Below are 72,089 nucleotides of genomic sequence, written 5' to 3'. Positions count from 1 at the left end.
TGCTACTGGAAAAGTTTCAGCGGTGAGGTTCGCCTACTCAAATTGTCCTTCTCTACTTTCAAGGTTGAAATAGGTTTCTCATACGACTAGATGCAAAACCGCCTGGAGAAGTCGATAGCGAAATAGACCTAACGTTCAAAGGTCAATACAAAAACTCAAATTTATTTAGTATAAAAAGGCAATGTACACAGTGCTTTACATCATTGTGGTAATTCATCATTAAAATAATGCCCCAATATTATTCCAGAACAGATCGTACGGAACTAGTTGACATTTACTACAGAAAAGGTGGAAGAAATCTTGGACGAGTGAGTGAGATCTTTGAACAACGACACCCGCATAGAAGACCGTCCATAAATACACTGAGGTAATGTAAAACCTAGATTTCGTGGATTGGGTCAGCGTATTTTGCCACATGCCCACGAGGTCGTTGTGCCGTGGAAAGTACGGATTTGGGTCGCAGTAAAACACACGTCTGAAAAATATAACGTAGACATAAGTACCATCCTTACAGAGCTACACTTGACCAAGGATTAGTAAATGGAGACGCTGAAAAACGGCTGGACTTTTGCAACTGACTGCTGAATTGGGTGATTGAGGACCCTCAATTTATCCGCAACGTGCTATTCTCGGATGATTGTTCCTTTTCAAGAGACGGACCCCACAATCACCAAAACAATCACTTTTGGCAAGACGAAAACCCACACTGGGGTTTTGAACACCACCACCGTTTGGATTGGCCCCATAGGAAGCCGTCTAATTGGTCCAGTATTTTTCCCTCAAAATCTGAATGACCCAAGTTATATAGATTTCTTGCAAAACGAACTGGCAGATCAACTTGACGAAATGGCCTTAGCCCAACGAGCCAGACTGTGGTTTCAACAAGACGGTGCCCCACCTTATTACCACAGATACGTAAAATGTTTCCTGGACAATGAATTTCCACAAAGATGGATAGGGGGAAACGGTCCGGAACACTGACCAGATCTGACGCCGTTGGACTTTTTTCTTTCGGGGCTTCATTAAAGGCAGAATATACGCCACTCCCGTTGAAACACTCGAAAAACTACGTCAAATAATTGTTAACGCTTGCCGGGAAGTAACCCCGGAAATGGTTCAACATGATTTCAACAACATAAAAGTTCGTGCCCAAACTTGCATCGCAGTCGATGGTGGAGTATTCGAACCCTACTTTTAAATTTTGTTTGTAGTTAGTTAAATATAAATTGCCGTTTTCTTAAAATTTCTAATATTTTCCCAACATACGAAATTTAGTTTAATCGATTTTACTGTAGTGTTTATTGAATTGAAGAAAAGTTTGCCAACTTGTCACTTTCATAAAGTTATCCTACTTTACTTATGGAAATTGAGAAAACTCATTTTAGCTTGCTCAACTTGTCAGTTTTTCAAGTCGTGTTTTTTCGGTGAAAAATTCCTTTTTTGTTTTCGCGCCAACGATATTTCTACGTTTTCGATGACGCTTCTCAAGTTTCTAGTTGACCTAGCGGTGAATAAATTACTTTTCAAAAAACGTGAAAACGTTTTACGATTTCGATGAAATTTCGCTAACGAGTGCCCTCCACTATGGACAACGTACACTGAACGTTTCAACTCTCTAGACAACATAGCTTTTGAAAACAATCACTTTCCGAGCAAAAAAAAACCTCCTACATATTATATATATCGTTGGCTTTGTTTTATTTTGATGAGAGGATTTTAAAAATATAAAATTTTGGATGATAGCACCACCTGGTGGCTACTTCACTATATGTCCGTACTTTTAATATGTCATATAAATAACGTCATTTGCTATTGAAACGAAGGAAGGTTTTATCTGGACTTTATTAACCCTTTGAAAAGTTTGGACTGAAGTTTAAAACATCTGAAATTTGCCCATTTCCCCCAACTTTAACCCTAATTATCTCACAATTGCGCACGTATGCGCAGTTAAAATTGAAAAGTTCAGCTCGGTATTCCGTGTATGTAGTATGAAAATAATTTTTAAAGTGACGAATAAAGTACGTGGAAATCATGGGGGTCATCCATACTTTTTAGTTACAGTTAAAATAGAATATGTATTATTTTATTCGTTTGAATATAATTCCAAATTATCGAGAACATCAAAGTTTTCTGAGTGAAATACAGATGATGGTGCTACAAATTCACCTCTCTATTTTCTTTAGCAAAGATGTGTATTTGTGGTAAATACAATTTTTTAGCTTCTTGAGTCACAAGATTAATGATTATTTCGAGATGACAGGGCAGTGCCGGATTATGTTCCTTTAAGGCCCTAGGCGCAATTTTATCATAAGGCGCTTTTAAGTAAAAGGGGTTTTTATATATTTTTTTATTTCTACGTAATTTTTGAGACCCCCAGAGTCCCGAGGCGCAGGCCTAATGCGCCTATTGGATAATCCACCACTGTGACAGGGTCAGATGATTCCAAAGATCTATTTAAAACGATTGATAAATTAGCGATGATACTGGTCTAGGTTTCATACGAAATGATCGGAATTAATTTTCCGGACTTCTCCAGCACGCTGACTGTTACAGTTGAGTGCACAAGGAGAAGACATTATTTGAAATCAAAGATAATTTAAACTCGTACCCTAGATTCGAATACTGAGAGCTTTCCCATTGACGGTTTTGTTACGAAGCGTTTACCCTTTTCCGGCACGTGACCTCAGAAAAATCGGGCTCCATCGGTTGCGGCACGGCCAACTTCGATCACGCGCTGCCGCGCTGTATAGCGTGGCAGCGCGTGATCGAAGTTGGCCGTGGTTGTGGTAAGGCGCAAACCACGGAGCGAATTTTTTCTGAGTTCCGGCGGGAAGTGGGTAAACGCTATCGGCAACGCGCGAGAGAGTGATTTCGAATCTATGGTACGAGTTTAAATTATCTTTGTTGAAATTAAACGGGATCAGTTGGCGTGCTGAGCGATTCTAGCAAAAAATAACATCGCCAGTATAGATAATTTCACGCTAGGACGTTGAGCAGAGTTCGTACACGACCGGGAAACCTGAAAGAGTCAGGGAATTGGAAAATTGTTATAAAATATCAGGGAAATTGAAAATGACCCAAATAAATCAGTCAAATTAATTTTTGAAAGATGTATTAAAAATACCTCAAACCTTTCATTTATTGTACAGAAATGGTCAGTGGAAATTTAGAAATTGGTCAGATAAAGCCTGGAAAGGCCAGGGAAATTCATTCTGAATATTGTGTACGAACCCTAGACCAATATCATTGCTAATTTATCAAACGTTTTTAATAGGCCTTTCGAATCATCTTGTGTCATATCATACTATTAATTAATCTTGCGACTCAAGAAACTAAAGAATTTTAATTTACCCTTAAGTAGTACGCCAATTATTGGCTGAAACAAAAACTCATATCTTTGCTACAGAAATTAGAGAGGTGAATTAGTAGGACCAGCAACATCTGCATTCCACTCAAAGAACTTGTATGTTCTCGATAATTTGGAACTATATTCAAACGAATAAAATTGAATTTTTATTTTTTTCGTAATATTTTAAATTAGTAAAATTTCAACTAAGATGTATGGATGTTCCCCGTTATTTCCACGTACTTTATTGGTCACTTTAAAAATAATTTCTTGAAACTTTCAAAATGTACTGACTAATTACCGAAGAATTTTTCAATGCAATTTTAAGCTGCGCATACGATTGCAATTTTGAGCTATTTATGGTTAAAGTTGGCTGAAATGGCCAAATGTCAGTTGTTTTCAACTTGAATCTTAATTTTTGAAAGGATTATTTGTTGAAGTAATTGATCAACGGAGATAGTAAAGCTTCCAAGTAATGAAGACGAATATAACAATACGAAACTGGTTTACTTACATATGTACAAGGTTACATGAGAACGAGAAAATGAAACCTGAACTAACTAACTAACAACAATTACCAGCGATTATATACAATTTAAAAAAACGTATTACCGGGTTGGTTTAATAAAAAACACGCTCCCCATAATCTTGCAGGGTAGATTTAATACGGGTCAAGAGTCCTCATCGTATTAAACTTTAACATGATTAAAGTCCAGATACAGCCTTACTTCGTATATAAATCAAATAGTGATCTATTTATTAAATATTAAAAAAAGGGACATGTAGCGTCACCTGCAATTGAAGAATAAACCAGGTTTCGTTGTCGCCTATAAACGTTTTTTTTTAAATCCTCTCACTTAAACCAAGCCAAATATGTTTATATTATGAAGTACATGTAGATACGCTGTAGGTTTTTAGCGACAAATTTGGTCTATCAGCACAATGTGAAATCGGAGGAAGCACTATGGAATAAGCCTGTTGAATGGTTGTAGCTAGAAGCAACAAACACAGCACCCCACACACGGAGAACGCAACCCGTTAAAAGTCCTGCATTTTCTTGCGTACATTTTTCATTGGTTAGACGCTTTAGCGCCTGCTGCCGTCGGAAGGGGAAAAATTCCGAAATTGTCTGCAAAACGATCAGCGTAAAGGCTCGGCCAATAAAATTTGTACACAACACTGCGTTAGCGTGTATAAAAGCTAGCTGCGTTCTCCTTGTGTTTGTTGCTCCTAGGTTGTAGTAACAAAAGATAAATATTGCAAAGTCGCCTCTTACAATCACTGCCAGGTGAACGTGAATGGTGAATAATAATAATAATAATCAGCTAGGCTAATATATTAAGGAGCTATGGCTTTACGTGTTTTTCCGTGAAAAAATGTCTATACTACAACGATTTTGTTCAAACTCGTTGGTTATGTAGAACTTTTGGGTGGGGTGCATTTGGCCGACTCCTCATTTAGCCGACTCTTCATTTGGCCGACTCTTCATTTGGCCGACTTTTCTTTGGCCGACTGGTCATATGTCCGAATGCCCATTTGGCCGACTACTCTTTTAGCCAAAATTCTGGTCGGTCAAATGAGCAGTCGGTCAAATGGGCTGCTCATTTGATCGACCAGAATTTCGGCTAAAATAGTACAAAAATGGTCAGTGAAAATTCGCTTCTTTTTATCATTACTCTTATTTTAGACCAAATTTATTATAATTTCCAAACATATTCTAGACGCGATAACTTACAAGTGTTAGTAATATACAATTTTTGCAATTTATTTGGCATATTTCCTATTAAATGATTTAAATCTGACGGTTCAGCAATATCATTCATTAATATTATGAATAATAATAATTGGTTAACGCGTTTGGTCCATAAAAACTCCAAATTAAATAAAATGTCATAATATGTAATTGCAGTTTTGTTATATGTCTTGTATTTGGCTATATTAAAACCTTTATTGACCAAGTTAATACTTACAAGGGAGCTACCCGACGTGTTACCCACCTATTTTGTTCAAAATGAAAAACCCTAAAGGAAACCGTTTTGTCAAGGCAACCGGAAATGTTTGTGAGAACTCGGAATAGATAATTTTCAATGTAAAATAACATGGAAAAATCGCAGATTTGAAGGGCCCTATGAAAACATTTTCAAAACAATTTTTTCTTTTTATATAATATTTGGGCCATTTTGGAACGGTTTTGGTAAATTACGAGTGATTTTGAGTAAATTCAAGTAATTTTTTGTAAAATTCGTTCATAAGAGGAAATTAATAAATGTTTAATGTTTATTTAAATAGATGATGTAAGTGTGAGAATAAATATTAAAATTTGTTTAACGAATATATTTGGGTAAAGTAAAATTTTATTAATTTCACCAAAACTTGGTGAATTTCCGGTAATTTAGGTTAAATCAAGCAAAGTGAGACAAAATTGAATGAATTGGCTAAATTCATGTCGTTTTGGAAAAGATCAAGTAAATTTCGATAAAATCGAATAATTTGGGTAAAAACTCGCGTAAAAATTGAATAATTTTCCAAAAAAAACCAAAAAGTGGATAAATTCGATTTAATTGGTTAAGCTAGGATAGTTAGGGTTAATTTGTTTAAAATTCAACAAAATCCATATTTTTTCGGTAATCTAGAACATATTTGGCTTAATTAAGGTTTAATTGGACTAAATCGAATATAATTTGATAAATTGGAATAATATTAATTTCGCTTAATTGGGTAAAAAAATGAAGATTTGATGTTCATTGTTACCCGTGTGGAGCCATATGACGAGAGAGAGAGAAAACAAAAAAGTTTTCATTTATGTATCCCATAATCCTATATTTAATAATTTCCCATAGTATACATAAAGTTTAATCAAAAATCCCGAATTAATAAAAAGCCTTTAATACACTTAATTAACCCCTACTATACTTGGTATGCCATGCGTGGTATGGTTGAAAAGCCCCAGAAAAATCCCGGAAAATAAATATCATTTAAAATTCTAATTATTAAAATTATATTAAAAAATCCATTAAATTGTAAAGTTTATTTAAAACCATAATTTAGCGAATCTATTCTATTCATTGTCCCACCTTAGTGTTACCTTCCCCCAGATAGACAATCCGGCGCCTGGAAAAATAGAATATCCGCCCAGAAGGTCAGATTGCACCATGAGGCGACAGTTCTAAATAAGAAAGAGCGTCCGAATCCCCCCCCCCCCCTTTCCACGCAAACTATGTGGCGGCTGACCTTACCCCAGCCTTATAGTGTGAAAGGTCATATTCGGCTCTGGAAAAATCCCTCCAACTTAGTTGCCAAGGACGAAAAATAGAAAGTTATCCAAAGGGGTAGAAACAGAGACCCCTCCGATAGAAAATAGCGCCGCCTTCCAACCCCCCAAGAAACCATAACTGCAAGTAAAAACCACTACCAAGCCTACACTTCCGAAAACCCGACTTTCCCACCCCCCCCCCCCCCCCCTAGACGGAAGAACAACAAAACCAGAGAACGCAAGGACAACAGCAGACTTTGACAGGAAGAGTTCGAACAGAATCGGAACTAGGAGAGATCCCCAACCCAGTCCGGGCTTAGGCCGCAACATCCCAAGAACGTAGTCCCCGATGTCCCAATAAAAGATGCATAATGTACAAATTTAACGGTCAAACCAAAAGAGGCGAAATGCCCATCGCTTTTAATTTCGAATGAATCCCTAAATCCAAGAACGTTTTTCCCGTGATGGAAAAACTATCAGCAGATCGAGTCAACTAAAGGCACCCCTCCAAATCCACCTGTCGTCGAAGTATCATCCCACTGGCAAAGGACATTCCTGGGTTCCGTCCCCTTCTTATCGAGAAATAAGTCGTCCAAGTCGCTTATGTAGTATCCAGATATTCGAGACACCAAGAAACAGAGCCAGCGAAAAGAAGACAACATCCCCTGACAGCGAAACCGGGCAAAAGTGAAGAACAGCTCCCCCCTCCTTTTTTGGTTTTTTATTTTCTTAGATGAAAGCCCAGTGTGTAAGGAGTACGAAGGTATTTTTTTTAGTTACCGCAAATGAGAATTAGTTAAGTTAACGCGTTTTGAAAACCGTCAATTTCAATGCATTTTCGACAATAGTGAGTTCTATACTTTTTCTCTCGAGATAGAGCAGGACACGTGAAATCAAAATTTATGTTTGGTGTGTACTAAGGAGTAATACTGAAAATGAAATTTGTAGTGGTAGTATAGACTATACTTAACTCTTACAAATAAGGGATTTGGGAGGGAACTGAATATGTTAATGATATGTACCTCAAAGAACGGGATTTTTTAACAATGCATAAAGTTTTAACCGCAATTTATTGTTTAAAAAGATATGATCAATGTAAAATTGTTACCTGCCAGCAATTTTTACAACGAGAAATACGACATATTTCAAGATTGTTTGTTTATTTTATAACGTAGGACTGATGAGGAGGACGATTCTTTAAATTTCTAGATTTTAATACGTTTTGGAGAACGTAGGACTGATGACGAAAAATGAAAAGACTGAAATGCAGAACAGTACTAACTTTTAAGGGTTGGGAATTTTTCTCGTATTTCAACGCATTTTAGGTTTTTTTTAATTATACCTGACTTCTGTGTGATGTTGACTTATACAACGTCGAATGTACTCTAAGTATTGGTGCCTAACGGCGCCGCGCACTCACTTCGCTCGAGCGCTGGGGGCGCGCAGCGCCTCCCCAACCCCATACTAAAAAAAGCTATGGGCCAACTATAACGCAACCTAGAGGACAGCACCAAGCCTGACGCATCAAGTATCGGAAACCCGAAAACAATAAACAAAACCAAAAAAAAGTACCTATTGTTAAAAAAAGCCCTAAGGACTTTGTTAACACGTGTGAAAAATCTACAATTTCAAAGCATTTGCGAGGGTAAGAAAAGTTCTTCTCGACTGAATTTCAACTTGTGCAATCGAAAACAGAATATTGGTGCCTGAAGGCGCCACCCCAAAACCATTCTTGCTGTCACGATGGGCCGTCTTTAACGCGACCTAGAGGACATTACCTAGCCATAACGCATCAAGTATTGTCCAAATACGCGGAAAACTAAAATAGTTAATTGGTGTTCAATGCTTCACATTGGCCGAAATAATTAATTGATATTCAACGCATCAAGTATAGTCCAAATACGCGGAAAAGTAAAATAGTTAATTGATGTTCAATTCTTCACATTGGCCGAAATAATTAATTGATATTCAATTAGTATAGACCAAAATGAAAGTTTGTTTTCATGTGTCCTACTCTATCTCGGGGTAGAACAGCCAGTGAAAACTCAGGATAATACCAGTGAAACTTGAAAAATCACATTCCCGATAACTTTTTATTTACATGTTTGCGGATAATAATTAATACACCATTAAATTCAGCGTAAAAAATTCTACCAATAAATCGAATAAAAAACGAAAAATAATAGGGGGGGGGGCTATTCTTCACATTGGCCCGAAACCGTAACGTTGAAAATTTCCTTGAAAACCCCCCCTTACTATTCCCTGAGACGGAAAAACCTACGTTTAAGAATATACGCTAATCCCCGACAGGTTAAAAGATTGGGTCTAGAGTCCCTAAAACCATGTTAAATCGATACTCCCCAATAATTCCTCTAATACCAAGTTGAAGTGTTTTGTCAATTTCCTGTCCCGAGAACGAAAAACAAAAGCCCGTGTCGAGAGCCCCGAACAATACCCCTTTATTCCGACCAGTATAAAAACCTAGCCCCTAACCCAGAACTGTATCTTAAACGATATTTACCTTCTCCACTCCAGTTGTAATTTAGAGCTACTCTCCCCAATAATTTATAAAATCTCCAAGTAAATTTAAGCGCTTAACGCAAGTTTCTTTTTCTTTATTATTTTTCTTTACCGCCCCAATTTAAGTGTATAACCCTCACCATGGCTGCCAGGTATCCCGGGGATACGTCAGATTTATGTAAGAATTAAGTCTCATTTTTGATTTTCCTGTTATTTTGCATTTTTTTTCTGTTTTATTATTTTTTATCTATCAATAAAAGCATTTCAATCGAGAATTTCATTGAGTATCCTAATCACTGTCCGATATTATCATCTTTTTTTTACTTATTATCACTAACGCACTGCTACGTCGTAATTTTAAACGATACGCGCTGAGCGAAAGGGGTATTATCGTGTTTATTTTTTTAAGAAATATTTAAATGTTATACGCATCTTTAATTATTTAATTACTATAAAAAATTATTTATAACCTAATTTCTTATTTAACAGTTAATAAATTTGTCAAATAATTTTTGTTATTAGTTTTATATTATAAGTTTTATATATAGTTTTATATTGGAGGTGATATAATTTTTTCAAAAACAATTACTTTTTCGCGAGTTCCGAGACTTGAAAGATTTGAAAGTTTTATAACGGAACTTTACTAGATGGATGTCAATCCCGTAAGCGTCGTGCAGTGTTTAAAAGATTTAGTAGAATTAGAATTTCCAACATATATTTCACAATCAACTACTATTTATAAGGACCAAGATAAACTTTTGCAAAAGAACCTTTTAAAAGTTTGTGCTATGTATTAACAGAATATGTTTTACAAGATGAAGGGGAGTTGGTTGGTAAGTATTTAAATTTTATTTTAAGCAGGTGCGGTGGAAACGCTGAAAACCTTTAAGTGTGAATACACATTACTTATCGGCGTTAATTATCGGCAGGGTAAATATGTCTATTAATTATTTACTACTTAGCTTTTAACTATTCTTTTTGGGAGCTACTAAAAAGCATACCAGCATACTTCGCATATCTAGCATACCAGTTAGTCAAGATAAGAGAGAACTTGGTTAATCGCATACCAACAAGCCGTCGCGTGGAACTCGTCTCGATTCGAAATGATTTCAATTTACACATTATAGATTATTTTAATAATTACAAATTAAGATTAATTTACTTGTATTACGGTTTATATTGTTTCCAGTCAATGTTAGCTTTAATAGTTCTTTTTATAAACTAACGTGGCCTTCTTGTTGAAATGTTGCTCTAACGTCACAGTCTCTTACTTTGACAAGCCTACTAGCGCGCGCTACAGTCGCGAGGAATATAGCTTTTTCTAGAGCGCGTGCAAATCGCTCGTGCGAAGAATACACAAATAAAGCTGGGTCTTGTGACGTAAAAGCAACATTTTAACAAGTTGGGCAAGACCACTTTTTATTTTATAAAATCAACTATTCGTATCCTTTTCACAAGGTAAGACGGAAAATCCAAATCGCATACCTGCCGAGAGAAATCGCATACCAACAAGCCGTCGCGTGGAAATTTTCTCGATTCGAAATGAGTCCCAATTTGTTTTTCACGTGGTGTTTTCATTATTTACTCATTATAGATTATTTTCATAATTAAAAATTAAGTTTAATTTACTTGTATTAAGGTTTATTTTGTTTCCAGACAATTTTAGCTGTAATTCGTATCGTTTTCACAATGTCCCACACAACAAAAATTGGTCGGACTGGCAGTTGTCGAAGAGTGCATCGCCGACTTTTCCTTTTTGCTATCCACTGGAGAGTCGCGAATGTCACAGTCCGCCGACTGCTCAGAAAGACGTCGGCCCGACGGCATTGAGTAAAGTTTGGGCCAACCTTCCAGATATGAGTCGGCCGCACGTCTGTGTGTTTTATTTGGGCCTACCAACAAATTGGTCGGTCCGGCAGTTAAGTGTAATTATAAGGTATACCTTTTCAATGGTTGTCCCGACGGCTTACTGTAAATGTTGTGGCGACTTTTTCGAAAAAAAGTCGGCCCGACGATTTAGCGTAATTAATGGGTTGACATTTTTAACGCTGATTAATTTATTCAACTGCAAAAATTAATGACTATAAATGCGTATGACATGGTTAAGATAATTTTACTTTACCATATCCTTTGCAATTAAATCATTAATTTATTTAAGAATAGCTGGGATAACCTGTATTTCCCAGATAGATATGGATATTTGTACAACCAAGGAATAAGGACCGGTATCTTGGTTTTCGATGGTTACGGTCGGCAAACAACTTAATTAATTGAATTAATTTAATAATTAGGTATATCCGCTATATACAAGATACTACACTTTGATCTTAGCCAAAAGACCGAATTTCTTAGTTCTTTAGGCATACACCCGAAAAAAGCTTACATTATTGCAATTATTTTAAAGAAACTTCTTCTATAGACACTAGGTCATATAATAAAAGGCAAATTATTATGTAATCAACGTATAATTGGTTAATATTGTCGTTAGGCAGTTGGTTATATTGGGTACGGTGCCATGCGTGGAGACAGCTATTCCAGCGTTCTACTTTCGTTTAAAATGTGTCAGAATATTTATGCCGATGCTCATTCCCAGTAGCCATATCGCTCTGAGAAATACAGGTTACCGCAGCTATTCATAAATTCATTAAAATTGTTTAATTATGAAACAACTGAAATTTAAATTTAAGAATATGGCAAAATTAACTTCTCTTTACCATGTCATACGCATTTAAAGTCATTAATTTTTACAGTTGAACACATTAATCATCGTTACAAAAGTCAACCCATTAATTACGCTAAATCGTCGGGCCGACTTTTTATGGAATAAGTCGCCCCAACATTTACAGTAAGCCGTCGGGTAAACCATCGATTAGGTATACCTTGCAATTACACTAAACTGCCGGACCGACCAATTTTTGGGTAGTCCCAACTAATTACACAGTCGTCACGCCGACTTATTTCTGGAATGTTGGCTCAAACTTTACTCAATGCCGTCGGGCCGACCTCTTTCTGGGCCTGTCCGACCAATTTTTAATTACATTATATGAAAGGTTTTTACAATAGTCGGCCCAACGGTCGGTATAATGGTCCTATAATGACCCTAATACGATTTCGACCACTTTCCGACTGTTGGACCCTTTTCCGACTACTTTTACACTGGCTTGTGCTGTGTGGGGTAAGGGGCAATTTTCTAAATCGCATACCTGCGAAGAGAAATAGCATACCAACAAGCCGTCACGTGGAATTCGTCTCAAAGTTATCCCAGCCAATATTAACTTTAATTCGCATCGTTTTCACAAGGTACGAGGGAAAATCCAAATCACATACCTGCCGACAGAAATCGTATACCAACAAGCCGTCGCGTGGAATTCGCCTCAAAATGATCCCATCCAATGTTAACTTTAATTCGTAGCGTTTTCACAAGGTTAGGGGCATTTTTCACATTTAAATAAGCATCTAACACCTATTAATTTCCTCTTATGAACGAATTTTATTAATATTTACGTCAATTTATCAAAATTCACTCGTAGTTTACCTAAACGGTTCGAAAATGGCTCAATTATAAATTTTATATAAAAATATATATATAGGATCATCCATAGAAAATATCCATTCTGAGTTGTCAAACACATTTCCGGTTGCCTTGAAAAATCAGTTGGTTATAGAAACTTTTCCCTTTAGGGTTTTTCATGATACATAAGGGTTTGAACAAAATCGATGGGTAACACGTCGGGTAGCCCCCTTGTATGTATTAACTTGGTCAATAAAGGGTTTAATATAGCCAAATACAAGACGTATGTCACATTCATAATATTCATGAATGATATTGATGAACCGTCAGATTTAAATTATTTAATAGGAAATGTGCCAAATAAAGGGCAAAAATTAGATATTACTTAGTTATCTCGTCTAGAATATGTTTGTATATACTAATAAAGTTGGTCTAAAATAAGAGTAATGATAAAAAGAAGCAATTTTAAACCACTCTCTATAATCAAAGTTTACCCTGATGAGAAGATTTCGTCATTGCTTCGGAATATTTCTTTTAAAGCTTGAAATAATTGTAAACACTATGGAATTATTTCAAGATTGTGTGTTCGTTCTTTAATTGATATTATCTATCTGTAAGCTTTTCATTATCTAATTTTTATCACTGCAAAATGATTAAGTAATAAGCTTCTACACGTCTTTCTTATTGTACTTGGCATTATAATATTTTAATCGTACAAAAGATAGGCCTTTTAAGGCTCGTTAAAAACGTAAGCTATTTACCTTTAAGCAGTGATGGGTGCTTTCATCTTATTTTTAGAGATTGTGTCAGTCTGAGGAAAGTTAAGAGGTTTATCTTACATAGATTAATTGATTTTGCTGTATAGACATAAAGAAACTTAACACGATGGATCACATGGCACCCCATGAGAAGAATTTGAAACATTTTTGACTAATAATTACATAATAGTATGAAAATAAGAAAATAAATCAAAAACCAAAAAATGATTTTAATAAAAACAATAATAACAAAAAGATGAAATCTGATAAATTATAAGGATGCTTTTAAATGTAGGATGAAAGTCCAGGCACAAAATGAATGCTCGAAGAGAAATACGAAATAATTTCTTCTGTCGACGAGTGAAATTCATCGATTGAGGTGGATTGTTTTAAATTTTAAATATTTTCCTTTAATATCTTGGAATATTGGTTTCCCGAAATTCATCGTGTCACGTTTCAGGAACTCCTTTTTAGTATTTTTTACTAATTTATAAATATTTATTTTAGATGTCGGTGACTCATTGTCAAAACCTCTTATTTTGACTCACTGTGTTGCAATGACCCTGAATTCACTATAGTGGGATATTTATATATACATTATACACTGTACAACAATATGAAGAGAATAAATAAAAACTTCTCAATTAAGATGTATAAATTTCTTCTTAAATGACACTTAATGGCTTAATATCGCAGTTCAATCGCATTCGAGCATGAAAATTTTAAATTGCTTTACAACAGGTCCTTACCATTAGGCCTATTCGCGTTAACATTAGAAAACTTAAATTAAACACAAATTAAAATTGCGTAGCTTCAATGTCATTCTCGTCTACGTGCAACACTATGGCATTAGGGTCCTCCTCTTTTAACCCAACTTTATCCGTTGTTGAGTTATTAATATTTTCCATTTTGACCGACGTAATATCATCAACTACAAATGCTTCATTGGAAGCACCTCTGGCTAAATGGCGGTCCATTTTCCCCGTACTAGGCGCTTCGTCTCCTTGTTGTCTAGCGAAACTCACAAATACCTAGAATAATTTTAATCATATTTTTAAAATATTTGTTTATTTAAATCATTCGGTGTATTTCAGCAATAAAATAGCTTATTCTAGATATTGAAAAACCATTAAAATTTTCATCGGTTCTAATTAGATAAACCGCCACGCATTAACTACAAAATGGGTTAAGCGAAAAACTTTAATTTTATAGAGGCATCTTACCTGGTCCAGAGTGGTTTGACTAATAGAGAAATCTACAAGGCCTAATTTCTCTCGGTTCTGCTCCAAGTGACCAAATATATCGTGAAGGGGAATGTTCCTTTCCGGTAAGCTAAATTCGATCATGTTGTAATGTCTCGCCTGTGAGAATGAACATACAGTCAAACTAAACCAAAGTACTTTAAGTGCCAGTAATATTTTCAGACCGTACCCTTAAAATGGCACTAGGAAAAAAGGTCGACATGAAGTCTGTTATGAGACTCATGTCATCCACAGATTCCATTACCCTTAAAGTTATAGTATAACCGGTTCCAAACCTAAACAATTTGGAAATTTAAATCAGGTGTATTGCTTATTTTATACACCAATTGATGCGTACTTGTATTTAAGTGACTGAGGTGAGCCGAGGCACCGTATCCTTCCGTTGACCATGATAGCCAAACGAGAGCACAGAACGTCGCATTCCTCCATGCTATGAGACGTGAGCAAAACAGATCGATGATCTTTCACCGTTTGGAGAACATTGTTCCAGACTAGCCTTCTCGTTACAGGATCCATACCAGTCGTGGGTTCGTCGAGCAAAACTATTAACGGGTTGCCCAACATGGAAATGGCTGTGCAAACCTTACGCTTCGTTCCTCTGCTCAAAGTGCCTACGTGACGATTAGTGTAGATTTGCAACTCGAATTTAGCCATAGCTTTTTGAACCACCTATTTAGAAAGTATCGCGATTAACACATTCGAAACATAATAAACTTATTTGGTCTAAGAATTGAACTCTTACCACTTTTAGATCTTTCTTAGGAATGCCCCTGAGTTTCCCATAGAATATGAAATGTTGTTCCGGTGTTAAAAGGTCATCTAGCGCATCAGCTTGCGGACAATAGCCCAAGAGCTCGCTATTGTTGGACAAAACTTTGGATATCCTACAAAATATTAAAAGGGTGTGAAAAAGACACACAATTTAACTGGAATGTGAATTTTTTACATACTTTTGGCCACCAATAAATGCTTGACCGTGAGTTGAAGTTATGTGTCCAGTTAAAATTCTAAAAAGGGTGGTTTTCCCTGCTCCATTGACCCCCAAGAGACCAAAACACTGTAGAAAATCAAAACAATTTAAATGACAATATCTCTCAAGTTCAATTTGCAAGTCAAATCGCAAATAAAAATAAATAACAAATCTAAACGCTTAAATTTATATTTAGATTTTTCCTTCAGATTTACCTCTCCTTTGGGTATTCCAAAAGTGACGTTATTGACAGCAACGTGTTCGCCAGCCACGCCATTAAAAATCTTGCGTATGTTTTTTATTTGTAGGACGTCATCTTTACTAGCTTCACTCTGTACCCTGGCACACTCTTCCGCCACATCACTGTCGCCAGGAAGCGTTTCACCCTTAAATTGAGGCCTACAATATGGAAAATTAAATTTGAATAAAATTTACTTTTCACGCTCAAAAATGTATAATTTATATCTTACGCAGGTAGGAAAGACACCCAACGAACTTCCAATAACAAATTTATGGTAAATAGAACAAAACCTTCAATGGACAAGGCAAAAATATGCGGTAAAATAACATTCCAACTGAACGGGCTTTCGTAAGTATCTTGGCCAAAAATGGCAAATATTTCCGCTTGAATGTGATTCTGCGCCATAGCAACTAGCCCGCCCATTAGGCAATATTGAGGAGCGATCAACGATATGGATTCAATCAAGTTCAGCCAGTATCGAGTACCCTATTACGTTTTGAAAATAAAAAAAACAAATTAATTTACTTTAATAACTACAACTATAGAAATTGATCAAATAAATTAAAACTCACGGTTCCAAAGCTGAAAAGACCCAGTACCAACATGGTTATCATAATACTAACTCCAACGAAAATGTTCATACAATATAGAATCATGAATGCGATACTCGCTTCACTGAAAAGCTTCTCTAACAGGTACATAAGAGGTGTTGTGGCCCATCTAAAAAATATACCAAATGTATAGGGATGATTCATTTAATATATTAAAGTGTAATTCTACTATATAGGGTGTCTTCATTTGATCGGCCCAGGCATTTTTCTCAAAAACTTTACTTTCTAGAAATATAAAAATTTTAGTATGTACTCACTCGGGGGAGATCGTTGTTATTTGTAAATTTCAGAAAAATTGTGAAATATTTCACGCTTTTAGAAGTGTTAGTTTTTGAACGCTACGTGGTAGACGAAAAGTTTCAATTTTGTTTGTTTTTCATGACCAAATATTTCAGTGATGAAATGTCCGAATTCCACCATACCAATTCCATTAATGGTTTTCGAGTATTCACGATTTTTCTGATATTTACAAATAAGAACGATCTCCCTCGAGAGAGTACATACTGAAAATTTCACATTTCTAGAAAGTAAAGTTTTTGAGAAAAATGCCTGGGCCGATCAAATGAAGTCACCGTGTATATTTATCGCGACATTCTGCGACCGTTTCTGAAAACGTTATCCAATATACTTGAGTAATTACCCAAAAAGTAAGAGAAGAACAATCAACCCTGGCAGATTGAGTTTGTCGACATAAAGCGGAAGTCCAAAAATGAGTACGATTATAGTGGATATGCCGACTGCAATTACAACTAGCGTCAGATCCCAAATGAAGGCTGAAAACCAGTAGAGAGCGGGTCCGACACCAGCCACGTACTGAAGCCTCTTCTCTTCGTGGATGCGCTCTTTAACTATATAGACCACGAAACTCGTCGGAATGAAAGCAAAGCCCAAGAAAATTACCAATGCGACGCCTAATTCAGCTGCTTTGTTCAAACTAAAAATTCGCAAAACAAATTTCAATTAATACAAATGCCAGCCCTAAAAGTAAAGAATAGAAACGTACATAGTTGCACGTCCAAGCTGCTCAGTAGTGACTTGTAAAGGATGGTTGAAGACCGAAATGCCATAAGCTGTTGAATCCATTCCCAGTTCTTTCATATTGGCGCGTAGGAGAGCGTTACTCAAAGAATTCGCATACGCCGCTGTCGAGTGAAATCCACTGTTATCGTACCACACTTTCACCACGCCTTTGCCATCATTGCGATTCAGAAAGGTAAAGCCTCCGTATCTAAAATATAATTTCGATTAAAATCTGTACATGCCAATATACAAAGAACGTGTACCGTCTTTCTGTGTTAGCAATATAAGTGTCGAGTAGGTAACGATTTAGGTCGTATCCTGTCAGATTGTTGAGAAAATCGCCAGTGTTTGTCTTCGTAAGAGGGACATTTTTATAAAACTCAAATGAGTTTTTGATACGAGCTGCTTCTTCATCGTCGAAACATAAACCGCCTCCCGAAAGTAAAGCTGTATTTTCCAAAATTTCAGTCACGTTTCGACCACACCAAATTCTTTCCCTTAAAACAAATAAAATGTATTCAAATTCAATGAAACCAGGTTTTGGTCTATTTGGAACACGTAAAGTTGGACTACATACTCTGGAGTGGCCGTTCGTGTGCAAGCATTACTTAAGCCGGGTCGAAAGAGTAGTGAGTCCAAAGTTTTCGATAAATCACTATTTTCTGTTCCGTTGAAGCTTAAAGAAGTTCAATAAAGTATAATTACTAACCGGATCAGTCTTTAACCTAAAATGGTGAAAACGTAATCTACCTGTAGAAACTGATGGCGTTGGGACCATACATTGGTGGAGAGAGTACGATAGACGGTTCCTTGGAGCCTTGCCCAGCTGGCTCAATCAACGAGAAACCCATGGCAATGGCGATGAAGGCGCAGGGTAGCAAAATGCTGGTACTAATAGCTCGCCAATCGTGAAGGAAATGATAATATCTTTTCAAAAGTAAAGCGTGAAACTGATTTAGTTTCAACTTGAATCCTTTAATGGGTTCTTTACAGCCAAAGTCTAGAGCCGAGCCAACGTAGGCGTTATTGACGTAAGAGTAGTCGTTCAGCAATGGATTTTTCCCGTTTATATGAGACAGTTTGGAAATGTGGTCGGAATTGGGCTTAATAACAGAATTTCGTCGCATGGGTAGAGGTTCCGAGTGAGAAACCGGGAGGGCAGTGTTGTCATCCAAACCGCAAAGCGTAAGAAAGACTTCTTCTAAAGTCGTGCTCGATATCCCGTAGCTACTGTAACCTAGGTTGTTAATACTGGCGTCTAACTGCTTGAATAAGTCTCCGAAAGAGTAGACCTTTCCTTCGGAATCCCTCTGGGGCAAACTGACCACTACTTCCGAGCCATTATCCTCCATTAGACGTGCTAATGGAACGTGCGCCTGAATAAAGGTCAAAATGTTTTCGGATTCACTGGAGTCTGATTCCGAGGAGCAAGAGGAAGATGCCCGTCCGGAATCGCTGTCAATCTCAGGTTCGCCAACACGAGCCAAAGTCAACTGATATCCGCAACCAAACTTGCTCTTTAGCAGTAGGGGAGAGCCGTGACATAATAATTTTCCCTGAAATCCCAAAATAGTGAAAATCCCTACTTGTAATTAAATACTAATAGTCTACAAATGAATAATTTACCTTGTGTACGATTGCGACTTTATCACTGAGGATATCAGCTTCGTCCATATGATGAGTAGTTAATAAAATAGTTCTGCCTTTAATGGAAATTAATTTTATATAATCGCTCTACAGATTTACCAAAACCAATTATAAAAGTTTGAAGAGTTCAAACACCCAACTTACCATGTCTATACTTTACAATAAGATCCCAAATACTTCTCCGGGCTACTGGGTCAACACTACTGGTCGGTTCATCCAAAATGATGACCTTGGATCCGCCAATGAAGGCCAAAGCAACGCAAAGACGACGTTGCATTCCACCCGATAAGTACTGACTTTGTTCGTGTTGTTTGTCGAAAAGGCCCATACTGTGAAGCATTCTTAAAGAAAGAAAGAAAAGCGTTAGTAAGTCAAAATAACAACTAAAAGCTTTAATACATACTCGTTAACATCATCCTCGAGCTGTTGACCAGTGAGCACTCCTTTCAGTTGGGCGTAAAACTTTAAGTGTTCTCGAACAGTCATTCTGGCGAAAAGGGTATTATATTGAGGACAGTATCCTAACATTTTCTGGGCTTCACTGAACTGGTGAGGAATGTTTTTTCCGTAAACGTAAACTGAGCCAGACGTTGGTGGATATTGACCAGTTAATACATTTCTGAGAAATATAAAAATGAAAATGAAATATATTTTAAGCCCCTTACTATCTTACACTTACATTGTAGTCGTTTTTCCAGCTCCGTTCTGACCTAAAAGGGTAGTGATATGTCCTTCCATAAACTCCAATGTCAGGTTTGATACAGCTACGCGCTCCATGGGTTTTCCTCGGTTGTAGATGACTGACAAACTCCTGAGAGATATACCAACGACGCGCTCCTCATTATTAGACATCTTTTTCTCTTCGTCGGTACCCTTCAAGTCTTCGCCAAAAAAGTAACCAATGTTTTTCCCAGAATCGGGCATCTCGAAGTAATTAATATTTTTCTTTTTTCCGAGTCCCCAATAGCCGAGGCTCAAGGGAAAATACCACGGTTTCTTGTTGGCCGAATTATCTGCCAAATATGGAAAAAGTTAAAACTACTTTATTTATAGCTATTCTTATTACTGTCGCTTACGAGGCCAAACGTTGGAAATGTACCACCCTAGAATGAAATAGAGAACTATGTCAACAGCGACCATTATGACGCTGTAGACAAAGTTCATTTCGTCTTCATTTACAGACTGCCAGATATTATCCCACTGGATTCCAACACCATGAGTTTCATATCGGTTTATATGTAAACAACCGTAACAGAAAGACGTACACATCAGAAGACTCTATATGCGACAAAGTAACAAAAAAATTATTTTCGAAATGAGGAGTAAAATCGAAGGGATATTAGCTCAACACATACCGTAACTAATTTCTGCCAAAGATTAAGTTGCGACTCCAAGGAAACAATGACGACGAAAGGCAAAAACGTCAATAGGTAAATGACGATACCCGTCAAAGCGGCGATGGTTGCAGTCCTAAAGAATGCGCTAATCAAGTAGCTAAGAAATACAAATCATATTATAAACCTTACTCGTAGTGGAAATTTATAATAATAACTAGGGTGATACGTACCAATACATGATGACTAACAAAGCAAACTCCAACAAATAAAGGAAAATGATGAAACCGTCAGAATAGGGAAAGACACCACCGACTTTCAGGATGAAAACAGCAAAACAACAACCGATACATAGTATGAAGAAGCCTGCTATATACCAGGCCATCCAACCCACCCATTGCTTTAGACCCATTACTTTCAGTACCTAAAACGTAAATGAGTATAAAATCTAGGCCGGAATAAAATTTATTGTATCGTAATTAGCTTTCGATTCAAAGAAAACTAAAATACCTCTTCGAGTTTCAATTCCTTCTCAATGACGTATTCCCTAATCAGAAAAGCGACAAGGAACAGCCAGCAGACTGAGATAATAATTGGTAACATCCCTTTGAGAAAAACACCAAATCGGTCTTGATGGTAGCAAGGATAAGGGAATTGTTGCAAGTACGTGGTTGGGCGCACGGAAATTTTTCCATTTGTTTGTACGTGAAGGATAGCGTTGTCTATCATCTCCTGGTATTGAAGGAAACCACGAAAGTACCTCATGTCGTCCAGGAAATCATCCCTTGGACCAGGGGCCCAAAATCTAGAAAAACAGAGTTGAGCCTTCAATTAAATAATTTTAAACCTAACGGTAGAATTAAAAGAGATTAGGATATAAACTAGTTTGTCTGAAAATGAGATAAACCGAGAAAGGTAAGGTGAAATTTTAAGAAAATAACACTCACTGCATCTTTTTTCTTCTTGTCGTGGGAACGTTATCGATGTCCATCCTGATTTTGTACTTGATATGTTTTGGGATAACAGTTTCGCCGTCAGCCGAACGTTTGCTTCGGTAAAAATGTTCAACATTCGTCGGCTGCTCATCGATGAATATTATACCAGCTATAAACTCCCTCTTAAGACTCAACTTTTGGGCCGCCAATTCCACTTCCTCTTCCGTATCGTAGCCATGGAAACGGTTCAGTTCAAAACACTGTGACATATTCCCAACTAGTTGCATCAGCTCCAAAAGGCCACTGACATTCTTTAACTGTTGGTTGATAGACGAAATATCAAACTGATCCAGGATGTTGGACGCGTCTTCGCCAACGACTTGTTTCAAAATGGGCTGAACAGCCGGAGTGCCTAGTAATTCCTTCATCTTTTTTAAGAGATCTCCGCGTTCTTGCAGATAATGAAGACCAGATATGCCTTCACCCCAAGCCTGGAGGGCGGTTATGAACCCCGAAAAGGTTTCGAATGTTGCATTGACTTGATGGAAAACTGCGCTAGTGACTGCATTCTTCGGAGCGTACAGAATCTTTCCGCGAAGTATTGGTTTAAGGAAACCCCATAAAATTGGACCCCCGCTCATACGAAGAACTTGCTCGTATCCAGTACGACAGAAATGACCTAACGAATTAACATAAAAAGGTAAAGAATCGAAAATAGACATAAATTTACGATTAAACCTACTGGGCAAGTCTTCAATTTCTTGATTATCAAGAGTTGGTTCTTTGGTAGATAACTGCAAAAGTTCGAGTTCTTGGTTCAAAGCTTTCAGAGTTTTACCACATAATAGTTTTCCAAATGAATTTAGAGCTGCCGGTGCTAATGAAATCACGCAAGAAACGTTACTTTCGTTATTTTAATGCTACTATAAGGGTACAATATTAAATAGGGAAATAATAAACGTTAAACACTGTGCAAAAGTATGCTGCGTATGTTTCACCGCTTTGGAAGTTGAAGTTAAACCCTTATTAATTCCCCTCTTTAAGACCACAAAATAACTCATCGTACTTCCTAGAAGTTTAATCCCTTCCGTCGTTATATTTAATTTTTTGATTTCCGTTTGAAGGGCGGGGTCAAGGGCGTTGGTTATTACACCAGTATACTTTCTCAACTTTGGCATAACACTAGGTGTTGACTTGAGGGCGTTGAACGCTTGCAAAGCCTCCGTCCACGTAAGGTTCACCTTTCCCAAGACACCATTGATACCAACCTCAACGAACTAGGATTAAAAACAATTGTAAACTTAATTATTCAAAGCAAATATTATGAAAATGTAGTTACATTTTCGATAATTCTGGAGAAGGCTAGCTGGTTAAGGAGTTGGCTCGAAACTTTGAGCGCTTGCCCGCTGGACAGAGAACACAGAGCGTGCGTAATATTCTCTGCTGTAACGTCAGGTGAGTTGAGTTTTAGAAGCTGGTTTAGTTCGTGTGGGTTGCACATAATGTTTTGCACGGATTCCACCAAATTCTTGCTACTGAGAACCTTAGTCAGATCGATTTGACCTTCCAATATTTCGGAAACAGCGCTTTCGTGCAAATCCAACTCCTCGCGCAGAAAATCGGCAACTTTGATTGTGCCCGTGTCACTGAACAGATCCTGAAGACGATCTGTAATGCCACACAAGTTAGTACAAATTATTACAAGGCTGAAACAATGATTTTGAAAAAAAAAGGGTACTTACACTGTACGTTAAACAGGTTAAGACCCTGAAGTGACTTTAGGCTTCTCATCCCTTGAAGAACCATCTTTAAGTCCTCGGCGATACGACTACCTTCGATAACTGGTTCTACTTTATCTACCAAGCCTTGCAGACTGAATGGGAATAGGAAAAGCCATATAACACTTTTCAATAACTAGAAAACTTTCATCGCGGCGAAATTATAACTCTACCTTAAGAGTAACTTATCCACAGTATTTTCTCTGAGAATTTGTACGACAGACGTTAGCAATTCCGTTGTAAATCCTGCCGAAAACTTATTCAGCAAAGTGCCACCCACCGAAGCTAAGTCTAAGAAGTGGTTCATGATGGATTGAATGTTTTCCACTAACTGCTCCAACCATTGGCCCCTTAACAATTCTTGATGTTGCAATCTGGGAATCTGTTTGCAAAGTCCATTTCAGAAATAATTTATTTTACAATTTTTTTAAGCAGAACCTTACTTCTCTTATAATTCGAGCAGAATCCAAAGCATCAAGAATCGTAACGATACCACCCTTCTTACAAAGACCGTTGACTATTATGGCTTTTTCAGTCAAACTGATGGCTGGTAATCTCATTACAGGCCTTAAACTTTGATTATCACAGATCGCTTTGGATACGGCTTCCTTGGAAAAGTTTTTTCTGGCCAGCTAAGCAAAAGAAGACTTTTTTACCAAAAACTTAAAGTAAAAAAACTCGCGTACTTTAACTTACCCAATTTAGATTCAGAGAGGCATTTAGTAGAGCGTGCACAGTACCGTCAGTTAAATTCATTTGGTTACTTTTCAGAGCCTGTTCCAATCCGCGTATGTTCCAAATGAGATCAGACAATGAGTGAAAAACGGGCAGTTGGCTTCCGACAAACTCAGAAACAGACGTCCAAATGGCGTTTAAGGAGGACAAATTCTTCGACGAACCCGTGTTTAACTCTTCTAACAAAGACGTAATATTCTTCATGAAGCTACCGTATCTATAACATAAATAAGACAAGATATTGAATAACACTCCAAACCGCTTTCATCGAATATCGTACTTGTTAAGGTTTTCGACCAAGCTAGCATTATGAAATACGTCAACGCAGTCACTCATCACGCCGTATCTTTTCGAGGAACGGAGAGCACGAGAAACGCCACTGACAAAGTTCATACTCTCTGACAAAACACCCAGAGGTGTTACACACTGCAGGGATGGGTCGTATCTTTTGGAGATGATATTCTGAATCTGAAAATAAAACTTACTATGTTAGGACTGGTTTTTTCCCATGTGAAGGCTGGTATTCACTAGAACGAAGCCACTGTGACTGTAAACATCGATGCAAAACCAAACTTGTAATAGGTCGAACGAGATATGTTTACGTTGACGCTCCCCATTGTGTCGTTTAGCTCTTAGTGAAAACCAGCCTTTACAACAATAAAACTATGAAATGTATAGAACGTACCAGTCGAGCGATTCTCTTAAAATTAAATCTTTTTGAAGCCCAATGGTACAAACGCGCTAAACTCCATTTAGGAAGGTCACAGAGCATTACTTCAGGTTCTGTTAAATAATCAAGTTCTAAAATACCACAACTAAAATAATATATATTTAGAGCAGACCTGGTATTTTTGACACCAACATATGACCAATAGTACTAGCAGTTACTACAGGAAGGGATATGTTTTCGTGCAAACACCACAAATCATTCCTACAGACAAAAGAACAAGTCGACTGAATTTAGGCATAATACTAAGGGGTGTTATAAAAGATAACCAATTAAAAAATTTGCGACAGCTTCTTACTGAGCCTTTAGAAGAGTCGGAAGCGCTTCCCAAACGGCGAAAGGGATCGGTTTTAGCAACTGACCGTCTAATCTATAGAGTCCACCAGGTGCTTTCACAAATTTACTAACCAAACTTTGAACCATAGGTATTAGGTCTTCCACGTTGCTTTTGTGAAGCCAGAAACGAATTTTATATCGCAGATTTTGATCCGCTGACATGACCTAAACATACTTTTTTAAGGCTGTTCTTTAAGATATATAAAAAAAGATAAAAACTTACCAATCTTGCAACTGCAGTCAAAGAATGTTTGATGTATGAGCCATTATTATCTAACTTATAGTAGCGCCTCATTTCGTCCAACCAAGCATTCGAAGGGTATTTGCAAAGGAGTTGAACGATTTCCTCAACCTCCCAAGATCCCTCGTTGGGTCGACCTTTTTTACAAACCACCTTCAAGCTTTCTTTGTTGGCGTCAAAAAACTTTGCCATAACGTCAACAGCGTGCAAGACCTGTTTGCTACTTAAGGAATTGGGGGATTCTTGTTGGGAGCCCAAGACACGCTTGAAAAACTCTCCTAAATTGGTTCCGTTGCTTATGATGGCGTATATATCTTTGTTGGTATCTAAAGTAAGAAAAATATGTTCAAGACTCATTCCTCTTGTGTTTGTGGCCTTTAAAAATTACTTTAATTGGAATATGTGGCTATAATACTAAATAAAACCAAATAAAGTCAAACTTTCTTTAGAAATTTTGAATTTTAGCCCGTATCTTTATATCAAGCGTAAGCACTTCGGAAATTGAAAATCAAAAAATCTCCGGAAGAGTCAATTTATTAAAAGACCACCAAAAGTGCCGAAGCGGCGCGATGGTATGCAGGGGGAACCTGGCGACGTTATTGTCAGGTGGGTATAGTACCCAAGTGGCCTACTTTTCGCCAACTCTAGCCGAGGAGAGTGCTGAAGCAAACCATCGCAGTTAAAAATTCCAAGGCGGGGGTGCTGTAACAACATTACCGAATTTAAAAAGGTCATTGAAATGTCAATATCGGCCAGGTAGGCAAATTACTTTTAAATAATTATTCTTTCAAAGCCTTGGCCTCGTGGACGTTTTTAAAGCCGTCCAATAAGTTATTGAGAACAGCGTACACTACTACTCTTTTTATCTACTCTATTATTAGCCCAAAGCTATTTTCATGTCAAAAGAAAATAATTATTTTTAAATTTTAGAACTCGGATAAATTTATAATTTAAATTAAATAAATGGATCGTCACATTTTCTAGGAAGAAGATGGCGTTATACCACACTTGTATTCACCCTAAATTTCATTTAGTAAAGTTGTGAGACAGGTGAAGAGAAGTACGTTCAAATTGGCGCCAGACGTTTAAAACCTTGGCTAAATAATGGCTTTAAAAGTCGCTTGAGGACTTAGGCCTAAGGTGGTGCCTTGGGTATTAGCCTAACTGATTATTATTTATTGATTTAAAGCTTAACAATGTCCTTTATTGGATTGGTTTGTTACGTTTCAAACAGATTGCGTAGAAATTTAGTAATCCAATTGAACCGGAAACAATTTTTTAGCTCGTGATTTTGAAAATGTAATCGAGGACTGGGGAGTTTTCAAAACTTATGTTCAAAAAGTCGATTAGAAACTCAAAAAACAAACAAGACACGCACACCTTAAAATATAAGGTTCACAGCAACGGATTCAAACTGACAAGGAGACTTCCGGAAGTGGTTATCCCCGACTTTGAACAACTTATGTACACCTTAATTAAAGTTGCACTACCCATTCATTTTGTTATGGCAACCGAAAATGTTTTGAAGTCAGAAACTCTACGTAAATTAGCATGGGAAAATCGTATATTGAAATTTTTTGATAAAAATCAAAAAATAATTTTTTTTTCAAAATCCCCAAAAATGGCTAAAATGGAACAAATACTAGTAATTTAGATTAGTTTTGGGTAAATTTAATAAATTTTGGGTTAAAATTTCGGCATGAACGACCAAAACTGGATAAATTCAACGAAAATTGGGTAAATTCGACCAAGATTAGTTAAATATTGCAAATTGGGTAAAACTTATTAAAATATAGTAAAATCTAAAAACTACTAAAATTAGGCAAAAACAAATTCGTAAATTCAACGAAAAATAATAAAAACGACTAACATAAAGAAAACAGTAATTGGTTAAAACGTTTAAAAATTGGGGAAAGCTACTAATGTTAGGTCGAAAAGATAATGATTGATTAAAACGTTTTAAATAATTTATTGGTTTTTCACCTTTTTCACACGGTCTAATTTTTGTCCAATTTTGGATCAAATCTTGAATTTACATTTGCAAGTTGAATATTTCTAAATTTATGCAAAATCTACAAATTTGTATTTCGGTCCATTTTTAAGTTATTTTCAAGTAAAATTGCTTTTATAATCACAATGCAAGCTGTTCATACTTTTATAATTAATAATAATACTAAGTTAAAAGTTTTGGAAATGAATTGAAAATGAAATGAACTGAAAATGAAATGGAAAAACAAATGGGTAGTGCAACTTTTCCTTTTGGGAAATTTAATATGTCATTAAGGTCTACATAATCTCCGACTTTGAACAAAATCAGTGACAACCACCTTAGGTAGTCTCCTTGTGAGTAAAGGTGCAATTAGACTTTAAAACAATAGGGCGATTGAACCAAGACAAATAAGAAATTTGGGCAAAGCGCTAGACTAAGAGATTGCAGAAATAAATAAAAAGCGTCAATTTCCCAATGAAACAAGCCCACTAGTAAGAAATATAATTACCAGATAGCAAGTAGTAGTTGGTGGCATCCAAGATGGATCTAGCAAAACCCATTCCAGTTTGCCACTGTTCCGAATACTTTCCAAACTTATCAACAAACTTCAGAATGTTGACGAAAGCGTCGGTTACTCTAAAAATAAAATTTATTTAGGTTACATAAAAATGTTGCCGAAAGATTAAAAATTGAATTTCAGGGTGACCACAATACAGGTCTAAATCATTTAGGAAAAAATAAAGTCGATTCATAGGAAATTATGAGCTTATTTATTTTGAAAATAAAGTAGCATGTAGATTAATTCTGTAGAAATTATAGAAAGTTATAGGTTTTAAACATTTATGAAGCTAAAGTACAAATATATTCGGTTAAATCATTAGCCCAGAAAATAGGAATTGTAGGAAATTATTAAACACCTTGAAGAAAAATTAATAACTTAAGTAAAGTAAGTATGATCACCCTGTGTATATTAATGAACACATACTTGTAGGCGTTGAGTACGTTACTGGCTCGCAAGACGTTCACAATGTAACGTTCGAGTTTATATTTATCAACCAAATGCCAATAACCACCTTCCAAATCAGACGCTACACTGTCGGCCATTTCCACGACCCGAAAATACCCGTCGAAGATATTGGACCACTGCAAGACACTTCGACCATCCTGACCCATCAGTTTATTGACATTAATTTGATGAATCAATTTCGGCCAAAGTACTCGTCCAGATTTAGAGCACAACATTTCTTCCAATTGCTGAATGTTCCAGGATGAATCTTCACCAGCAATCGCCAAAGTCGAAAGAGGTTGACTTCCACAAAAAACATCAACCGGGTTTTCAAATAACGCTTCAAGGACCTTGTTTCCAGGTATCTTCATGTCCAAGACACTGTCTATGCCGAAGTTTTCGGCATCCAACAACTGCCTAATATTGAAGCTAGTTTCTATTTGACTTTTGACCATGAACCTAAATGTAAGGTATCCTTATCGGGATATTAGAGCAAATCGAGTTTTCAGAAAGAACGCAACAAATAAAACTACGAAATCTTTGTAATAATGGCTTACCAGGTCGAGAAAGTACCCTTTTCGTGACAGTGGGTTTTAGGTAGTTAAAGACAAACGAAAAGTACTGGAGCACTTTTCTGCCTTCAGTAGATTTATCAAGACTAGGTTCTCTCCTCACAACGTCCTTCGGTATTGATCTAGGATTTAAAGAAAACTTATTTTTCTAACACATCCTACCTTCCAAATGGTTAAGCTAAAATACCTTCCATCTCGGGTAACATTGTAAGATACGAGCTTCAAAAAATTTGACTGTATTCGACGTATGTGTGAAAAATTCCGATCTCCGACCACCACTTTCAATAAATCTTTGTAGCCAAGTACTTCCAAGATGGAATAGTAGAACTCTTGCCATTCAATGTCCCTGTGATTCGTACCACGACGATTAGATAGAATTAATAATTTTCCTACACTAGAACCGACGCGAGCAGCAAAATCGGAGGTGCTCATCTGACAGAAAATATTTTGTATGTCATCCTTGTTGCTTCTGACAGGCAAATTCCGAAATTGCACTGAAACATAATCGCAGAATCGACGAAAAGTGTTGTGGAAGACGACGTAGGTCATGACTTCCGGTTCAACAGCCAATCTGGACATTTCCACGTATTTGGCCTTTAGTTGAGAGAGCTGTTCTTGCTTGCTGAGAGCGCTCATTAAGTTTACGAAACTATCTCCAAATAGTTCGAATGGGTTGGCCAAAGGCGAGTGACTCTACTCCAAAAAAGCACCATTAATTAAAATAAACTTGGAATGTAATCTGAAAAACACTTACCAGCGTTCTCATAGAAGAAACATCTACTAAAGCTCGTATTTCCGTCCAGATTTTGGTCAGATTGAAGGAGCAAAGCGAACTTTGAATGCGTGCCCAATCACGACTATTGAAAGAAGGGTTGTACAAATAATCCGAAAGAGATGTATTGCAGAGGAGGTGGAGAACTTCGACGCCCTGCTGTCGGCTATTGCGTGTTAATTTTTCCACTTTCTGCGGAAGTAAAGCCGTCCACATGACTGTTGGTAAAATGTCGTGCGAGTGTTGTATCAAAGTCTCCAGAATGGCTCTAGTAGTTGGAGAATCAGGGAGAGTACCCGATAATACTTCTTCGATTGTAACTAAAACGAATAGATTATGATTACAATGAACATTGACAATTTTAAAAGGAACGAAAGCTACTTACCCGTTCGATTTAATTCCTTAATACCTTTGGCTAAACTATTAATTATGGGACTAAATGTGTTTAAAACTGGTACGATTCCTGTTACGTTTAGCAGGTAGGCTCCAATTCCTTTCAAAGAGCTAGGAAATCTATGAACAGGTGTAAATCAAATTAAACCGTAATTGATGACCTTATGATATTTTACAAATAGAACATACACTTTAAGTCTAGTGACGCTGCCTTCACTATCCAAACTTTCTTTTATCCTGTTTAGAAAATCCGCATACTCCTCTTCACTCTTAACCCATTTATCCACGGTCCTATCTCCGGCTATACCGTGAACCAGCTCTTTAAACTGCGTGACTTTCAGAGTGGACTGATAAAACGCTGGGAAATCGAAAGACTGTTCTGGGTCGGTTGACTTGACGACATCAATTATACGTCGAACTTGTTCGTAGCGTTCCGAGAACAAACCTTCTTGGCTTGTAAGGCAAACCATTTCGAACAGATCCGGGTGTAGACCAAATTCGGTTGTCAAACTACTATTTCTTCTGCAACTACTAAGGTAACCCAAAGTACTCTGAACATCATGAGTAATGGCATTTAGGGTCAAATAAAGGGGGACTGTGGTTTCCAATTCTATGGCATTTGTCCAATTAGAAAGGACATTAGGGTTGATCCAATTGACGTCGTCCAAAATCGGGTCTTCGGGCGGATGACTTATTGTCAATCGTTTCAAGAATTGGATTAAGCGACTGACGTCTTTACTCATGGCATTCCAATTTAGAGAGCGAGGAGGACTAGTTTGTCTAAGAATAGGCAGGTTGATTATCGTCAACTGTTTGGCTTCCTGGAGCAAAGTGTTATAGCTGACGTTACACAATGTATTTTGTAGACTATCCCAGTCTTCGTCTTTCAAACGTGGATTGTAAAAATACTCTCGAACCGAATTACGACAAACGGACGGTTTAACATGGGTACCACGATACATTAGTAGAGGTAATATCTACATTAAAGCATGAAGTTATATTATAAAAACAAAAGTTTTTTTAAAGTCATAATTAATTACTTTGGAAGGTGCCATCATGGACCACATGATGGTTTCAATGAGTGTTGGCAAATTAGGCAGCCACAACCGAAGTATTTGCCGGAGATAGGGAGATTTTGGGAAAGCTTTCTCCAAGGGAATAGGATCGCTGGCTATGTATTACAAAATAAACATATTTGATAATAACAAACAAAATTAGAGAAATTTCTTACAATTTGTCATAAGTGGTTCTATTGACTTTGAGAACGACCTGACAGATTCGTGAAAGAATTGAAAACTCGTCCAAGAGCCAGGATACTCTTCAAACATGACGCCAACCATAGTCAACCATTCTGAGAAACTATTGTGAGTGGCAATAAATTAAAAACGCATCGGTTATTAAGGCGGAAAATAACTAGTGTACAAAACACAAAGCTGCATACAAGACAAAGGCTTACCTGCTGATAGTAAAGTTTTTCAAAGATTGATCGACGCTTTCGGCAAACTTTTTGAAGATATTGTGCCATCTGGTGGCGTTCCTCCAAGGAAGACTAAACTTTCCCGTGAATTGGGGTTGAGAAGCGTTTCCGTACTTGGAATCCACCACGTAGGTCACATTGTCGAAGAGGTATTTCAAATTTTGTCCAAATTTTTTAACAGTTACCAAATTGGAGGATGATTCTTCGGTTATCAACTGGCAATAAACCGCTGGGTTCATCTCTATCAACGCTGCAGTATAATTGGTCTCACAAACTAATACTTTCAAACTCTTCATGGCGGTTAACTCATCTTTGTTATTAATGACAAAATACTTGGACCATTTAAGATCGGGCAATTCGCAGAAATCGCTACGTTTATCCTTGAAAACGACGAAATCTTCCATAATGTTTTGTAACAAAGTGGGTTTCTGCAAAGTATTAAGCGCCACCTGAACAAAATCAACGCTATCGTTCAACATCTTGATGAAGGCCATGAAATGGCGTCGATCACCGTCGCGTACCATCTCGGCGTAATTCCAGCGAATTCCTCCACGAACTTTGTTCAATGTGCAAGACAGTGAGGCCATCATGTCGTTGAGGAACCTAACCACTCTCACGTTCTCGCCGATGCCACGCATTATTTTCTCGGTTACCGGAATGACCCACGTGTTCTTATCTTCGGATTTCAAGTCAAAGTACTTGTAAAATCTTTCCCTAAGAGCAGACCAGGTTGATGGAACTAATATCGAAGTGCTTCTTCGTAGAAAAGTGTCATCAAGCGCCCCTTCGTTGACTAGAGTGTCAAATACCCGACCCAAGTTGGTTAGGAACGCCCTTGGTTTAGCAGTCGAGGTAAAGCCGTCATTTTTCAGTTTCTTAATTCCAAAAAATATATATTAATATTCTAGTGCCTATTTAACATTGAATTATCTTGAAAATTACTGGGATTGTCTCTGATGGCTCAAGGCTAAACCAGGTGTTATTGCACAGTTTTTGAATGCCTTCTTCAAAATGTTTTCTATCGGTGACATGAGGTGGAATGATGAGATAGCTATGTATCGGATTTTGGCAGACTGTGTCCCTTATCGTGTTATTCAATTGGAGAAACTGCGCAAACTGTTTTGGGCAGAAATATAAGCAAAATACTCCTGATAGTAACTAAAAAGCTTACGAACCTTTTTACTATCCAAAGCCAAAGTGTAAATCATAGCTTCGGTACCATCTACCAAATACTCCTCAGCCCATTCTATTACTGGAATTACTGGGCTACCAGCGGGAAACACTTCCTTCAAAGTTTTGTGTTTGTTACCTTAATAAACAAAATCCTTTTCTATTGATACCTTTATAACTTGCAATTTATGCGTCTCAAACTTACCTCTAATTTTAATCAAACCCATCTGAAAGTTTTCCAAGAATACAGAACCTTTGTCCAACTCGGCTGTTAAATTAATTTTGGAAAACTTGGACAAATGATCTAACAAATTAACTAACGGTTGAAGCCCAACGGTGAACCTTAATACGTTAACCACTATTAAATACTTCATCAAGAGCTATGATTTCTCATAGAAAATAAAAAATAAATTTAATTTACCTTTGACTTGAAGAATTTTTGATGAGTTTAAGTGAGGAGCTCGCAAATTCTTCCCAAACGGAAGCCTTTAGTATGGTGTTTTCGCCGCCCCAGATAAATTTAGGTGGCGTATCTATTACTTCTTTAATAATTGATGTGACTTTATTGGCTTTGTCAAAAAAGCTCAGCAACCGAACCGGAACCGTAGTAGGATTGCTTCGGTACCAGGTTTTACTCTGTGACAAAGAAGAAATTAAACACCATATTTTAAACATGTTTTGTCACTTTAAGCTACATAGAAAAAAAGTATCTTTGCAGTTTTTGGAAATAAAATCTTTTGCCTATGAAGGAAAAACGAACTTCTTTCGAAAAAATGCATAGATCTGTTCTTTTGGTAAAGTCATATTTACAATACGTTCAACGAAGGAAGTAAACGCACTGCCTCTCCATAACTGTTGAAACACTTCTTGCCAGTTGTCTTTGCTAAGTTGGCACAAAATGATATAGAACGTTTCACCCAAGCCTTTGCGATCGTTGCCAAATCGTATCACTTTATCGAAAGCTCCGTAGCTCGAACATATGGTGTTAAGATGTTTATCTCGAACGATGTCTTCGATCTAATAATTCATCTTGTGAAACCAGAAGCAAATGATTAAAGAATCAAGTAGAAACTTACCACGTCCGAAAAAGAGGGATTCAGTAAAGACTTGATAAAAACTTCGGTTAAGTATGGAAAATTCATCAAGAGTTCCCAGAGATCGCGTAACAAACTTGAGTCCAGTAGATCATACATACTTAGTTCAGACTCTGCGAAAGTTTAACAAAATTTAAGAAAATTTCTTATATAATTAATAAAATTAAACGTACTTTGAAATTTTTCCAAATACTTCAAAATTTCGTCCAACATCTCGTTTCCAGTCCAGAAAGCGAACTTAGAAGACACCACCAAGTTACCGAAGACGTCGGGGGCCTTTTTACTGGTCCATTTTAGAGTGGCGAAAGTCGGTTTACGAACGAAAGTGGTATTATCGAATAGCTGAAGCATCGTATCAGCCAAAGTTAACAAAAACCTGCACAGAGAGTTCACATACAATTATTTTCAAAGCCTGACCAAATGTAAAAAAAAAACGATTTCTGATTTACTTTCGGTCGCCGTAACTTCCGTTAATACTTTCAAATAATTCTCTGGTGTCATTAAGGACTAATTGGAGATCCGTCATGTTGAAGTTAGGAACGCTTTTAAAAACGGTTCCGTTGAATTTGGACAACAAAATAACGTTTTTTTGAAGATCAATTAAATTGTTTTCAACATCTTCCCAGTTTAAGTTGAGTGTTACTTCTTGGCTAACGTTATGAATCTGTCGGAAAAATTAAAAAAATATTAACATAGTGGTAAGATGCGTAATATAATAGCTTAGTATGTAACTAAACGGTATCACTTATTATTAGTATGTCGCAAAGTAATTGCGTTATATGAAGTTTCCGAAAGGGAAACTCGTCACTTCGTACTGTATATGTTGGTTCAATATAAATAAATACACGCCAAATCGCGTTTAGGTTATAAAAAAAAGAAAAATCTTGCCCTAGAAAGGTGTGTTTATCATAGTTAATTTCATGTTTATCTTCGTTAATTCGTCATTATTTAGCATAACGTAAGCTTTATTTGTACTTTGGAAATAGTTTAAATATTCATTAGTTCTTGACTTCTCCGTCAGAAAGGTTGTTTGGCTTTGTGATGTCGCATTTTCAAAAACAAGTAATAATTCGACGAGTTAAGTTGTCAGTGCTTAAACTCGTTATGATTTAATTTGTCATTGGCTGAACTTAGTTTTCATTTAAAAATTTAAATTGCGGTTAAAGTTGTCATACTTATTTATTATTATACTTATGATAATATACACACACGCTAAAAGACAAGTAAAATTAATATACTCACAGCAGAAAGCATCTGACCGATATCAGGATTTGATAAAATTTCTTGGGCCAAGGTTTGCCCCGATCGACATAGGAACCTCTCCAAATTTTGAATATGGGATTTATTTTGAAAATCGATGAAATCAGTGACCGACCCTTTGATACAGGGTATTTTGGTTAAGTAATCTTTAGCCAATCCGATTCGTTCCATAGTTGGGGCGGGATCAGATATAATTCGAAGAGCGATTCGGAAAAGGTCGGGCAAAACAGAGGCCAAATCTTTCACAATTTGCGTCAAAGTGGGCAAGTTGAAGGCCAAGTGTTTAGCATCGATACTGTTTTCGGATACAATTTGGCGAAACTGGGTATTGACTAAATTGATCATCTTGTGCAGAGCGAAAAACAAGGCTTTGAAGTCGTTGATGTATTTGAATTTGGCGTACGTTAACCAATCGGAAAATTGCTTCATACTTTTGATGACCACGTTAGTTCTGCTCCACAAAAACACAGTAACGTTATAGTGCTAGTAGGCTAACGGAAAATTTAGGTAAAAAGTTAAATAACTCACTTTCCTTCGGGTCCCATTTTTTCCCAAACTTCGTTTCGGAAACTTTCAAATGCCGTTTCAAGACGTTTCCAATTATACGCATCTACAAAAATGTCGTCTTTACGGATTTTCAACGAAATATCGACGATTTTCTGCAACTTTTTCATGACCAAAGACCAGTCCAAATCTTTTGTTTTCGTGTAATTGTGATGAACGGCTTCGTCTATCTAAAATCACCAACATCTAATTTTCTACAAAACTTAAGACAAATAATTTCGCGACTAAGCAACGCTTACCAACAAATGCGTTCTTCCGAGAAAATGACAAGTGAAAAGTTGAAGTGATAAAGTGTCCACGCCGCCAGGAACTAAGAAAGTATCTATAAACAGTTCGGGATCGCAAGCTACTTTGGGCCAAGCGCTCAAGTTCAACATTTGGGGCCACTAGAATCAGTATACCACTTATAATTAACACGACATCTAACGTGAAACGGGTTAATAATATTATCAACTCACCCGTTGCTGATCGGAAAGGGTTAGCAGAACGCTTTCAGTCAAGTATGGCCAAAACATGTCAATTCCTTTCTCGTGGCTCATGCTGACCTCTAGCAATTTAAAAATCATGTTAACTAAATTCTTAATCATCATTTAAAATTGAACGTACCTGTGAGAATTTGATCCAAAGTTATATTCAGGAGGTTGTAAATGACAGAGTGGCCAACTTTCATCTTATCCCAATAACGAGTTTGTTCCATAATTTGCATTACCGAATCCACAATATCACCCACTTTGTCACTAAAAGATAATTAAGTAACATACACACGACAGTTTATAAAACTGGGGGTCGAAATAAGTGCTATACACGTACCCGTCAAATCCCTTCGTACTCAAGGTTATGATGATTGAATCGAACAAATTTTGAACCAGCATCAAATACTCTACTTTGAAACCCGTTAGTTCACTTTCCAGGGACCTGACGATGTTAAGAACTCCGGATGTATCATTTGCTTTCAAAACGGGGATGTCCTAAACCGTATAAGAGTTGTCAGTATTTAATTTCGGAAAAAAACCTTTTGGTGGATTCAAAGAGGGCACTTACCAAGTTGGAATTGTCGTCGACAGTGTCGGAATATGAACCGCCAATTTCAAAATTTGTACCGTTCAAAAACAAAACGCACAAGGAATCTTGAAAACTCTGAAATTCGTCCCATTTTTTGGGAGTGTCACCGTAATCGAAAAGGCGAACTATACCAGGCTGCTCACAGAAAGCAGTGAACGGTGTCTTCCTTGCTTTCCTCAAAAATGGTTCCTTAGGTAGAAATTAATAAATATAAGTAACGAATAGCACAACAATAGCAGGATTAATATTATTTTTACCATATCTGGTCTAAGTCTTGACTCGAAGATAGAATTAACAACGGATGTGTGAAAAACTTTCACCAGATGGTTTCTAACATGCTCGGGCTCTTTGAAAAAGGTTTCCAATTTCGGATTTGGTTCTAGGGAAACGCATAAAATGAGAATACGTATTATGAAGTAACCAACTTAAACTGCGATCTTACCAGGTAAGTTCTTTAATCCTTTTCGAACCAGGGAAGAAATGGCACTGAGATACTTGAGGAGAGACTGAATCTTCGGGCCATTGGTTCTACCTTCGAAGAGAGGATGAATATCACTCGAAATCTCGCTTATCCTAGGAAAATACAACGAATGTTTTCATTTCCAACAAGATAATATGACCCTCAAGATAATTGAAACAAGACGCTTACAATGCCAACGAGACATCGCCAACTTTCAATGGTTCGACGAGAGACTTTAACCTTGGTAACCATTTTCCGACGTTATTCACTTTGGAATCGCTAAACACAACCGATGGCAAACTAAAGATGGTATCGATCATGGTACCAATGTCCTCCAACCAGCGACCGACGTTGGGCCTCCCAAACTGACCCATCAGATCCGATATCTACAAGAGGAAATCCAATCAAACATTACCAAACTGAAAAGGCATAAGCAATCAAAATGTTATTAAACAGACTACTTATACCATCTTGATAACTTTCCCACTGTCTACTTCGTTCTGCACTTTGCTGACTAGTTTGGACAGTCCGGGTCCGTCCAAGGAGCACAGAACGTTGGAAACGTCTTTAAGCGAACGATTGTCCTTCAGAACCAAGTAGTTCTTTAACATACTGGGATCACAGACCAGCGTCGTCAAGTTTAAAGGCGTCCCCACAATTTGCAATAACTGCCAAAAAAAGTTTAAAAAAATATTTCCTTTGACATGAAATGGGCTAAGCCACATCTTTCAAACTAGGCGCACCTTATGAATACTGATATTGGCATGCGTCAATGCGTCCGCTACAGCGGGCGAATTGATTTTGGCATCATTCTGAAGCACCTGTCTGATGACCCTCGGGTTTTTGAGTATCCTACTGATGGGAAGACCCTTTTCTAGAATATCTTGGATGGAGGGGATGGCCAGAGTGTCTATGACCGCCCTCATTAAATTTACCCCTTTGGGTAGGGCCTTGACCAGTGATATAATATCATTATCGGACATCAAAGGTGACACTTGCTTGACCAAATCGTTCACTCTGTTAGGGTTAGACACGAGGCGTTAAGTTCTGACATTTACAGTAATTTAAATAACTGTTAAATTGAGTCCTACTTTGAGCCCCTGTACGAAGGTATCTCCTCGTAAAACGATGCATTATTACAGTCGTTGTCTATGTTACAAATTAGGGACTGTAGGAAAGGTATTCCTCCTGCACTCGGTAATGCCCTGGCGTTGTAGTAACCTGGAAATAAGAAGTATATGGACAGTTACATTTAAGGAAAATATTTTTCACAGTATACTTTTGTGTCGAAAGTATACGGGTAATATTATTTTATGAACATCAATGTGGGTTCTTTGAGTTTAAATGACAGCGATGGTTAATGTATTTTTATTATTAAAACAATTTTGGTTATTATCGAACCGTTTATTATCCCTTATTTGTCCTATATAAAAAACCCACGCTATTTGAAATATTTGCAAGCCGCTAGCTGCCACACTGTTTCAAGAGTCACACTTACTGAAATTAACCTGTAATGTATAACAGTATTTTTATCGATTATTAAGCTAGAACATTGTCATACGTCCGTTTAAAGGACCGAAATGCCAGAATTATACAAACACACCTTCGGCTTGATGTTTTTAAGCAAAAATACACTGTATGCTTGTTAAGCGATGCTAGCCCTTTTAAACAATATCCCAAAAGATATTTAATTTTAATGAAAAAGTGTAAGAATATTAAAGTGTTGCATATAGGGCTGTGCTCTACTTTTGTGGTATGTTTTTTTAGACGGTATATCAAAACATCCCTTCTAAACAGAAGCGTGGGCTTCTTTAAAACCTTTTCAATTTACCTCATTATACAACAGCCGAACCAAAACATCGGCTGTATTAAAAGAAGTGAGTTTTTATTTTTACGTGAAAATGGGTAAATTTTTGGAAATGTTTCATCCTGGAAGTAACTCAATGCCAAGGCAAACTTCTGGGGTTTCCCCAACCGTAACTATATTAGTTGTGTATTTTATTCAAGGAAGTTCAAATGGAAGTTTGGTTTAGTTACTATTCACCAAAAAAAAACATTTTTCCGTTAATAGCCAACATCCTCGAATGTATATAAAACTGACCCACAAAATTTGGCCGGCATAAATTTGAGAATGTATTAATGTTTTTCCTCACGGGCCATTTATTTTTAAACACTTGTTTCGTTTTCTAACGCTGATATTAAATAATCCATTTAAAAGTTCTCCGATTTGAAGGAGAGATACTTTTGCCACTCGTATGTTACGCCCCGTTAGAGGCAATTTAGCGTTAAGCCAAGCTTTACTAATCTTCAAACGGAAAATACCTGCTCGTTGTAGTTCCTTAAACTTGAATTTTTTAAGTAGGATTTGTTTAAAAGTCAAGGATTGATTTTAAACCATCGGCAATGACATTTGGATTTGATAACTTACACGTATCTTGCTGTTTCGGAGGTACCACCAGCCTCAGAGCTAATACCATCAAGATAACTGATACCGGCCACAAAATTTCCAACGCTAATACTGTCTGTAAAGCAAATAAATAAGTTAAATAAATAAAATATTTTAAAACAATCATAACGTAAAATATTAAAATGAAATAAATCTCAATACAAATTGCAAAATAAGGCCATTTTCAAACGAAAATATAAATGGCTTATTAAAAACTAAACAATACAACAGGCTATTTCCAAATCAGTAGATAATACGCCTAATTAACATTCAAGAACCTGCAATAAATATTATTTATATATTTGGTAAGCAGCCAAGTCGTTTCACATAAAATCTTTATAACTTAAGACCAAATTTACTCAAGAATAAAATCAAATATACCGTCTACACCCACCCAAATATTTATTGAAAAACAGTTGAGCGTATAAGCAGAGTTATTAGAGGACTTGTTCTGTTGCCAGCTCTGCCGTTGATAAACATCGCTTTTACGGTAGGGACTTCAGCCATAAATTATAACCATTAAATTATTTGAAAAGGTTGTTGTGTCAATTTAAGAACTATGTGAAATCCTGTTTTATTATTTTAAGTTTTTAGAGCCTTAAAATTAATATTTTTAATTAAATTCTATTATTAAACGTTTTAAAATGAACAATAGTTTATTTCTACTTTTTAAATGAAAACGAAACAGGTTTACTAAAATATTTAAGCAATAAAAAAATTTATTGCGAAAACCGGCAACACGATGTCATAAATATCATTACCGGTCAGTTTTACAGGAAACCTAGACCTTATCTTGTGTAGTTTTATACCTGGCGGTTAAGGAGTAGTTATAGTTGTAGGTTATATAATATTGAATTATTTGACTTGTTGAATTTGACCACATGTGGTAGATACATCACAGAAAGTAAAGACAAACTAAATGTTTAAAAGTTTATATGTATTTCAATGTCGTTAGTTCATTGATCGTATAGTCATTTCACAAAGTCATCCAGCCATCCCATTTTATTTAGCAAAAATAAAAATCCTAATCGCTCTATTTTAAATATTAGTATTTCCAGTTTGCCTAAGCTTAGTTTTTTAAGAAGTTTTCAATGATATCAAACTACTAGAAAGTTTATATCTGTAAAGTTGTTTTGAACTTGGGCCAAAGATGGTGTCTTCGGTATTAGCCTAGCTTATTTATATTATTATATTAGAAATTAATGTTACTTTGGAAGTGATTAACATTTAACATTAATAAACATTCGCGGAAAATCATTCACTGATCACTAGGTGGCGTGAATTATCGGCCGTTGCCTCAGCAGCGCTATTTTCAGGTCAGAGCACCCACACAGAAACAAGTATCTCTCAAAGGAAAATCAATATTTATGTACGTAAAACAATATTAGGTGTTTTCTGTCCAATTATTGGTCTATATGACTGCATCTTATTTAGATATTGGGAGGGCACTCTATTGTTACTATAGAAACGTATAGGAAATACTTTAACTTATTTGTTTTTGATTGCATATTATTTTGAAACAGGGTTATATTTAACGAAGAAATGGATGTTATTATGAATGATGGATGTCAGAAAAATGACGTCGTTGCGTTACTTTAAATTTCAATTTAAAAAGATGTTTATTAAATCATTATTATATTTTTTCAGACCCCTTAAAGACCATTGTCGTGATCAGACGATATATTAAACCCATATTTAATCTAATATCAGTGGCGAAGCTACGATCTTCCCCCTCCCCCCGCCAAATTATTTTGAGGAGGCTATTATTCAGTCGCGTTTATAGGGATAGAGTAAAAACTCATTTGTAATATTGGAGCCGGAAATCACCCTTAACTTAATGAAATATTTAGTTTCGAGCCACAGGCTATCGTTTCCTTTGTTTAATTAAACCCGGTTTTACAATCCTCGACTTTTCAAATGATAATAAATGTAAAATAAGAGTTATAAGAAACTATCCCCAGTTTAAAACTTAACTTAGGTTTAATAAGCCTCGTCTAACTCATCCAAAACCTCAAATAAAAAGTGTTTACTTATTTGAAATAAAAATACAACGAATTTGAGAAAAAGCTCAATAATTTTTATTAAAATAACATTTTCTTGTGCACTTTTAAATTTGTTATATTTTTATTTCAAATAATTAATTTTGTGCAATTAGCTAGTATTTAATTTAATAATAAGTGTTTATTTCTAGTTTTATCTTCTTTAAAATCAGTATATAATTTGAAATCTTTCTCTGCCGAGTTCGAAACAAGATCTTTGGAAATTAAGTAAAAAAGACGAGATTGAGAAATGTACCACTCAGTCGCTAACACCCCTGGCCTTTAGAAAAAAAAACAGTTCTAAAAACCCCATTTTTACGAGAAATTCACCTTGATTGCTACACACGTATCACAACCAACTTCGATTAAACCGGTACGTTAAATGTTACTGCGCGCAAAATCAAAGTTGTTCGTGCACGTATCTAAGAAATTAAATCAAAGGTGACGTTGACAATTTGATGCAATTAATTGAATGTGGAACGCCAAATTCTAGTGGCAAGTTTCGCAATAAGTCTGCCGACTGCTTTCTTTTGCTTATTCTCCAACGACAAGCGATAGAAAAGCTTTCACTATAAGTAACAAAATAGACATAAGTATGACACAACATTTTCTCCCAATGATATTTGGTAGTGATAGTTTGTTATTATTACGTGGCTAAAGGACTGAGCAGTTCATTGACTCACAAGGAGAGTACCGGAGGCGTTTATTGCCGATTTTGTTCAAAGTCGGGCGTGATGTAGACCTATATGAGATATGAAATTTCCCAAAAGGAGACGTTGCACTACCCATTCGATTTGCCATGGCAACCGAAAATGTTTTTGAACACTTAAAACAAAAGGAGTTTTTTTCCTTATTTTCCCAAAAATTGTTACAATAACACCCCAAAAATGTTCCAATTTACCCGAACTTGGTGAAATTTACTTAAATGTGGTCCAAATTACCCATTTCGTGATTTTAAAATTTTTTTCCAAAATTTTCGTAGAAACGGAGAAAATCCGATGCTTTTTTAAATGGGGATTTTTTGTTTTAAGTGATCAAAAACATTTTCGGTTGCCATGGCAAATCGAATGGGTAGTGCAACGTCTCCTTTTGGGAAATTTCATACCTCATATAGGTTTACATCACGCCCGACTTGGAACAAAATCGGTAATAAACACCTCGGGTACTCTCCTTGTCAACTCAATTCTAACTTTAATGCAGCTAAAGGTATGCCTTCTTTGAACTAAGGTTACGAGTTACTAATCTTTAAAAGTGTCAGCTAACAGTGCCGGGGAAATTACAGCTATTTGAAAGATTCATTAATTTATGATAATTTTGCGAAAGTATTGAATGTTATTTTTGCTGTTGGAAGCCCGTCAATTTGCATTTCCCCATTAAAGAAATGGAAACGCTTTCAACAATAAAAATAACGTTTAGTACTTTGCCAAGATACTGATTAAATTTGACTTTAATAACTAGTAGTTTTTTTAATCAGTTATTTTATAATAAGAGATTTCAACACGTTTCGCTTAAATTTCTTGACGTCACACTAACTAGGCTTAAGTTTTGCTAACTATTTTTAACCGAAACCTTTTAGGGTCATACTTATCTTTATTACGTCACTTTTGCTTTCACTTTCAAAGTGATTTCTGGAAATAGCTCCTAATGATTTGTCTTTTTAAAATCGTTCGTGATAGAACGAAACATAACATAAACGCTAAAAACATGATGAAATTTAGGTCAAAAATATGGTATTTGAGTATTTTACCGGATTATCGTAAAATATATTTATGTTTTTTTATCTTGAGGGCCGCTGGGAATTTTTATAAGCCGCACGCCACGATTAACCCCTAACTTTAAATAACTGGTAGTTTTTTTTAACATTAAAGGTGATGTAATAGAAGTACTTCAAAGTGGAATATTAAATACTTTGAAGAGAGGCTATAATTGTTATTACAAACTCGGTTTGACGTAACTCCAGATAACTTCACTAGCGCCTTCTAGTTTTAGTTAGATTAGAAGAAACCACCTATGGACTGTGTGAATGATGATAAAATACGCGAAAAAGGAGATTAGTCCATAATTAAAAGGGATAATAAAGCTAAACCCTAAACAAATTTGAAGAAATTAAAAACTTACTAATAACTCGTACCAATAGGTCTTCGAGCAAACAAAAAGACGCGAATCTCGGATCAAATAGATCTTCGAGTAATAAACTACATAAAATCTAAATAAAATAGCCAGAAATTCCAACGGTAGACCGGTTTCGTTCTATTTGGAACTCATCAGTACCGTGCGGGAAATCTGGCTGGCGACTGTTATATCTAAAAGAGAAACTAAGCCTAAACATTAAATATTTCAAAACGCGTTGCATAGCAACGGAAAGCCGAAAGGGGGGAGGGAGTGTGGTAGAGAAGAAACAACGCGAGTGAAACCGTTTGAACACCTATCTACACGTAGTTACTATGAAGATTAACTATTATCTGAAAACAAATCAATGAAATTTGGAAAACTGAACTAAGAATTCCCCCATTTAAGGTTACAAAAATCTAATACTTAGAAGAATAGAAAATAATATAATATAAAACATGCCGAGTTACTGGGACAAATAGATCTTCGCGATAAAATCAAAGTGATGAAAGTCTGCACTAATAAGCCTACTACTAGAAAAATAATGAAATATTGTAGAGAATAATCGTAATTGCCAAAAAAAGATGTGTTAAGCCCTATTTGGGGCTCTTGGGAATAATTCAGGGAAACTTCTAACAAATTATAACGTGAGTCTAAGCCTCGGTCTAAGCCTAAAAATTAATCATTTCAAAACCCTATTTGCGGTTTGTATTAACTTAATAACTGGGAACACTGAAGACAGGGAAGAAATTTCACATCTTAAAAACTTTGGATGATCAAAAAAGTTTGGAACTCAATGAATCTCCAAATATTTCCACAATTGGAGTAGCTATTTAGGTACGTAATGCGAAATATTTTAAATTTCGTTGCTCAGATCATTAGTTTCGATACCTGGGCATATGAACAATTTAATTTTGAGTTTTTTTGACCCAGTATTCAAAATAAACCACTCATTTTAACTTAAAAATAAATATAAAAATAAAATAAACAAATAAATTATTAATAGATAATAAATTAGTAAAAAAGTAAATGATTAATGAATAGATAAAAATAAATAAATGTACTATTCCAAAACATTGGATTAACCTCTAACCCTCCTTTCCTGATGTGGGAGTCTTTCCATCCCAATTTGAACCCTATGTCCCCTATTCTTTGACCCATTTGTTTAGGAATGAACTCCCTCATTTTTAAACCTATATCCGACGGCACTCTTTATATTCAGATCACGCGTAGTGGGCGGGAGTTAAAAGAGTGCGGCGAAAGTGAAAACTCCTCAAAGGAGGACAAATAAAAATACCATCAGAGAAAAAGGAATTGGATGACAAGCCACCACTTATTATTTCCGCTTGACCTCTACAGTAGTCTTCCTTGTCTAGACAGCGAAATGTTCTTCTCATTTCGAAATTATCGGACGATGACTAAACCTTCTATTTTCAATGTTTTCCTATATTTTCAATGTGTTCCTATATTGTTAATGTTTTCCTATATTGTTAATGTTTTCCTATATTTTAAAGGTTTTCCTATATTTCAATGTTTTCCTAAATTTTCAATGTTTTTCCTACATTTAAATGTGTTTCTATATTTTCAATGTTTTCCTTAATTTTTACCATAACTTCATGTAATTATTATATTTTCTTATAATATTTTAAAAATTTTACTTTCCATCTGGTTTTTCAATTTCAATGTTGATGACAATAAAATCTACGAAGTTGAAAGGCATTTTGAACAAAATTACGTAGGCTATCACGTCACCAAATATTTTAAAGTCTACAAGAAACGATATTTTTTTCAAAAAGCTATTAAATGTCTTTTAAAAATTTCTTAAAATTCTAAACCTATAATATTCATTAATTTCCTGAGGGAAAACCTTATTTTTTGTGAAAGTAAATTATCTTGTAAATTAAATCGATTGTAATGGCTGAATATGAAAAATGAATTTTAACTATTAAATCATTTATATAAATTGAACGATGCATAATTTAGTAACTCATAACGAAAGCCATAGTGAACTATTTTCTTGAAACTTTTCATAACGAAAATATAGCACGCACATGAGAATGGTAAGTCTGATAATAAAAAACTCGCCTCACCCGAATAACAAGGAAATTTGGTGTTAAAGTCTTGTCGAATACCGTCAAATTTACAATTATTATACGAGAAGACAAATTAAAGTTTTTTCTTTAAACCTTTTTCAAGGTGTTTTCACGGAAACCCGCGGTGGAAGCCTTGAACTATCCCCCTCGCACCAAATACCTTTCTGATATTTGAAGATTTCTATCACTTATACGAAATGTAAAGTTTCCTTGTAAAGAAATATAATATTCTATAAATTATTGGGGAAACCTTTTGTCGTCCTACAAGGTTAAAACCCCTTTTTAATGTCGCACAAATATATCTCACTTTATTTTTACAGGGTTCATACAATATTTCAAAAACTATTTTCGCTGATATTTCCAGGTTTTCAAGAGTAGTTTTGAATATTTTCCAGGTGTACTTTTGAAAACAATAGGGGTCTCTAAAATGTTAAAAGCATTACTGTTACACTTTCTAATATAATATATAACGTACGAATTCAATACCAAGTAATAATTTCAGTAATACTAAAACAAATTGCACATAATTTGGAGTTCTCATAATTATTTTCCCTGATTTCCCTGATTTTGTCTGATGTTTCCCTGACTTTTTGGTTTTAAATAAATTTCACTGATATTTCCAGGTTTTCACTGATTTCCATGTTTGTAAGAACCCTGTTTTATATATTAAACAGTGACCTTTTTGGAAGATAGTCGAACGGGAGAGAAGAAATGAATTAAGTGAATTTCAATAGTATAAATTTTTGATTAGCAACGTGTAACAGTAAAAGTGATCGAATCAAATGGTTCTATCTTATGCCAAAACACGAACTCGTACCCCACGAAATATGAACGTTAATTTTAAAATTTAATAACGCAGACGATTTTAAACCGAAAACACGAAACTACGCGAGACAGGAAATTCGGGTGGGTCGACATTTTTGCCCACCTGTTAATATAGGCGTATAGGCATCCACACCTTTTGCCTTAGAGCGGTCCATTTTTGCACAATTGTTCTCACTAACCTAATTTGTTTCGCGGATCCCTAAGGTTATCTTTATTTTTTTTTGGTTTTTCGTTAGTAGAGAAAATAGAGAGGTTCAGCAAAGCATTCTAGAAGTTTTAACAACAACGTCATGAGTGCCTCGACGTTCCACGAGAAACATTCTTTAAAATCGGATAACAAATTGCACACCTATCGCTAACCCAGGGTACACGAAGTATTAAAAATTTCGTTTGAGCAATACTAAAACAGGCGTTATGTACAGGTATGAGTGTTGTCGAAATACAATAGTTTCTTCGTGTGCCCGGGTTTACCACGAATGTCTCTCTTGGTATACTCGTACTTTTTTCGCCAAATTCGTCTTAATTGTACAAGGCCTAGACGTATTTAAATTCAAACAAGTACTCACGCTTTTAAACAAGTACTCACGCTTTTAAACAAGTACCCTGCTAGATAAATAATAAGTTTTCATAACTCTGTCTCGGTTTGTTGAGTTCGAAAATAATAATGATGAGTATATTTATTCAAACACTATAAATATATAACAACGTGTCATACCGACAGAAATATGGCGTCGTCAAGAAGTTGTTAAACATTCGACTCTGAAGTACAAACGGGAAATTCCCGTCGGGTAAGTAAAAATGTCAAAAATATTCACATGACTTAGCACATTGTTGTTCAAACTTGTAGAGTGCTCTCCAACCTCTCTAATGTTAATTTAAACACGTGAAATTGATAACCTTCCCAATTGCACGTGACGATATAAGGCGCTTCTAATTGTTTCCGTTGCGCTGGCCAAAAATATGTTCTTGAAGTGGAGTTAACAGAAATTCAAATTATGTCTTGGGCGAATTGCATTATGTTTTTTTAACTCAGATAGTTCTTTTCAATAGTAAAATTAATTTTAACAACCGTCACAGAGAGGTTAAGTAGGAGGCTCTAGAAGTTTGAACGACAATGTCGGAGACATTCGTGAAAATAAATTCTTAAAAATCAGTTAAGCGTGCTTTCACTTTGACTGCTAAAGAAAACATTTACAGATACAATATAATTTAAACACATTTTAGAAATATTTGCTAAACCCTGGTACATGACAAAAATAAAACTGGTTTAACCAATAATAAACACGCCTTATGTTGGATGCAGTGCCGTATTTCCGCCTAGGCCAACCTAGGCCATGGCCTAGGAACCCATCCTTGGAAAGGGCCTCCAGTGACCGTAATTACTATATTCAAAGGCCTAAATCCATAATATCAATCGTAATTTATATTGGAGAAATTCCTAGCTAGAAGACTTTGTTTTAAAATTACCAAAATTTCTGCCGGGCAGTTTACGGACGCAGCCTTGAATCGCAATGTTGCATAATTATCGCATATTAAGTCGACGATGGTTAAGAGCTTTTATTTAGTAATATAACCGTGCAGCTGGCCGGGAGTAGTGGCTCACTCCTGTAATCCCAGGCGTCCGGGAGGCAGAGTTTGTGGATGGCCGTGTGAGGACGACCACCAATCCCCCAACGGGTGGTCGGAATACTTCCGCCACGGGTGTCCCCACCCCTGTCCCCAAGTATTCCCCCGTTGGCGTGGCCGTTACACATCTCGCCCTGATTAATCAGATGGTGTCTTCGCCGGGCTCGCGGTCTTCTCAGACTCAATCAGCCCTTTCTTCTTTGAATTAAAAAAAAATAACCGTGGAGCTCAGACTTCTACGCTGAATCAGCAGCCTAGTTCCAGGGATAAGAGTAAATGCAGCGCGTGAAAAGGGGGCCCAGGATCTGTAAGTCCGGCCCTGGTTGGATGTGACTATTGTCTAAACGCAAATATTTTGATTTGTGTAACCTGCTTTACTTAAAATGTATCTCCGATTTCGCCTAAAATATACAAGGCTTAGGACATTTAAATTTAAACTAGTATTCACGGTTTCTAAAATGAACGTTGCTAGAAAAGGAACAACCTACCATATTTATCTCTTGATTTAATGAGCAGGAAAATTGTAATATTAGGTATTTTTATTTAAAGGCCATAGGTTTTATACTAAGTTTCACATCAGCTCGACCGAAATATAGTTAATAAAGGTTCCGATTTCGGATTAGAAACGCGAAAAGAAAGCCGTGGAGAATAATCACGTGACTCTCGACGTTTTCGTTCAAACTTCTAGAGTAATTGCCTTAAAGTTGCGAATTCTGTTTTACACTATACCAGTTATATAATCATCTCAACCAGCTGTGGGAAATCTGCTATTTATAAATAGTCGCAATAGCCTTTTGCAAAATAATATACAGAAAATGTTTAACGTAGACAGTGGCGTAGCCAGAAATTCGTCAAGTGGGGGGTCGAAGTACGTGAATGTTAAGAGGGGGGTCGAGAAGGGGGAGGAAATTTAGTACAGTCAAAGGTAGACCCAAGGGGGGGGGGGGGTCTGGAGCCGGAAACAACCCCTTGTCTAAGACACTGAACGTAGGGTATATTCAAAATTACCGTATTAAAAATGTACACGTTTCTGCCTGTAAGGAGAGAGATCGTAAAAATAGATTACTAATCCGAGGTGTCTAAACAAGGGTAATTTACCGTGAGCTCGGAAGAGCCTTAATTATACGTTTTTCGGTCTTTTGCGGTTTACTAAGACAGCGTGTGTTCTTCAAATTGTGACCTTGAAAACGCCAAAGAGAGAGCTGGGAGGCCTTCAAATATCTGGCATAACTCTGACTGTAGACTGTTCTAATTGTATAGCCGGGCGAGTAAGGAGTTTCAATGTGCCAAGATCATCTTCATAATTATCTCTTTACAAACTCATCTAGTAGAAGAATCTTTATTATAAGCCAAATAATATACTGTATTATCTGATAGTACCAACCAATTTTTAATATATGTATAAAATGACCTTGTATAACCCTTGCATTAAAAGTATTGATATTTTATTTTACCGACGTGCGTAAGAAAGTGTTGGTCGTATGGTTTTTCCACAAAGCACTTCTACTAGACAGTTTTCAAGTGCAATATTTCATTTTTAAGAAATATTTTTTTCTTCTGAAAAACTCGAAACTAAAAGTTATTTTTGTAGATGTGGTAGCGCTAAGAAAACGCAGTGGATTTCCAAGAATATTTCACTAGAGCGAAATATGTTTCGCAAAGTTTTCTAAAGATTAAAGAATATACTATACTCGATGAACTTACAAATAATTTCATTGTATTAATGTTTAAAAAAGTAAACTATATCGAGGGTCATCTTTATAATGGGGGTGGTATAGAGATTTCAGTTAGGGATATATATTTGTACCCCCTGCCAACATTGCACTCCCAAGTATTTCTTAAGCCATATTTCGGTCCACAAAACATTCGAATTAGAGAAATATTTGGTGAAAAAGGTTGCAACTTCATAAATTTTTATTACGGTGTGGTAAAGCAGGGTACACTATGATGTTAACAAAGTAGCTGTTTGGACAATATTAATAAGTAATTGTGTTTATTCGTGTCTTTGTAGCCCTAGACTCGTGAAAAACTTAATTAGATGCCAATGATGTCTGAGGTGAAATGCGTTGCCCCACCAAACGGATGTAAACGACAATCAATCAATCATTGAGCGGAGAACGATTAGAAATGATTAAAAGAAGGGTCATATTAAAAGCGCACATCAGGCAGTTCATTTCATTGATGAAAGTCAAAAGCTCTGGTCTACCTGGGCCTTTAACAACAGGATTCTTATAAATAAAAAATAATTCACAATTCAAATTAGGCAGATGATTTTTTTCAGAAATTACTATCCAAATATATTTTAAAATATTTTTTTTAAATATTTATTTTTACCAGCTTTTGAATCCTAACAAAATGGTATTGAATATGTTTTCTTTAGTTCGTATCTAATAGTAACGGAAAATTTTTGTTAAAAGACAAAACTGTATAGGGAAATTTAAATTTTTATACAAGCAATAAAATTATCAAATATATAGCAAATGATTTCACTGATAATGAAACAATTATTTGAAAATACGTTACGTTGAAATTTATTTTTTCAACAAATCGTAATATATCGAGGGGTCCGACATTTGCAATTTTTGCGTTCGGGATTGATTTTGAATTTGAAATTGGTTTTAGAAATAAAAACTATTTTAAGATTTCAGAGCAGAGTTTTCATGTTATACCTCGAAATCAGCCTAAACAACTCTGGTTTTTTTCGGCTGATTTTGAAATTTAATCCTATATTTCGGAGTTTTCAAGTTGATTTCAAGATTTATAAAATGTGTACGGGATTTCTACGAATGTCGGACCCCTCGTAACATGTGCGCAAAATGTCCCATATCCATACTATCTTTGTAAACGATAGTATATAGTAGATAAAAAGTACTCCAAAATTTTAAGCAACGTTCTCAATTTGCCTTGATATCGATTCAATTTGATTCAAAACGTTTCGAAGCAATTGTTTTCTACCGCTTACGTGTGGACGTAGCTTGTAAACCCAGAAAGCACCAAATCATCATAAACTAACAAAAACAAGCTTTTTTAAATTAAACACTATCCACGTAAGATAATATTCTAATGGAAGCTAAATTTTACTTCCTAGTCTAATAAAACCATTAAATTGACAAATTACACAGGAAAACCTTCGGAAACAATGTACCTATTTTCCATAAGTCAATGCCTTTGTGCTTTGGACGTCATTAAGAAAATGACAGGTACTTGGTCCCACCTGAAGAAACAAGAGCTCGTTTTTACTCGTAACTAAGTGGTCGCTATTATCTCGATACACCCATCAATTAACGGTAGACGTCCCCAATAAGTAGAAATCGGAGCAACTGACTAAATCCTTTTTTGCGTCCGCTTCGTGGCGCAACGCGTTTAACCTTACGCAGCAATGGCTTCGTCACTAGAAAGCTCTCACACGGCATAAGCCGTACATTTTCAGGTTTTTTTTTCAGTTGGAACCCAAAATTACGTAAGTGTGAGGTTAATTAAAAGCCGTAGCAAAACACTTCAAAGAAACCTTCATGTGGAACGTGAGTAAAATTCGTGTCAGGTAATTCCTAATAAAAAATCTCGAAAGATAAGATTTTCCAACTCAAGCAAAATTTGGGAGCAAAGTTGAATGCTACCGAATATATTGAGAACTAAATAAGTTTTCCGTGAGTAATTGGATGTCAATGCCACCACCCGTAAAAACACTCGTCCCACTTTCACTAACACTATCCCAAAACAATAAATTCAAATGTATCTAATTCAAATTGAGGAAAAATTAGCTTCTGGCACCAGTGGTGGATTATCCGGGCTCCAAGGCTTAACTATGCCAGGACTCGATCTCGTCATTATCGTCAAGCCATTTCCAAGTCCCTACACCTTAGAAAACTTACTTAGCTTTAAAACATATTCAGTGCATTAGCTACAGTTGCCGACTCCATGCGAAGTTGAAATATAACATATCCTTCACCTCATTTTTGCTGCCTGCCACGTCGTCTGCTAAGAAAACTTTGCTATCAGCCAGCAGCGTGGGAAAAATTAGCTGGATAACCTTTTAATCTAAAAATAATCTGTTCACAACCTTAAAATTTCTAAAACTTGTTTGCTCGTCAGTGATGTTCAGTTTTAGAATATAGGAGTAAATTTTTCGGAATATTTAGCTTTATAAAAAATAGCTTTAAGTGTTGCAAATTGTAATTTAATGATGGCTTTCAATAAAAATAATAAAGTATCTAACCAATTGTCAATATTGGCATGATTTTTAAAATAGCTTTAAAATGCTTCCATTTCAATTCACTAGTACCTTCGACAAAGTACCATTCTAAAATCTGATCGCATTGCCCAATAGCCGAAAAACATAACTATAAGAAACTCACCGGCTGTCGGCATCTTAGGAGGAAATTCTTGTAGAGCAGAAGTTTAAACTGAGCCCAGGCGCCCATCTCGGCGCAAGCGGCTGTTGCTGTTTCTCCACTCGAGCGAAATGTCTTCGACTACGAAGAATACCTAAACGAAAAAATATTTAACAAAGTTAAAGAGGCAGCATTGACAGCAAAACAATATCACAGACTAGAAGTCGCGAACGTTTCCTCGTATGCTAATTAGGGTCTACGTTTACATTAATAATCAAAATAACACTTAAAAAATTACGGTTTGAATTACAGACAGGCGAATATGATCTTGTGATTAAAATTCGTTTTGAAATTTTACTTTCCTTAACAATGTGTAATTATGGGCTGAAGGTACGTTTACAAGTATTTCAACTCCTCGTGAAAAGAGCTAACAATTATTCAGCTCACGTATATTTAATAATTTTAAGCCTTTTTGTGTGCTCTTTTTTTGGTTTAAAACCCACTAGATCTGTTAAAGAATATTAAAATCTAAAATGAATTTTACAAGCAAAATAAATTATTTTATAAATTTTTTTAGGCGTACCATTGTAAAAGCCTAATGACTTTACTCTCGGTATGTATAAATGTAGTGATATGTGCAAAGGGTGTTAAAGACATTCAACAGAGAAGACGCTTAAATAATTTTAAGAGAACTAAAATTAACAGCTAAAAAGTCAATAAAATTCGATTTTATTTAAGCAAATGTAAACTTAAGCAACGCAACAAGAGGTGTAGGAGCGTTCACTTTCGTCAGAATGACTTTCACAATTCCCTGTAAGAGAAAGACGACACCCAAAATTCAAACAACGCAATGATTATTTGGGATTAGAGTTCTTCGAAAATTAGCGACTCAACGCCCCGGATTCCCGAATTTTCCTGCACCGGGAAAAAACCGTCACTTTCACCGTTATTTCTAACCCCAATAAAAGAGGGAGAAAAAGAGAACACATCTTTCAAAACAAAAATATCAATCTGTTGAAGGAGGTGGGCAGATGCGAAACAACATTTGCACCCAAATATTATTCAAGAATGAAAAATCCCAAGAAGAAAAATTACTTTAACCGTTTAACATTTCGCAACAGAGTCTGGGCTGACCGATTTAAATCAATTTAATTTAAATCCTGATGTAAATCAGCTGATTTTTTGAAAAAGTAATGGATTTAAATCACACAAAGTATTTTAATGGAGGAATAAATTTTGGCAAAAAATTGGTTCTTAAAAAAATAAAATGCGTAGAAAATCTGAGAAAACTACAATATTAATTAGAAATTAAATTAAATAAGGATTTCATTCAATTCAAAATTAGCAAACAGATAAAAGTAAAATATAATTACACCGCGAAAAGGTAATTAATTGTATAAAAATCAATAAATTTAAGAAAATAAAAATATTCAATTTAAATCAAAAATAGAGTAATCAAAAAGTGCCAACCCTGACCAGAGTACATTCAGTTTGCAATTCACGACTTCATCATTGTTATTTGAAATATTTGGAAGCTAACTGTCATAGCGTGTACTATTATTATTATCTCTGACGTAATGCGATTTTTTAACGTCTTGAAGTGAAGCTAATTCAAATTATATTTTTATTTCCATTTTAAAAGGAATATTTGCTAGGGTTGTTTTATGAATTAATAAATCAAATTAATAATTTTTTTAAACAATTAAAATGTTTTAAGATTTTGTAGTTTCCATACTAGTATTACTACATCTCTTTGGCTAATTGTTTTATAATTTTATTGTATATGTTTGTAAAATATAATTTAAAATGAATTGAAAAATTCTTAACAATAAAATAACGATTTAAATCTTCCAGATTGAGAGTAGAAGATTCGCAAAGACGGAAACACGTTTGACTGATATCACTCAACGGAAATTTAGATAAATTGAGTGCGCTTGTTAAAGAGCCTTTCCTTTTGGTTTGACCAAGAGGGTTAAGCCACGATTCAAATTTAGTTTCCACAAAATAATATTTTCTTAAGATACTGTTGAAATTTCGAGATTGATTGATAAGTATACTAGAGGGAAAATTTCTTAAATTTCACAATTAGAGAAAAGCGCATTAAAATTGAAAAGGATGTCGCAATCGAAAAGAAACGCGCAGTTTTATCAGAAGTATATGATATTGCTCTTAGGACTTAAGTTTACACGACCACTAATCCCTCAACGGGTGGTTGTCATACTTCCGCCACGGGTGTCCCATCCCTATCCTCAAGTATCCCCATGTTGGCGTGGCCGTAACACATATCTCACACCTGATTAATCAGATGGACGAGCGTACTGAATTGTCCCACCCGTCACAATCGCTCATAACGAGCTTAAAAAAAAGAACTTTCAAACTCAACGCAGAAGGCTGTGTTCCGAGTTTTCACTCACGTCGTCAGTGCTACAGGCTGAGGTTTGAATTTGGCTGCTTTGGTGAAAGTGGTTAGCACTCCGCCGTCCCAATATTGCATTTAATGTCTCAAGATATTCGCTAGCTAGGCTAATATTCAATACCTTAGACCCAAGTCCTTTAGCAACTTTTAGCAACTTTTAAATCAGGTTACATTAGCTGTACATGAAGGTCGAATACTTATCTCTAAGAAATATATTATTATCTTCTGGTTTTACTAAAAGGTCTCCGTAGAAACAGGGAAAAGTAGGATAAAAATAAGAAAACTTTTTTCTTTTGTTTTTAACCGTGCCAATAATTACACTTAATTCTCGCAAATTTCGGCAATTTAATATAATACGTCGCGTTACCAAGACGTAGGGAGTCGGAAATTTAGTATCGCTACTTGAAATTACCGCGTTCCAAATTTCGTCACCAAATTAACCCAGACAACATTCTAAACAAATTGGCTTTTACAAGTTACCATGACGCAACACGCTGCAGGTTTTTAATAAAACTAATTATAACTTAAGTACATTGTTATTCAACAGGCTATAATTTTATATAGAAAACAGAAACGAACTGCAGTTTTGGTAAATACGTAACCATAGATAAAATAACTTCGCATATAGATAGGAAACTTCATGTTGTAGAATTGACGCCAGAATTTAGGCCGACATCTGGTGGCGGCACCCGAATAATATTATTTGGTGAAGTTCGCACTACTCGAAGTCCGTATTAGAACCTTGGTGTAACGCAATCCCAAGGGCTTAAGCGAGCTATATGTATTAACAGTACTTTTTTCTGAACTGAGAGCAAATTTAAAAATAGCACTAAAGAAATAGCATTCAGTAAAGATTTCAAGTTTGTTTTAAACGCTATTTCTGGTATATTTGAAGACATTTACCTTGCAAAATACGTTTATTCCCAAAACTCCGACCTCAAATTACTCAATACGTTCTACGCTCTTGAGAACACAGCCAACTGGCGCAGTCACTAGATGTCAGGGCCCCATTGAAGTTTCCTATCTATATACGGACTTCAAAAACGTGTTGGGTCTAAGTGAAGCTCTAAAGACGCTTTAAACAAGAACTTCAGAATGCTTCTATAGCCAGGTTCACACTTACCTAGTTTTCAAAACCAAGGTGAGAAATCACTTCGTGTTGGTTCGGGAGGCAACTCGTCCAAGTCGGTTCGCTTAGAATCGCTTTCAAAACGTCAAGGCGGGGAAGTAAAATTACTCGTATTTTCAAAAAAAATAAGAATAAAATTCGAAATAATGTCCAATAATAATACTGTATGCATAGTAAACATGATTAACTAATTATTTAGACCTACATCTTAGTATTATCAAAATTCTGGTCATAATTTGAAATGACGTTAAGCCTTGGCTATAAGCGAACCGGAGTGTAGCGATTTTGCACGTTAGAACCAAGAATTGTCGTCGGCGTTCAAAACTGGGTTTTAAGCTCTAGTGTGAGCGAGGCTTATAAAGCGCTGTGGAATCCTAGACGTTCAAGTTGCAACGTCCGTGGCTTAACCTCTCTAGCTTACCGGCAAGGAAGAATCTTCAGTGAAAGTAATCCGTGTTAATAAAATCAACGAAGACGACGATTACTGTCCTGTTACCTTTCCTCTTCGAGATGTTAATGAGTTCAGAAAATATATTCCTTTTCTGGTTGAGAGTCAGCCGCGCGGAAGTCGTACATTTAAACGACAAAAGTAAATTTATACCAATTTGCGCCTTGTTTCAATTAGTAACACACCCAAAAACGATTCAAAAAGGAATTTTTTAGAAATAAAATCTTAATAGGACACCGGAAAAAAATTAATTTATAATTTACCGATTTAAACGGTTCTGTAACCGTTCAAACATAATTAGCCCACCCAAATCGTATCATCTCGGTTAATTTAATGGGGTAAATGTGTCACAAACTACATACCACCAAGAGGGCCCTAGCCCCAGCAAACAATAATTACGGATAACCAAACTATATATTGTGAAAATATCTTCTGATTTGGACAACCTTTTATTATTTTGCAGTCGCACCAGCCCAACTTCAAAATATTAATATTTAAAAGAAAATTGTTGCTTCAGAATACGTTTATCATATGTGACTTTGAAGAGTAGACCATGAAGAATTGAAATATTTTTAATAATAATAGGCTAAGCTAATACCAAAGGCACCACCCAAGTCATCTTGCAACTTTTAATGCCATTAATTCAGATGGCTATGTTGCAATGCGTAAGAGGGTGGTATAAAACCCTTCATACCAAGCGAGCCAACATCTCTACACTAACTATTACCGTTAACCTCAACAAGTTTTTATGGAAAGGTAAAAACAAAGAACTCTGATGAAAACGAAATTAACCAGTGGGGAGAAAACTTGCAAACTCAACGCAGAAGGAGTTGTTTTGTTTTTTCTTACATTGCTACGAAGACAAAGCGCTTACCACTCGGGATGTCAGAGCGTAAAAGACAGACACATATTGATTAGATATAAACCGCCCAGATATTTATGATAAAGTATAATTTAAATTCACTAGATAAGGGCCCAGAAAGTTCATGGTTTTAAGAGTTTACCCTACGACAAAAGAAGTGGGAAAAGTTTTTATCCAATTCCTGGAAATTGCAAAAAAGGCAACCGAAGCTCAATAAATCCTCTACTTACAGGAACGAAATTTCTAAGATCGAATGCCGCCCAATTCTGGGAGGGAACAGAGCGAGAGAATGGAAGCTCAGCGGGAGGTACCGATAAAAACCATACGTTTAAACTCAAACCATCTAGACAGGAAAAACCTCTCGATTTCATTTGCATTAGAAAGACCCACACTGTTATTACTCAACGCAGATTCTTAAAGCGAGTGAAACAGTACTTGCGCTTATGGTTCAAAAAAACTTGGTATTCAAGTAAAAATATCATTACTCGGATTTAAACCTTCAGAATTTTAAGTTTCAGCTTATAACACCTTAAATCGTTCTGATTTAGAACACCTAAAATTCATAAATTTTTTAAAAATTTAAAAAGAATCACGAAGATTATTTAAACTATGTATTACTTTAGTGTTATTTTGAGTACACACAACAAAAAACAATGTTCATTATTGTAAATGATAATAAGTTAAAACCAGTAATATTTACTTTTGCACAAAACCTTTTGTTTATCTCTTACAGTTAGGCGTCAGTTAGGGCGTCAAAATGAGCGTCACAGTCTTAAATAAATAAACACAATTTTCACTTATTGCTTAAAATTGTACAAAAGTGGAGTTTCTCACGAAACTAATTTTTATATATTGTTGAAATTACTTTCGACAATATTTAATTTAAAAGTCAATTAGTTAAAGTGTATTGAAGCTGAATTTACTAGCCATTTGTGATGACATATTCTCACGAACAAATCATTTTATATTGGGCTTCTTCAAAATTCTAAGTTTAATTCGTTTTATTTTAATTTTGGGAATTTTTTATTGGTTAGAATAATTCTATTGCTTAAATAACTTTCCATCATTATTTTCAGTTCTGAAAACCAGCCGGTTTAGTTTTATAAATGAAAAGTTTGTTTTGGCCAAAATTGTTATTTTAATTAACTTCAAGCATTAAAGAAATGATTACACGTAATATGAAATATTTTTTCCGGTGTAAATGTTATATTAAAAGACATGAGATTGTACGTAGATTCGTGTAGTTCGGTCATAAATTACAAATACAAAAAAATCGATTGAAATTGGATTTTTATTTGTTTTAATTGATTTTTATTTTATTGATTTTTTAATGTTTTATGCATTTTATCTTTACAATTTTTTTAATTATTTAAAAAAAACGTTAATATTAACTTAAATTTAATTTAAATTAAATTTAAAAACTAAAATTAATTTAATTAGTTTTAAATTATAATTGCTAGATAATCTTCTTTGGTAGATGCATTGAATCAAAGTAGGTGATTTATATCAATGTTTTTAAATAACTTTATTTAAATCGCTAAATGAAATGAAATTGATTTTAAATAATATTGGAGATCATTCAAAACGGGAGTTTTATTAACAGGGAGCCATAGCCCCTTGGTTAAAATTAGAAAAAAGTTTTAAAAAGCAAACGGAGGCGGAGTTGACCTATAACAGCGCTTGACCGCTATTAAAGAAAAAAATCGTGGCCTTAAGATGAGCAAAAATACTACACTGGAAATATCATAGTAACCCACATCAAGTTTTATTTTTAGATGTTGTACCACCGCATTATACGCAACTTCTTAGCATAGAAATGAATGATAAAAAAAGCCGCCTGTTGATTACCATCAACGGGAAAAAAGAAATGAAGCGGAGAGCTTCGAAAACCAAAGTTTTAAGCCCAGAAAGATCTTACATGCCGCCAATTTCGAGTATATAAAAATCGTTTAAAATACCTTTAATTCTCATGAAAAAAGATCTATTTGGAAGCATTAATAATGGATAGGAAAATAGCGCGAATTTGCATTATAGAAAAAATATCTGATTGTCTTATCGCAACGACAATGGGAAAATTGACGATTTAAATTCCAATTTACGTAATTCATAGTTCACTTTAAATAAAAATAAACACCTTAATCATCCTAATAATAGCAATTTTACATATTATTTTCCAATTGCCAATTCAATTGGTAGATTCAAATTATAAGACGACCTTCAAGTTAGCGGTCACAGTGGCGTAGCTAGGGGAGGGGTACGGGGGGACTTGTGCCTTGTTATGTATTGTTGTATGAACAAAATAATTCAGTGTGTGTGATTCATCCAATGAATTCACATCTTGACTTCGCCATTGCTAATGCATAAACTGTTTTACTATTTTTGGACAATTGCAATTATATTATTAAATACAATTATAAATTATATTTAAAAACAACAGAATGTTGTAGTGAGGTGTACAAAACCCAAAATCCTGAATATCATAAATTACAAATAACTAATCAGAGTCGACTTTATATGAATTTTTAAAACACACAATATAGATTATTTCAAATTTGTCCAAAACTGATAAATATTTCAAAATACAGACCTGAGTTCTTAGAAAAAACCACCATCAGAAATCCACCCCCACCGATGGAAAATAAAAAAATCCAGTATATGTAAAAAGCACCACCTCAAAAACTAGCATTAGCGGCTTAACTAGTTTTTCTTACGCGGTGATAGGAGTAAAAAAAAACCTCAATGTTTTTCGTCAGGCGAATATCATAGCGCCAATTAAATACCCCTAATATTTATTCCATTAAACAAGTTAAAACACGCGCCAATACTAAACATCTTACCCGTTCCCTCGCCTTCGTTCCAGATTTGTAGCTGAGAGAGAGAAAGTTAACGAAATATCGGGTCACAGCAAATTGCGAAAAATTCCCCGAGAATCACTCCAGGCGAAATAATCCACTCGATTTTTAAACGTACCGCGAACTTATTATTTTACAGTTGCATCGACCGTTCTTTTAACGTTGGTATCCATAGCGACGAAACTTCACCAAAATATAAATTAAATCAGTCGCGCAAAGAAAACGTCAATTTCGGAGTAAACAATAAATTAAACTATTAAATATATAATATTTCCAAAAATTTCGCGACGAGCGTGTGGATGATATTCGACTTAAGCGCGTTTCCCTTAAACGCTCTGTGGCATCGAGAAGCACCCGGCTGAGCGTTAATTTCTCAAATGAAAAGTGGGACTGAGAGACGGAGGCAGTGTTTCTTTAGGGAAAGAAACCGACGGTTTTCTATAACATCCTCTCAGGCACCTTAGAGCCACGTCACGTGACGTCCCCAGTGACGCTTTATCAATAGATAGATAAGTTTCCTTTACGCGTATTGAACGGCGCGATTTCTAGGATGTATATCTTGGAACGAAGAAAATAATTTATAAAGGGTTAATTCCTTTGGGCTTTTTGAGATAATTAACCGTTCAAATCCAAGACTTCTTGGGGTGAAAATCTGGGAAGCTTACGCAAATCTCGAGGAAATCCGACGTTTCAACATTTTTTTGCGAAATAATTTATTTTTTGTCTCCGCGAAAAATAGCAATTTTTATTATTTAAATTTAATCGAGTTGGTACCTTGACATCCGGGCAACTATTAACATAATTCAAAAGTGAAAAAAATTGGAAAATAATATTACTTGTTTATAGCACACTAGTTTATACAGCTTTGAGGGCAAAGATAAAATTAATATCATGAATTAATTAGTTTTCTACTTCTTACTTTTTATTATATTAATAATCTTAAATCACTTTAAGTATTCGTATGTTATTTCATTTATTTTAATATTTTAAACAATTTTTGTTATTTAATATTATAAACAATTCGTTGTTGAGGTTAACGGTAATAGTAAGTGTAGGGAGCTGTTAGTCCACGTGGCATGAAGGGCTTGCTACCACCCTCCTACGCATTGCAACACGGCCACTTGAATTAATGGCATTAAAAGTCGCAAGATGACTTAGGTGGTGCCTAGCTGATAATAATTATTATTATTATTATTACCTTGTAAGGAAATTGACTTTAATATACAAGGTTTCTTCTTTACAAAAGCTACTAAACGGAGAAATTTAAAAATTTCATGGTTAATAAATACAACGGGAGACATTAATTTGTCAAATTTCATCGTTTTCTGAAAATATTACCATGATTATCTTGAAATGAAAGATGAATTTCCGGCTTAAATCTGACGCCTTAAACGTCTCCGCTTTCATGACCTTTACCTTAACCTTTGAAATGTTAATTTTCACTTCCCCTTACTATCGATCGTATCCTACAAGTTATGTTTTTATTTTTTAATAGTCAAGATGCCAGAAATGTGAAATCTTGTCCAATTCCCTCTGCTGTACAGAAATTAATTTATCTTTAAATATCACCAAAAAAACCCATTTTTCGAAAACTTACTGAAAATAAATTATCAAAGATTTTGACGTAGCGTACCTACACCTAAATACTTATTTAAATTACATTTACATTTTACGGAAATCTTTGTTCTTATTAAAAAAGGACCCGAAGGCTGCTGTCGGTTGCTACTCAAATATTACATGAAAGTTGTGTTTTAATTGGTACAAATCATAAACTTCCAAGGACAGGCCAGCTCATGCGATTTCTTTTGACAAACTACAGGTTTTTATCGATGTTACTGTGTGATGCAAAATCTTTCAAGAATATATTCAATGCAATACTAGAAATCCATTTAATAAACAAAAGAAATATACATAAATACATTTTCGTACCTAAAATTCAAATTTAAAGAACGCGGACCGATAGGTCTTCGAGGAGGAGTTTTAACATAATTTAGTTCAGTACACAACTTTAGTATTTATCATGACACCATCTACGGAAATATTTCAAAAGCAGATAGTATATCAGATTTGTAGAAACTGGGGAGATCGAAATTATATAATTAGCAATTGCATTTTCCGATAATAAACGGCGGATATAGCAGTGCGTATGTGCTTACCGTATTATTGAAGTTGTGAATTTAATAAATATGATAGTATATAATATAATATACTAATCACTCCGAGACTTTTAAAGCCTTTAATTCTGGTGGCCGGGTGACAATGCGTAGGAGGGTGATGGCAAGCCCTGCATGCCACGAGAGCCAACAGCTCCCAACCCTAACTATTACCGTTAACCTCTACAAGTTAAAAAAGAATGCGGAAACCGAAGAATTCGAGGGAAAACACCTTTAACGAATAGGGAGATAACTTTTAAATTCAATGTAAAAAGAGTGGTTCCGAATTTTCACCCTATAAATTTCGATTCGGGGACATATCTTTGAACGACTTACTTGTACAAAACAAATGAATTGCAAAACACTTTCAAAAAATCAAAATTAATGTCACTGTGCTGATGCCTTTAACTGTCTGAAAGAAGTACGTGCATTGAATGCAAAGCGCGTCGCTTAGAATGTCGAAACGAGTCTTTAGTTGAGACCTGTCTGCAATGTTTCACCGACGATTTAAAAATGCCCCGGGATCCTTCAAAGCCAACCCTGATTATACGACCAAAGACATTTCATAATTATGTGGAATTATCACATAATGGTATCGAGAAAAATATTTGAAATTATCACACGAAAAATATTTTAAATTATCACACGAAATATATTCGACCCACACGACTTTTGAAATTTTTCACTATCCGTATTTACTTAATTCTAGAAAAATTCTAATTCTATGATATTCTACGCTTTACAAATTCAAAAAATTTGCGAGATAGTCGAAGCTATATAAACGTCGTTATCCAATAACATTAGATTCAACAAAGTTTCGAGTCTACACCCTTCAGCTAAATGGAAAATTGGTATATTTTGAACATATTAAACCCTTACCCGTTCAAATCCCTCGAACTACACAATCCCACAACAAAGATTTGATTTCCAAGCGTTATAAATGAAAAAATTAAGCATCGAATAATTAACAATTTAAAAATATTTTTGATTTCGTAAATTAAAATATTTTTTCATTTTTAAAAAATTATGAATAATTTTCCCTTGTTTTTGCGCGAAATCTTGGCAGTTCTTTGGGAGCTTAGTAACGAAAATGTGAGTTAAAATCGACTGTCATAAAATTAGTTAAATAGTTGGGCAACAATTTTTTGTGCAAATAAGGCTACATCAATTTCAACTGTTTCATTAGGCTCTCATATTATTATATAAACTATGTTCACCAACATAATTGGGGAAAATATGTAAGTGAATAAGTACTTTTAAGCTATTAACTTAGTACCAACACGTATTAATGTTTTGAAAGTTGTCGCTTGGCTACGAAGCGTTTTTATTTATGTGGAAATCAGATGTTTTTCAAACAAGCTTAAAGATCAAATCGATGGTTCGTTCAAAGTTTCACTCGCGGTTGTCGAAATGCTCCTTGGAATAAGTATTACGCTAAAAAGGTCTACATAGAACGTATATGTAAAGTAAAAATATCCTAAAATTTTTAAACCCTACTTAGAGAAATCGGCTGTACCCATATCGGTGCATCCCTAGTAATTGATGAACGTAAAGAAAGCGAACATCCCACAATGCATTGTGTGCAGTCGTATGGCGTCGTTGCTAGCTGCCATAGTAATTAGGCCCTTCTTTAAAGTGAAAGTCGCAGTACGTGGAGTTATAGAAGGACCACCAGTTCTTCCTTAAGTTAATAACTAGACGAAAAACTAAAATAAAGCACACTTGAAATTGCACGAAATGTTGGAATTTCGTGCACGAAAATAAAATGTAATAAATGTATATATATTTATTAGACTTTTGTGGGTCAAGAATATTCAGTGAGGAAACGATTTTGGCTCGTTACTCGAACCATGGCCTACTAATTTGGGAAAAATTAGAAAAAGGCAAAGAGGTGCTTGAGGGAATAAGTATAGCCGACATTCACGGCTAGATGTTTCAATTCGATAAAATTGATCTCAGAAACATTGCATAACGATGTCGAGTCAACACGAATTCGAGTCTTTTCGGATTTTACGCAAAAAACATTTTTAACTAGCAATTGTAATCAGGAGTTTTATCACGATTTATGCTTCGAACTAGGAACAAAGTCAGGGTCGACTCTCATTTACAGTGACACCAATTTTACCTTCTCCAGTTACCCTCTATATGGGCAAGTATTTACACCTCGATTTTAGTTAAACAATAAGTGAAGGTTTAAGTTAAAATGGAAAATATGTTGATGTGTCCAGTATAGAAGGATTAAGAATAATATTTATCTCTACGTCCATAATTGTAAATAAGTTGCGAAGGTGAAAAGGTGATTGTCGAAACCCAAGTTGCAATTGGCTAAATTAATTTGTACCAGTTTCTTATTAATCAGTGCCCAGAGGCGGGCAGGTCACGTTTGCCAAATCCCACGGGTCCTCGACCAAATTGTGCTTGGGGGGACGGGCGCTTTATTAAGTTTGGAACCGAGAAGCGAATCAATGGGGGAAGTAAAGATGGAGTTGGTGAAATCGAAATTTGGATGACCTTCTCGTAGTTCACTAATTTTCCATTAGCATCCCATTCTCTTTTATTTTAATCTACTAATTGTTCTACTAGCACTCCCTCCCTGATGCGCCCAGATTCTCAATTTATGTTAGTGCCTTTTGCGTATTTTCCTAATTGCGCCCTCTCCCTTAATATCAGTCAACTTATTACATGAAAAAATAGTAGATGACGTTTCAATTTCTAGAGGTGGGCGCTCACGTGGCAGGGCTGGATTAACCCTTGAGCAAATAAACACTTACTAAGGGCATCAAGGAAAGAGAGCATGGTCCACTGCCAGGTTTACTAGGCCCATATGGTGCAAAACTGCAAATGGTGCAGAAAGTGACACAAATAACGCCCTTGGACCTTAAATAAACTCCTGGGAGCAGCTTAATCAGTGTTAGATAAGGCACTGAATTTTTAAGTGCTTAGGCCCTCTCAAGTTCTTAACCCGGCCCTCCCTCGTGGGCAAAATCCCACGGGGCCGCAACAATTTTTCCTGGGAACCCGGCATCAACTTCTAAACATTCCGATATAACTCCCCCCCCCCCCTCAGCTAGGGTTAAAGAAATGTTGGGCCACGAGGGTACTATGCCCACTTGAATTAAGCGTCACCCATCCGCCTTAATTTGAACGAATACTTTTCATTGTACTCACTTAAAGCGACGGTAGCTAAAAAAAACACTTGTTGTACAGTAAAATGTCTTTGATTTTAAACATTAATGAATCTTCCAAATGGACCACGACGCTGGTAATCTGATTTTTTTAAATAAAACTTTATTTAAAAGTAGAACAAGAGTTTTGCTGTGTTTCGCTTCCCCCTACCTTCCACAGAATAGAAAATATTTGAGAAATCTTGAAAAGAATTTGAAAATAATGAAATCCTAAAATCCGTACCGAGATCACGAAAGAATAACGGCATAGAAGTTTCAAAATAGCAAAAAAACTTTTCTGAATTTCAAAATCACTTTGAGATTAGGATTTTTTTACTTCTCCTAAAACGAGCAGTAGCGATTACTTGAGCAATACCCAAAACCTCCCCCCCCCCGTCAAATATCATAGCAACATAAACCTTAAAATTATGACACTTTTTTCTAAATCTAGAGCCTTTATAAAACTAATCATTCTAAAGTACTAAATTGCAATTCAAACTAAAATAATATTTATTATTGTATAACAGTTTAATATATGATGTAATAGTTGAGTGACTCCCTGTTGATAATAATGCTTACACAACCCACGCGTTTATAGCGTTACGTAATTTGTGTACGGCCCCTCAACACTATATTTCTTAATGTACGACCCCTTCCAGATATCATCCACAGAAAGTGAAGTTTCTTTCATGCTGGTCTCCTTTGTTGAAATTTACTCCGAGTGTGACATAAGTACGCGCAACTATGGAGCTATAAATTTCGTTATATTTACACATATTATTTTTTGATGACCCATCAAATAGGTCGAAACATATCGAAACCCTAGCTAAGCCTAGGTTTAATAAAAAAAATTAATATGTGTAAAAAAACTAAGTCCTATTTTAAATCCTAGTAGGATTTTAAAATAGTAGAATTATTCTACTCTTTTAAAATCTACATATAGTACTGCAAAACCTTAGCAATTTTAAAGTGTGGAATTTAAACAATACTAATTAAATTATAATTTTCAAGGTGTAATAGTTTTAGAAACTCGCCATATGATGAATTTAATTTTTGACCAAAAAGCATTTGAAAAATCAACGGGAGCCTGTTTGAAGCGAATAACTTTACAAGGATATTGAGATGTCTCTTAAGAGATATAACACACTTCTGCTAATATTTAAAAAACGATTTTGTAATGAAGGAACCATTGCAATAATGCAAAAGGTCTTTACTCCCTCCTCGAGATAATTTCATGATCAAGGCTGTGGAGCGTCCAATTTAAATGCGCGGGTACTTCCTCGCTCATAGACCCAACGGCGAAAGATTATCCTTAAGCCCCAAAGAAAACTATCCGATTGTAAAAACGGTATTTAGTATTTAGAGTGCACGTCTATTTTTAACGTTTCTAATGTCAAAGGAAATATCCGGCCTTCACCTTCCCAAAGAGCATTTAATTGAAGAACAATAACAGGAAAAATTGTTTTTAAACGAAACGCGAAGACCAGAGAGAGAGAGAGAGAGAGAGAGAGGTCGAAACCGATACCTAAACAAGACCGTTCCAGGGTATTCGAAGATAGTTTCACCTACTGCTTCTAACTGAATAATATGGAGTTGAGTTTGCAAGTTATATCACCCTGTTATCTGATATTAAAAGCATTAAATGTAGCTACATGACTTGGGCCTAAGGACGGTGGGGCCTTGGGTATTTGTTGAGTGACTTGAGCCTTATAAAAATTAATTATTAGTTAAAATATCTGCATCTACCAGCTTCTTATCTGTTTCTATACAAATTATCAGATAATTATTTTTAAAACAATTGGTTAAGACTTAATTATAACCCTATCTTTAAACATATTTTTTATTTATTAATAAAAATTAAAAAAAGTAAAAAAATAAAAAAGTAAAAACAAATAATAATTTTACAATTTAAAATTAGAACCTTTAATATATCCAGATAAGGCTATCAGATAATAACAGTGAGTGTAGAGAGCTGTTGGCTCTCCTAGCATGAAGGGTTTCTCACCACTCTCCTACGCATTGTAACCTAGCGATCTGTATTAGAGGTCACCCTAACTGATTTTTATTGTAACTGCCCTAACTGATTGTTATTAATATTTGTTATTATAAAAATATAAGTGGAATGAACGTATATACTCTGCTTTGTTATAAAAGTAATAAAAAGAATATCCATCAAGGGTAATACCCAAGGTAAAACCTTAATGTTTAATTCCATGAAGTAGCAGTCTTTTATAAAACTTTTAATTATTGCAAAATAATCACGGAACTTAATTTTAAAATTTATAATTATAAGTAAAACCCTAAGCCCAAGTCAGCTAGCTACTTTCAGTGCCTTTAAATCAGGTGGCGGTACGACTATTTTCTTAAACAGTTAGAAATTAAAACCATTATTTTACCATAACTCTAAAATCAAACTTTTGACTCGCTAAAACTCAATGGGTCTTCATATAAAATCATAACCGACTGTCCTGCCCCCTTGCCGAACAATACTGCCAGAACTTTGATGACAGCTTAAGTTCAGTCGCGGTAGCAGAAAGTCAATATTGGATTTTGATGGCGATTTTATGGAAGCACCTATTCAAACTTGAACGGTGTTCTCTCACTGCTCATTTGAAAGTAGTACCTACCTCATGAATCCTATCCGCATCGAGTTGTGGAAAAATTATCCTACCTATTAAAAATATCGTCGAATATAACCGCGAAAATCTGATCGAAATATTTTTCCTCCAAAAATTCAAGATTCCCAGTCTACCCGGAAAAACGGCTTCTTTTAATAACAACGTACTCTTCGTCTGGAGGGGACGAAATAGAAAGTTAGATGCATTTCTTTATAGTAGCGTATTATTAATAAAATAAAAAATCAAAGCAACGCCCTGGAAAGGTTCTACTTTTACTTCTGAAAGTGCTAAAAATAACTTCCCGCGTTAAGAGCTCGTTTTTATTTCATTTCCAAAAACGGTAAAAAAAGGAGCTTGTCTTTTAAGTCGGTAGTGGCCAACGGTACTTTCAAGTTGTAAAATGGACGCGGGGGGCGGTTGGCCGTACGCTCGCGCACGTTACGGCAAAAAGGGAAAGTAACCACGGCTGGTTTTGCTCCCCCCTCCCGTTGCCGAAGAAGCGATAGTCGTGGACGTTATTGAACCAAAGGCCGTTCACACGGAAAACATTTCTTTTTATAGAAGATTCTCAAAAGAAGAATGAAATCAGCGAGGTTTTTTTTGAAGTAATAAAATCGCTTTTTTCACGAGTTCAATATTCCTCGTACCCATTATTTCTATTTATTTTTAACGCGAGAAATAAGCGTTGAATTTTATTTCCCATTTTTCTTTTTTTTTGGTGAAGTGGAATTTATGGAATCGGGTAAATAGGAAATTGTAATTTTATCGGACGAACTTCGCTCTACCGGCGACCAATATATTTAAATATAAAAATACATTTCTCTACCCTCCATCGCTCCCACCGTTATATTTAACCATATTTTCCCACCTGTTCCAAAATATATATATTATATTATTTTATTATTTCATAAATGGCTTAACAAATTTACGCTTAAAGTTTTTTTTAATAATCCGGTTGTTTTGACCTAAATATTAAAAATCTCTACAAATTGTTTTATTTGTTTATTTAAAATAATGAAATCTGGTTTGGATACGAATATTTTTCAATTAATAGCCAGAATGTGTGTTTCATTTATGAATGAAAATTAGCTTGGTTAGTGCAAACGAAATGTTAAGATAAGCTACTTGTCTAAATGATTATTTCTATAAAAAGTATTAATTTATTTATATAATCAGCTGCACGTGAAGCCAGTGGCTTTTGTATAATAAAATACAGGAATAAATTAAAAATAAAGAAAAATATTAATAATATTAATATAATATTAATTTTTCGGTGTGTTAGGATTAATTAGTTAATCGCAGGTGACATACTTAGTACTATAATAATACTGGATATTTTAAATTTAAGTAAAAATTAGTCATTTGTTTCTGGCACGAAACCCAAATATGCTTTGAGCACTGAATTTAAAAGAGAACCAACCACGCAAAATTTCAACAGAAATAATATAAGATCATCCACAATTTCATATTTCTAAACAATTCAAAATCCTTAAATTCAATTTAGGTTATTTTCAGTAATCAATATGATTAGATATTTCTTAATGCGGATGAAATATTTGAAATAGTTATAAAAATAATGACGAACCAGAACGGTTTTTGATAGTAGCATTTGCGATATTCCACTTAAATAAGAAAATCGAGTTAAAATGTTTTTAAAAAAATTCCCATTGTTCGGTTAATAACGATAGTTGATTTTTATTTAAAAATCACAAAATATGTATAAATAAAGCGATGTGTATTCAGCAGTTCAGAACAAAAATATTTGGTAAAATATTACCATATTAATTATTTTAAAAGTACCCAATGAAATAAAACAAATAAGTAAACCAGGGGCCTTATTTTCCAAGAAACGTCTAAGCATAGAGAGGAGGGTCCCTGGGGCGTGGAGGAAGCGCGATAAACCTATCATTTCGACGCGCATCTCAGCCCTGACGGAACCGAGGGCTACAAAGCCACCAAGCATACACACCGCTTTCACATTAGGTACGGTTAAAAAGATCATGAAGATGATCATTCAGAATAAAGAAGTACACTTAAATTGATATTTGCTGATATTTAGGATATATCTATAGGTTTCCAAAGTATCGTGAAATTTGCTTATGGTTTTATTTAGCTTTATAAGTTGCTTAAGAGACTTTGGAAACATTGTTTAACTCCCACAACAAAATTTCATTATTTTTATTTAGCTGAACAAAAAGCGTGGGTCTAAGGTAGGGCCCTGGATATTACCAAAGCTGATTATTAGCTATAATTTATTAATATTAATTTATTTCTGGAATTTCATTAACTACTCAGGTATAAATTTATTATATTTATAAACTTATATCTTAGTCTAAATTTTAAGAAATATTAATTTTATGGTGTTAGACTTTGTTATATTTAAAAACTAAAAGTTTTTAAACCTTGTGCTGACCTAAAGGCCATTCTTGTTTAACAGTGGTGTACCGAGGGGTTGTGGCACCCGGCTAAGAATTTTGATGTGGCGCCTCCGATGTATGTCATTAATAAAATAAATGAGAAATAAATATTCATTTTTCCTTAACAGCGTACGGTCATTAAGAACGTTAAAAACTAAATTCTACGCGCTTATTAATTCGAAAGGTCAAACACATTTTAGCGCCCCTCCAAAAGACCAAAGCGGAACCCTGTTCAACATGCCCCCTCTGCCCCCTATCGGTACGCTTCTCTTTCTAAATTATCTTGATTTCAGTTATATTAAAATAAAAGTAATCTCAAACAATTGCTTATGTTTCGTCTTATTTCGCCAATTTGGTCCAAATTTCTGGTGTGAAGTACCCGTTTTTTCTCTAAATTATTTCATAAATAATAACTGAACTTTATTATTGCCAGAATCACCAAATTTATTGGAGTGAGAAACTTAAACAAGTCCCTTTGAGGGGCACATTAGCTTTTTTCATGCAGGTGCCTTCAATGTTTTGATTTATTTAATTTTAATTATTTTCATAAGCGACGGTTTCAAATGAGAGTATCCAAATGAACACATCAATTTTCACAGCTTACATGTACGGACGTTGCACCAAATTGTATTATTGAAAATGAACCTATTAAATATTCTTAGAAAACTGTGTTACCAGGCTGTTTTGTTCGTAGAAGTGTTGGTTCATTATAAATGATGACGGCCTACTTGTAGATAACGAGATTAAAATAGAAAAATATATTAAATTTTCATTTTTTACCGACTTTTTATAATTTTTATTTTCGCACAGCATATTTTAACCAATTCTGATCTTGGAAACGCCGACGGACTTATTTGTTTTCGTAAGAGTTAGATTCCGCCATCTATTGAGCGAAATCCAAATGTCTTTTTTTTTCAAACTACTTCTAAATATTCTTTTGAAAAACATTATAAAGATAATATTAAATCTAAAATGAGTACTTTTATTATAATATTATATTATTGATGAGAAAAATCACATTATATATAAAGACCAACAAAATAATATGAATTATTTGTAATTTACATACTATAATTATATTATAAAATGACTTATTTATAAAAATAATAATATTAAGCTAAGCTAATACCCAAGGCACCACCTTAGGCCCAAGTCATCTAGCGACTTTTATTGCCTTAAACAGGTAGCCGGGTTACAATAATAATAATAATCAGCTAGGCTAAAACCCAAGGCCTAAGTCATCAAGTGACTTTTAAAGCCATCAATTCAGCCCTTCATGCCACGCGAGCCAACAACTCCCTACGCTATCTATAACCGTTAACCTCTACAAGTATTTGTGGAATAATTAATTAATAAAGTAATACTTTTGAATCATAATAATAATAATAATCAGCTAGGCTAATACCCAAGGCACCACCTTAGGCCTAAGTCATCAAGCAACTTATAATGCCTTCAAACAGGTGGCCGGGTTACAATGCGTAGGATTGTGGTAGCAAGCCCTTTATGCCACGCGAGC

At 35.4% G+C, this 72,089-nt stretch overlaps 1 protein-coding gene across 2 annotated transcripts; it reads right to left on the bottom strand.

The window, feature by feature from the left end:
* Positions 1 to 13,665: 13,665 nt before the first annotated feature.
* Positions 13,666 to 60,406, bottom strand: LOC149964938 (uncharacterized). 2 transcript variants are annotated; one of them, XM_090180942.1, is made up of 69 exons: positions 60,207 to 60,406; positions 52,539 to 52,668; positions 39,474 to 39,567; positions 38,137 to 38,266; positions 37,789 to 38,062; positions 37,513 to 37,713; positions 37,235 to 37,431; positions 37,028 to 37,158; positions 36,843 to 36,964; positions 36,565 to 36,774; positions 36,334 to 36,491; positions 36,130 to 36,260; positions 35,982 to 36,070; positions 35,763 to 35,909; positions 35,488 to 35,693; positions 34,942 to 35,410; positions 34,149 to 34,363; positions 33,873 to 34,075; positions 33,682 to 33,812; positions 33,416 to 33,622; positions 33,027 to 33,241; positions 32,811 to 32,947; positions 32,611 to 32,744; positions 32,378 to 32,551; positions 31,415 to 32,310; positions 31,190 to 31,317; positions 30,999 to 31,129; positions 30,148 to 30,935; positions 29,951 to 30,078; positions 29,548 to 29,885; positions 28,981 to 29,486; positions 28,779 to 28,915; positions 28,201 to 28,696; positions 27,724 to 27,851; positions 25,208 to 25,551; positions 24,947 to 25,149; positions 24,764 to 24,852; positions 24,607 to 24,704; positions 24,202 to 24,389; positions 23,883 to 24,138; positions 23,630 to 23,818; positions 23,360 to 23,568; positions 23,151 to 23,281; positions 22,748 to 23,076; positions 22,475 to 22,685; positions 22,151 to 22,285; positions 21,421 to 22,087; positions 20,984 to 21,278; positions 20,707 to 20,897; positions 20,495 to 20,633; positions 20,216 to 20,417; positions 19,819 to 20,152; positions 19,543 to 19,758; positions 19,284 to 19,480; positions 19,119 to 19,195; positions 18,243 to 19,048; positions 18,070 to 18,168; positions 17,756 to 17,989; positions 17,476 to 17,700; positions 17,113 to 17,406; positions 16,434 to 16,581; positions 16,091 to 16,347; positions 15,836 to 16,019; positions 15,601 to 15,707; positions 15,393 to 15,534; positions 14,988 to 15,319; positions 14,820 to 14,925; positions 14,612 to 14,749; positions 13,666 to 14,419 (listed from the first exon to the last, which is right to left on the bottom strand). In XM_090180942.1, the coding sequence occupies exons 2-69, from the start codon at positions 52,602 to 52,604 to the stop codon at positions 14,186 to 14,188; spliced, it is 15,723 nt and encodes a 5,240-aa protein (XP_090037068.1). In that variant the 5' UTR covers positions 52,605 to 52,668; positions 60,207 to 60,406; the 3' UTR covers positions 13,666 to 14,185. The 2 variants fall into 2 exon arrangements, with proteins under 2 accessions (XP_090037068.1, XP_090037078.1); XM_090180952.1 differs by lacking the exons at positions 37,789 to 38,062; positions 38,137 to 38,266; positions 39,474 to 39,567; positions 52,539 to 52,668; positions 60,207 to 60,406 and having other exon boundaries at positions 37,507 to 37,556.
* Between the last annotated feature and the right edge of the window lie 11,683 nt (positions 60,407 to 72,089).

This window comes from Leiobunum rupestre, chromosome 1 (genome assembly GCF_980474605.1).
Source record: "Leiobunum rupestre chromosome 1, qqLeiRupe1.1.hap1, whole genome shotgun sequence".
NCBI lineage: Eukaryota > Metazoa > Arthropoda > Arachnida > Opiliones > Sclerosomatidae > Leiobunum > Leiobunum rupestre.
Note: the sequence above shows the minus strand (reverse complement) of the source record. Positions and strands in the feature narration are given on the sequence as shown.

Coding starts and splice junctions, on each gene's coding strand:
- LOC149964938 (XM_090180942.1), bottom strand. CDS start 52,604: ATGGGCGCCTGGGCTCAGTTTAAACTTCTGCTCTACAAGAATTTCCTC. Junction 27,852..28,200: donor AACGTACTCAACGCCTACAA/GTATGTGTTCAT, acceptor TTTTATTTTTAG/AGTAACCGACGCTTTCGTCA. Junction 20,634..20,706: donor TTGTTAGTCATCATGTATTG/GTACGTATCACC, acceptor TGTATTTCTTAG/CTACTTGATTAGCGCATTCT.